The sequence below is a fragment of the Thermobia domestica genome, chromosome 3, assembly GCF_964235325.1.
Source record: "Thermobia domestica chromosome 3, izTheDome1.hap1.1, whole genome shotgun sequence".
Lineage (NCBI taxonomy): Eukaryota > Metazoa > Arthropoda > Insecta > Zygentoma > Lepismatidae > Thermobia > Thermobia domestica.
Genome location: NC_137456.1, coordinates 33,902,891 through 33,963,838, shown reverse-complemented (window position 1 = coordinate 33,963,838; position 60,948 = coordinate 33,902,891). Strand labels below are relative to the sequence as shown.

General features: G+C 34.8%; 1 protein-coding gene across 1 annotated transcript; it reads right to left on the bottom strand.

The window, feature by feature from the left end:
* Positions 1-20,489: 20,489 nt before the first annotated feature.
* On the bottom strand, positions 20,490-29,878 carry LOC145680258 (uncharacterized). Its single transcript, XM_081750603.1, has 2 exons — positions 29,090-29,878; positions 20,490-23,747 (listed from the first exon to the last, which is right to left on the bottom strand). Exons 1-2 carry the CDS (start codon positions 29,449-29,451, stop codon positions 22,655-22,657), a joined length of 1,455 nt encoding a protein of 484 aa, XP_081606729.1. The 5' UTR covers positions 29,452-29,878; the 3' UTR covers positions 20,490-22,654.
* Between the last annotated feature and the right edge of the window lie 31,070 nt (positions 29,879-60,948).

Here is a 60,948-nt window from a genome sequence, read left to right as displayed (position 1 = left end):
GAAGGTATTTAGGCTTAATATTAGAAATTATAGCTTTAGGACTTAAACCTGGAAAAAAAAAAATGTCACAGAACCTTCTTGAGTGTTTTTCAACGGGTGAGAATGGCCAAGAGAATTCTTTCCTAGTTGACCTTGGCGAAGGGGAAAGGGCGAATGCCTGCGGACACGAGCGAGTAAACGATGACGATTCCTCGCTTGATTTCGCAGGTGTGGTTCTTCCTCCACATCGCGTGTTAAAGCCAGCTGTTAGACCAGCTATAAGATGTAATTTTAATAAGCTTTTGGGTGATAACATGTATAAAGCTATAGAAAAGCAGGTTAGTCAGTTACCTGAAATAGATGGAAGTAATGGCTTTGAAGTATGTAAATTTCTATTAAAATTTGACATGTTACAAGCCCAACTTGAAAATTGTGTAGAAGCTTTGTTAGTGGCTTCTCTAAGTAAATGTACAGGCCCAGCATTCGAGGAAATGCAAAGGTTATTAAATATCACCACTGACTGGGAAAGAATTATAACAGCATTTTTAGAAAGATTTGTTACTCCGCTAGTAAAAATGGAATTCTTGAAAATAACGTTGTATAGAATAATGCAATTAGAGGAATCTTTGGTAGATTTTATTAAGGAAAAATTAAGCGTATTATTCATTTTTGATATGAAAATGTCGGAGGATGAATTAACTAAAACTATTGCTAACCTTGTACCACCTGAAATAAGGGATTTAATGATAATTACTCAAGTTCCCCATACTGAGAAGGAATTAATTGCATTCGCAGAAAGTTACGAAATGAATCGGCGTTACCGGTTGGATTATAAATTTATTACACAAAAACAAAATCAGAATGTAAAGCCCCTTGGTTATGTTAACGAGAAAAATAGGCAGAGGAATAATTTCAGTAAATGTAATTTATGTGGTCTTAATAATCATTTTTGGAAAATGTGTCCTTATAATAAAAGGAATATTCGGGGAGAAAAAACATACTATGTTAGTGAGGAACAACCTCCCTCCTTATTACAAATGCCTGTTTCGATTTGTCGAGAACTGTATCCCTGTATTATTGACTCTGGAAGTAGTCTGTCCTTAGTTGAAGAACGAGTGTTGGCCAGGATTGAACGTAGGTGCCGTCCAAAAACTAGAGTAGTGAACTTTACCCTCTCAGTCATGAATTCTGAACCTATTAAAATCTCTAAACAAGTGGAACTAATATACTTTATAAATGGTGTTAGGTTTGTAAACTGGTTTTCGGTGGTTCAACATTCATCTTTAAAACTGCTAGTGGGACTTGATTTCCTACAAAAATATAACGTTAATATAAACATTCGTAAACGTGAGTTGAACTTTACGGAACTTAATTTAACCGTAAAATTAACTGAATGGAAACAAACTAGTTGTGAATCCAGTGATCTGTGCCCACAAATTTCTCGTTTTAGGTCTGGTCCTGAGAACTCTGTGTCGCCGCACGACCTTGACGCAGGGGGAGCGGGGAAACCCAGACCTAGTCAGCGAACGATACAGCCGTCAACCACTTGTCAACCTCGATCAGCTGATTCCAGGAACAGCGGCCAGATAGCCCAGCAGTGTTTCCATACACAACGCAAAAGAGCCAAGCGGAATTTTTGTAGGGAGGAGTCCAGAGTTCGGCAACCGAAACCAGGGACCAGCCAGCGATCTTCCACTGTACTACAGGATCATGATGTTAGGGGAGGTGAACAGTATCAAGACATTCCAGCTGGAGTACCAATTTCCAATCCTACCATCCATGATATTTATCCGGAGGAAGAAAATACAGGTACAGTAAATCTTCATGAAAATATTTTTTCTGACGATTTAATACCATATGTTGAGAACGTGTTAGACCAATATAAGGACGTTATAAATGAAGAATTAGGAACAGTTAAAGATTTTGTTTATGAAATTAAAATGAATGATTTAAGTCCGAGTATAGCTCAACCATATCCTATGCCACGTCATAAGTTGCGTGAATTAGATGAATACTTGGATGAATTAATTAAGAAAAAGGTAATTGAGGAAGTTTCCAGTTCTGCCTATATTTCTCCGTGCTTCCTCGTTAATAATCGTGATGGAACCAAGCGGCTAGTAGTAAATTATTTTAATATTAATTCAAAAGTGCTTGTAACTGGATTTCCAGCTCCTAATGCTGAAGCTACTATTGCTAATATAGGTAAACATAAGATTTACAGCGTCCTTGACGCCAAGGGAGCCTTCCACCAATTATTGTTAGATGAAAACTCTAGGCAATATACTACTTTTGCTACTCCAACTAGGTTGTTAAGATATTTGAAAATGCCGATGGGTTTTATAAACTCACCATTTATTCTCTCTAGTATCATGAATAAAATCTTTAGGGATCTCTTAGGAGATTATTTAGATATATTTTGTGACGATATTATTATTCATACTGATACTATTGAAAAGCATAAAGAAATATTAGAGCTAGTTTTACAGAGATTACGAAAATGGGGTATTACTATTTCTAAAAGAAAAACTAAATTATGTAAAAATAAAATAAAATTTTTAGGTTATATATTTTCAGGTGGATATATGATGATCGATGATGACCGAGTACAGGTAATTAAAAATCTACCTCGTCCTAAGAATCGTAGAGCGTTGAGTAAGATGATTGGTTTCTTGTCATATTATTTAAAATTTGTGAAAGATTATGGTGAACTAATGGGTCCTTTACACGCTTTAAAATCAAATAAAATACCATTTCGTTGGGGAAAAGAAGAAGATGAGATACTAGATCAAATAAAAGAGGCCATTATAAATCATGTTGTATTAAAAGTCCCGGACTTCTCTAGTCCTTTCGTAATCCACATAGATAGTAGTAGTAGGGCTTATAGTGCGATATTAAGTCAATATGATGATGAAGGACGTCTTCGTCCTGTATATTTCTTTTCGAAAATGATTCCATCTAGTGATTGGTCTAAAAGTATTTTCGATCTTGAAATGAAAAGTTTAGTCTATGCTTTAGATAAGTTCGATATTTACTTACAAAAGAAATTTACTATTTATACTGATAATGCTAGTTTATCTTGGATATTAAGAAACCATAAAAGGCAAAAGAAGTATGGTTCTCTAATCGAGAAAATAAGCAAGTATTCTTTTGATATAATCCACCTGCGCTCTTTCAAAAACCATCTCGCAGATTATATCAGTCGTATGTATAATTATGTAGATTTTACTCCACCCAACAGTGATATAGAAGAGATTAATACTATTAATGAACAGAAGGTCCATCTTTCTTTTGTTAATTTCTGGAGTCATTCCATCTTTAATAAACCACTGGCTGAACATCAAAGAGAAGATCCTCAGTTAAGAGAGATAATTTTAGCTTTAGAGAGAAAGGAAAATAAGGATCCTTACATATTGAAAGAAGGGGTGCTATTAAAAAGAACTAATGGTAGGAAGTATGGTGGTTTACGTGCAGTAATTCCCCATTCTTTGCGCTATTCTGTTATAAAGTATTGGCACGAAGAATTAGTGGGGGGATGTCATGGTGGGATCCAGAAAACTATCTCAAAGGTTGCATCTAGGTTTACATGGGATAAAATGTATGCTGAAATTAGTGATTTCGTGAGACGATGTAAAATTTGTCAAGAGAGCCAAGAACTTAATAGGAAACCGTATGGTACTTATTATTCTAAGGAGCCTCGATACCCAAATAATGTCCTACACTTAGATTGTATGGGAGCTTTGCCAACTAGTAATGGATTTAAATACATTATGGTCTTGACAGATAGTTATAGTCGATTTGTTATAATAGAACCTTTAAGATCTCTGAATTCTAAATTAATCTGTTCTAAATTAGATAAGATCTTTCTAACTTACGGGTATCCATTTTCTATTTTGCACGATAATGCGTCATACTTCAGTAGTGAGTACTTCAAACAGTATTTGTTTAGTCTAGGAATTAAGAACATCTGTACTTCACCTTATTCTATGTCCTCGAACAGAACAGAGCGTATGAATAAAACGATTAAAGGGATACTCAGATCTTATATTAATAAGAATCATACCAAATGGGCCAACTATCTTTATCAAATCCAATATACTTTGAATATAACTGAAAATTGTGAAACTCAGAAAAGTCCGAGTGAGTTGTATCTTGGGCGTAAGATGTTCAATCCATTAGATGTTAACTGGATCTTAGATTTGGGTATAATAGAGAAGTCACAAAATAAAGAAGAGATTAACGATATTATAGTTGATAACATCGAGAAAGCTTGGAAAAGGAGACAACAAGCTTATAATAAAAAACATGTACCTAGTAATTTGCCTGTAGGAGAATTAGTACTTGTAAAGAAAATGTTAAAATCATCCTTAGATAAGAAATATTATGCCAAGTTTGATACTAAGTATTCTGGTCCATTCAAACTTTTGAATTATGTAACACCCAATACTGTGTGGGTTGAGTTAATTAGTAATCCTGATGTAAAGTTAAAACGTCATGTTCAGTTTATAAAGAAGTACTTGCCTCCAAGAAAAGTAAACAGTGTTGCACCTATTAATAATAATAATGACTAAACTCAGAAAGAAAAAAAAATTTGTTCATTTCCAAGATAATGTAAATTATTTATATTTGTGTGTAGTTTATGAAATGTTTGTGTAAGAAATGTACTGTTGTGTATTTTTACAATTCTGCAGGTACAGAATTATGTGGATCCACTATGTTTGTGTTTGCTTCTGAGACAACTGATTACCTTGAATCTACTGCTTGGTCGAGGAAAGGCGATTTTGTCAACCCGAAGGCTAGATATGTTTCCCACTCTTTTCATCTCATGGGTGCTTCCAGTCAATCTGTGGTAGATAAGGAGGAAGATCTCATCTTGTTGTGAACATCTACTTCTGGGACTTAAGATAGGACGTCCTGACATTGGTAATCATGTAATATCTGGAAGTTGTTGGACTACTCTTGGTGAGTCGAACTATCCTTATTTCTGCATGCAGTGATTTGACTTCGACAGTGAATTATATTTTTTTTTCTTTTTCATTTCGATAACCTTTGTAAAGAAGCAAAACTTCCCAGAGGGGAGGAACTTAATATGAAGCATAAAAAAAAAAAAAAAAAAAAAAAAGTCAAACGAGATTGTGATTATCAGAGTTGGAAACATTGAACATTGCTATGAATAGTTAATGTGCTGCCATCTATAAACTTACGTTTGATAAATTGACCTATCGAACCTTGCATTTTCGCAAGGTAATTGACAGGAGTCAACATGTTATAATTTTGAGAGTGAAATTGTGTCGAAATTGTGTCGGGAAGATGAGAAGTTAAAAGTGTATAGTGTATTGTGGTTTGTATAAGGAAACGGGAGCATAGTGAGTGTGTGGTTAATATTCCCTGATTCTAAATTTATAACCTTTTTTTTTATTTTTGCCATTTTCGATCAGACGACAAGGTGAGTATTGGTCACCCACTTATTAATGGCCCCGACTCCTATTAGATTATTTCTGTATGTACTTTTAATATTTGTTTGGTAATTGATTTCTATTTTCTAATTTGGAGACTAAATGAAAACTACAAATTTCAATCATATTATTAGAAATTAAATGAGTTTTGGAAGAATAGCTAATTTTCGACTTCCGACATCAAACCGTGATTGCGAGGCAATTTCACCAAGGAATCGGTTTGTTAGTTGTTAATATATTTATATGTTGTTCATTAAATTATTTGTTATAATAAATTATGTCTCAATTGAAACTGATTCCTTCTAATTTAAATACAGTTTAATAACCCTTTCTCCAAGTCTTGTTTTCCGTAACCACTCGGAAAATGCAGTGTACTTGATGTTCCCTTTGACAAGATTGCTGCAGGATCGAACCTAGTACTCTTACAGGTTGATAGCCTGTGTTGTACTGTAGCTTTTCCCGCGAAAGCTTCAATAAGTGCTTGTTTGATTTGATCATAGTTAGTAAAGTCGTCTTTCCTGATATTGTACCAACTTAACGAAACTACTTGCAACTTATGTGGAATGAGTTTAAACAGAGCTTTATCAGAAAGGTTGGCTAATTGAGCTGTAAGCTCTAGCTTTTGCAAATAATTGTGAATTGATTCACTAGAAGGATCACCCTGAAATTTAGGAAAACACTGAATTTCCTTAAGCATGAAATCGTTCTTTAGATTCGTATTTTTTCTCTGGCGATTTGTGAAAGTAACATTTTTGTCGCGCTTGCGCCTTCGGTCACACACAACCTTGATTTCTGAATCATCACTTGCACTATCACTACTACTGGTGTTCTTATACTCCGAATAAGCCGAATCACTGTAGTGCCTATTTCTAACTTGTATAGGAGTATCTGCTTCTACACGGACTTCGAATTCTGACGCTCTATTTTCGGTACTTTCTACTCTCTGAGCGAGCTCTACCATATCACGCCTAATTTCTTTTATGTTCTTATCTATTGCCCGTATTTCAGCGCGACATTCTTCGTTAGATTCACTTTCTACCTTCATATTATAATCTATTAGTTTCGCTTTTTCATATACCATCTTAATGTCTTTTCCTTGCCTTTCTATGCATTCGGACATTTCCTCCATACGGTCCTGCATCTCATCTAATTTATCGACTGTGTCCTGGCCCGTGCTGGTCCACCGGGACACCGAAACATCACATTATATATAAAGGTACATTTTTTAATAATAAATTCTTACGGTTATTATTAGTAAAGAACATATGATAAGTACAGTGCGTTCTTTACATAAGACACCCTTGCGAAAACACATCAAATATAAACGGTTTCATTTATTCTTCTGTATGGCATAGTTTTGTACCATGAATACATATTGCTACTGTTGGTAAAGAATTCATGAAGGGTACAGTGCGCCCTTTGCAAAGGCGCCCTTGCGTAACCACATCAAAGATAAACGGTTTTATTTTTCTGTATGGTAGTTGTGTACAACGGATACATACTGTTGGTGAAGAATCCGTGATGGGTACAGTGCGCCCTTTACGTAAGGCGCCCTTGTCATGTGATTATTCCTGTGTGTTTTAGAGCAGGCCCGTGCTGGCCCACCGGGCTCCGAAATATCACAGTATAACTAAAGGTACAAGTTTTTAGTAATAAATTCTTACAGTTTTATTGGTAAAGAACCCGTGAAAGGTGCAGTGCTACCTTTACATTAGGCGCCCTTAAGAGACCACATCAAAGATGAACGATTTTATTTACTCTTCTGGTATAGCACAGTTCTGTACAATAAATACACACAGTTACTGTTGGCGAAGAACCCGTGAAAGGCACAGTGCGCCCTTTACATAAGACGCATTACGAAACATCACATTATAGATAGGTGGTTTTAGTTATCCTGTATACCAGCTTTGTTTAATACATTCAAATACTGACTGGTAGTACAGCACCTGTGAAGAATACAAGGCGCCATTTGCATAAGATGCCTTGCGAAATATCACTGTTTTTTTATTTCATTCTTCTGTATTTCAGTTTTGTATTATAAATTCATACAGTTGCTATTGGCAGAGAACAGATAAATAGTATAATTACTTACAAAAATATCATAAAGTTATATAGCTATAAAACGAAATAATGTGATACATCAAGAATAGTTCGGATAGTCAGACGTATGATGCATTTATGTAATACTACACTGACAGTAGTCTCTAATTTACGATTTTTAAGGCATCGAAGCTTTCACAGTCTTTAATATGCATCCATATATCCGAGCATAGTTATTGTTCCTGTGTCTTTTAAAGCAGTATTTGGATAATCAGTCCCTGTTGTATTTCTGAAATATAGCTGTATTAATTTCCGTAAAATATAGTCTTCCTGTCACCACGGCACGGCGCGTCCTCAGGTTGTGGATCGAGGAGAAGGCCTCTGGGATATAGAGGTTAGTTGCGAATATACTGAGTAAGCAGTCGCGGACAGACAAGGGGTGATAATCCAGCTTGAGAATTTGGTGTGAGGCTAACAACGTCATCCTGTAAAAAAAATAAATAAAAAATTAAAAAAAGTTCAGATAAGTTCGCAGAATCCTTGGATCAGAACTGATAACTTGGCACGAACTCCGCAAAGTAAAATCGACATGAGATTTGGAACATGAAATATAAGAAGTCTCTATAGGGCAGGCGCGTTAAAATTTGTGAAAAACGAGTTTAGAAATAGAGGAATCAAGTCGGGAAATTTTACGTTCTTTTACGGGGAACAAATTAAAAGTTACCAACTAAAAGCAGGGCTTTCCGTTCACAAACGAATACGAAATATCAGCAATTACATAGGTTGAATTTGTAAACGATAGATTTTCTTTTACTTCTCTTAAGGGTTAGTTGTGTAATATTATTGTTTTAAATGCACATGCCCCAACAGAAAATAAGGATGGCGATTAAAAAAATGCAGTTTTTATGAAAGAATAGAACGGGTATTTGATCATCTTCTGCAATACCATATGAAAATTCTGTTAGGCGGTTTCAATGCGGAGGTAGGACCAGATGGTATTTTCAAACCGATTATAGGGAATAAATGTTTGCATAAGGAAGGTTATGACAACGGCGTTAGACTCGTGAACTGTGCAATATCCACAAACCTTATCGTGAAGATTACAAAATTCCAACATCGAGACATCCATAAATATACTTGGACTTCAACAGATGGAAAAACACATATTCAAACTGATCATGTTTTAGTAGACAGAAAAGAACAGTCTAGCACAACTGATGTTCGGTCGTTCAGAGGAGTTGATTGTGATAGTAAGAGAGAGACTATCGTTGAATAAAGGAAGTATTCAATATCGGAAAACGGAGAATTTTTTTTTTTTAAATAGAGGAGAGTCAGGTAAGAGGGGAGCCAGATTGAAGTGTCGAATAGATTCTCGGTTTTAGAAGGTTCGGAGTGCACTAGTGTTCAAGATACTTGGTTGAAATTAGAGATAACATTAAAATTTCAGCAGAAGAAATATTAGAGCACGCAGAAACACGTAGGAACAAACCATGGTTCAACCAGGAATGTACAGAGAAGAGAAGAGAAGACAGAAGAAACTGCGTTGGCTATAAAATCCGAACGAAATAACTATATAAAATTTCATTGTCATCTGGCAGAAAACTTCTAAAACTTTTAGAACAAAGGAACGCGACTTTTGAAAGTAAAATTAATTAACTTGAAGATAATAGTGAAAACAAAAACATTCGGGACTTGTATAAATGCATCAACGAACTTAAGAAAGGCTATCAACTTCGTGCTTCTATATTAAAGAAACCTAAAGGAACAGTTCTCACTGATACAGATAGCATCTTAAATAGATGGAAAGATTTATTTGACGATTTGCTTAACACATAGCCAAAAACTAATGCGAGTGGAGAAAGTGAAATCCATGCAGCATAACCGTATATTCCAGAACCTAACCAGACAGAAATGGAAATCGCTATTTAAAAAAGTTAAACACACATTTCCGGGTGTAGACGAAATTCTGGTTGACTTAATTTTAGCTGGAGGGGAAAAATTGTAGAGCAAGATACACAAACTCATTCTCATTATCTGGAACGAGGAAGAATTGCCATAGGAGTGAAGAGAATCAATCATTGTTCCAGTTCAGAAGATAAGCAACAAAACAGATTTAATAATTATCGAGGCATTTCTCTTCTGTCAACATCCAATAAATCCTCTTAAACATTGTATCAGCAAGATTGACTCCATACGCAGATGAAATTATTGGAGATTATCAGAACGAATTTAGGTAAAATCGATCAACTATCGACCAGATATTTACCGTTCGACTAATACTTGAAAAGAAATGAGAGAATAAAATATCCTGGCACATCAATTATTGACTTTAGACTCTGGTAGGATGGAAACATTGTACAACATGCTTACAGAATTTGCAATACCGAAAAAGGTAGATTAATTAGATATGTTTAAATGAATCCCAAAGTAAGGTTCGAGTAGATAAATTCTTCTTCACGAGCTTTCACGTTGAGAATGACCTGAAACAAGGAGATGCACAAATATTTCTGTGCTGAAAAATTTCCTGCGCCGAGAGTTTCAACATAGGAGGAGTTGGATTACTTTCTTCAGTAAAACGAAGTACTACTCTTTTGTTTGTCCAAATCGTTTTCAATTTATATTTTAATATTCAAAATCTACTTCATGTTAACATTCAAAATGTAGTTTTAATTTTTGTCATATTTTCTGTTCGCCATTTTTCAGTTATTTTTTTTATTTTATTCAGCTTTATTTTCATTTGCAATTAAATTAGTTAACCTATAAATGTATTTAGTTATCATTATTGTATACTTTATTGCATTAATTATCTTATAATATAATTATATTATTAGTGGTGAGCCTATGTCCGGGGAGCTTTTGTCCGCTTTTGCATTAACAAAGGTGAGCTTATGCCCGGTGAGCTTATTGTCGGCAAGCTTATGTCCAGTGATCTTATGTCTGCGACCCTTTGATATTCTTTGTTGTTTTGGTGAACTCGTGCGCGAGCAATCCCAGTGGAAAATGGCCATCTATTATATACAGATATATATATACAAGTATATGAAATATAAATTATATTATACCGCACATTAATATATATCTACGTAATATAAATTTCAATCACTTGAATGAGAATCATATTAACCCTTACTTTTGTTTATGTAGTACATGAAACAAACTGTCAGTGTGAGGGAGTTGATAGAGGGTAGCTGAGGGTGAGGAAGTCGATTGAGGGTAAGGGTGGCTGAGGGTGAGGGAGTCGATTGAGGGTGAGGGTGGCTGAGGGCGAGAAAGTCGATTGAGGCTGAGGGTGGCTAAGGGCGTGTGTGAGGGAGTCGATTGAGGGTGAAGGTGGCCGAGGGTGAGGGTGAGGGAGTCGATTGAGGGTGAGGATAGCTGAGGATGAGGGTGAAGGTGTCGATTGAGGGTGAAGGAGTCGACTGAGGGTGAGGGTGGCTGAAGGTGTCGATTGAGAGTGAGGGTGAGGGTGAAGAAGTCGACTGAGGGTGAGGGGAAGGGAGTCGACTGAGGGTGGCTGAGGGAGAGGAGAAGGGAGTTGACTGAGGGTGAGGGTGGCTGAGGTTGACTGTTAGGGAGCCAACTGAGGGTAAGGGTGGCTGAGGGTGAGGGTGAGTGAGGGTTAACAAAAATGTCCATCTCTGATATATAGCGCCCCTTGATTGTAGTACGAGGGGGCTATATATTAGGTATTACTGCTTCTTTATTTGTTCGAGGGAACCCCTACACAACCAAGGGTGACAAAAAGAATAGAAATGTCTATTGATTCTAGTGGCGGATCCACCACGGACTCCTGGGGGGAGGCGGTGAAGTGAAAGATTCTTTTGATGATGTGAAGCTGTCACAAATTACCACTTAACTAAACTAAACATAATAGTGGGGTGAACCGGAACCCACTTATTTCAAATTGATGTAAAAGTTTAATTTTTGGATTCATATTAAAGTTCTGGTTGCAAATGAGAATTTTAGTCCGAGTGGTCAATGATCAAATCTCGTGGGGCTCTTCGGTGTAGATATTATGACCCCGTATGGTAAAAGGCAAAAATATTAAAATTCTTAAAACTTCCAAAAGTTTTCATCTATTTTAAAGGAATTTTTGCTTCATATTAAAATGTCGCTTCTAAATGACAAATTCAGACCTAGTAGACAATGATCAAATCTCGGGGGCTCTGCAATGTAGGAAAAATAATGACGTCTATATCGTGATCCTGTTGGTGACTCACGAGTCATGGCCTAAATATAGCACAAAGTTAACGCCAGATACTGTCGGATCTCGTAGTCGACTAAGCTAGCGCAACATGAAAGGAAAATTGGTTTCTGCGTGGGTTCAAACCCTACCTAAAGAATATTATTATTATTATTATAACACTTCTTTTGTTAAAATAAGATTAAAAATAATATTCAAAAAGTGATTTAACGATTATTTAAAATTTTCATTAAACTAAGTTTGCCCCTGTACTATACAGATCCATAGCAAAGTAGTAGTAGTAGTAGTAAAAGTAGTAGTAGTAGTAGTAGTAGTAGTAGTAGTAGTAGTAGTAGTAGTAGTAGTTGGAAGGGGTAGAAGGCAATTCAGCATTCATTAGTTTCAATGCGATGTTGCCAAACGTAACTCGCTTACAATGCCTTTTGGCTAGGGCTGTGTATTACGAAAACATGCTTGCTGTTCGGGGTGAAGTTCCAAGATTAAGCATTGACTAGGAGTTTTTGATATTAATATCCCTTCTAACAATGATGGCAGTGGACAAAAGTTAGCCCGTGTTGAAGTTTTTTGCTCCTAATTTAGTTATTTTACTTTATTATTTAACGAATACATTGAAAATATATTTTTCAGCAGGCACGTATGTAGGAACTTATTTCGGGAGCGGTCCAAATCTATTTGGTGGAGCCCTACTTCAATATTGGGATAAATTATAATAAATGTTTTGAAAATATCCCCCAAAATTAGGTTAAATTTACAGAAATGTTGGGATTTCAGAGGGTATCCATACCCCCTGGACCTACCCCTAAATGCGTCCTTGTTTGTCAGTAACGTTTCCTCATTTTGAAACCCTCAGAAACTTTGAATATATAAAGGAAAAGGAGTTATTTTCGATAAAGTATCACTTCAAGGAGACGCGACATTTTTATTGGACATGGTGATACCCCACATTAACAAGGTCAAGAATTCCTTTCCTTTGGTTCTTTGCCATTGCGCTCTATCGAAAGGTGAGGATTGTGAAATGTTGACAGAAAGCAATACTGAACAGAACTCCTCAGAAATTCATGCTGAACTTTCGTTTATAGCTACAATTTGGTGATTTGGCCTCAAGGTCAATCGAGTGATAACCCAGTTTTGTCCCTGTTCTTACGTCGTGTTCGTGTTACTTCGAACAATTTTGACGTATTTGTTTTCCAAACTCCACAAGAACAGACAATCAGGGCTAATTATAGCATACATTTAAGCAAGTATATTTGTCGTGAAATTATTACACGCAATACCCAAAGACTCTTAATATATGAATCTATACATTTATTTATATAGATAAAGCAAACAATGGAAACTACCTATCGAAAGAATAAATTAACAGCACGATCATAATGAAAAGCATGCCTCGTAATATAACAGACTTCTTTCGCGTAAGAAATCGAAACTCAGTTGGTCAGAATAACTAGTCTGAACGAATTAGTTTATTAATTCGAGCCCAGTACGAGTAAGGGTTTTTATTACTATTGTTTCTCCTTTTTTATGTGAGGAAAAATCAAATTGTGGCATCGCGTTATGAAATCTAGTTGGTTAGGGAACTTTGTCTTAGCTAAATTTTAAATATCAGTAACCGTCGAAATTATTTCATTAACCGACCAGTTACTGAACATTCCAAATACGTCAAACCAGTAGCATAACATGAAGGTTAACCTCTCCTCCGCAGCTCCTAGTCACGCGTCCGTAGTTTCAGGGGCGCACCAAGGGCCGGGCAACTGCCCGGGCTCCAAACACTAAATTTTATAATGTGTTTTCTACTGACTTTTTGTTTTATATTCTTGTAAAGTAGAGGCAATTACATATTCTTTTTCCATTTCACCATGGAAGAAGAGAGTTCATAGTGGTAAGGGGACTGTATCAACAAATGGAGAGATGGCATGTAGAATAAATAGTGGAGGGGGAGTAAGTATTGTTTGTTTGTTTGCTTGGGTTTAGCGTTTCACGATTATGCCTTAATGGCCAAAGGAGATGTGGATATTGATTATAGTGGAATCCGAACCACGTTTATCGTTCAACAGTAACCCACCGGGAATTGGACCCAGGAGCACCGAAGGCAGGCGTGCTGGCCACTAGGCTAAGCGGGGGAGCGGAGTTCGTATTGTTTATAGCGTGCCATATTGTTTGTGAAATTTTCCTAGGTAATGAATGTCTTTTTGAAAAATGGGTTTAAAATATTAAAAGCACTATGATAAAATGTAAAATATGGGCTAGTAGTAGGGGAGGAGGGCGCCAAAAAGTCACTTAGCCCGGGTAAAAATTTGGCCTGGTCCGCCCCTGCGTACTTTCTATATATGATTTTTGCTTTGCAGCCTTGTGCGGTTCCCACACCACAGGGTTGCGGGGGCGCTATTTACGTCTATGCTTCGAAAGTAATTCAATAACTGTTTCAGAAATTCTACCATCATCGTGGAAACGGAAATATATATTTTTATAATAGTCCCATATATGTTTCACCGAGAACACCAGATGCAATTTTTCAGAATGGTCTCTGGCTAAATATAAGGAGGATCTGATGTTTCCTAAGTAAGTTCCTTTCAGAAAGTTTGATATTTCTTTAACGGCGATGTAAATATACATACTCATACTCATTAGTTTGACACCAAAAGATCCTGGACAAATCCCTCTAGAGCAATGATCGGCAAAAGTTTATTCTGCCTAATTTTATAAGCGACTCAGGGGTGAAACGCTTATTAACAAAAGCAATGCTGTGTATATACTGCCTTGTTTCTGACAAAATAAAAAGTGCTTTGTAATCTTTAGACACTTCCTATTCTTTTGTGACCCTTGGTTGTGTAGGGCACCCTCGAACAAATAAAGAAGAGGTAATATTACAGTCAAGGGGCGCTATAAATATATTAGGTATTTCTTTTGTTACCTATCCATAACAATCTATGGTCGTCTTCAGTAGAATAAAAAAATGCTAAGTGATATTTCATTCACGGAGGAAAGGATGCTCTAAATATATTTCTTATTCATTTTGTTTGCCCTGCTTGACAGAAATTTAATACTTTCTTTTGGGAGTGTGCTGAAAAGAGAGGGGCAAAATAAAACGTCAAGCCCCTCCTACATTTTAAATTTTGTTACGTGGTTGCTCAAATTATTACTAAAGAAAGCACTTTAACTAAGATGTCTAAGGTTACTACATTATGTAAGGGTGGCATATTCAGTAATAATAATAATAATAATAATAATAATAATAATAATAATAATAATAATAATAATAATTATTATTATATGAATGTCTTTGGAGGAGCACCGAAATTGTGTGAAACGAACCATGGTATGTAGAAGTTTAAGATGAGTGGTCATAGGGGAGGAAAAAACAGGATTTTTCTGTCTGACTCTCTAACGTAAAGATTATGTGCTGAAGGTAAGAAGCGTCATCAATCTAAAATTGGTTGCTTTTACATAGAATATCAATTCCTTGACTTCTCCTCCTTCGGGCTACTTACCTCATCTGGTAAATTCAAAACGATTTCAATTTAAAACAAATACATTGTAAAACTTTTCCGTAATTAAATATATGCAAGGAAAATTAAACATTTAATGGGGAAATCTGTTATCAAAATGTCCAAAAAAGTAGATAGAAGACTATCTAGTGATAAACATTGTGAAACTTTTTAAAATTCTCCAAATTAGAATTAACATTTACTGGAAAACATTCGTTATGCACCAGTGAGCATGTAGTGAGCAGTGAGCACAGGGAAATAATTACGAAACTGTTTGCAAACAAAAATTAGGGACACTAATGCAAGTGCGACAACGACATTTTTTTGGTATCGTCATGAGTTTTACGCATAAGTTACAATTTGATCCTTTCCCACATAAGAAATAAATAAAATAACCATAGTAATAAAAATGACAGTTGCAGTTCTATGAGGGTTCAAACCAATTAACTCCGTCATAGAGACTCGCTGCTCTAACTGAACTATTTGTTTTCTTATGTGAACTAAACCTGTTCTACCGTAAAGACGATTTTTCATTACGATCGTGCTACCAATTCGTCCTTTTCCATAGGCAATTTCCACTTTTTGCTCTATCTATACGTTAATACTTAGTATAGATTTATATATTTGGAGTTCGCAGATAATGCATGTAATAAAACATATCAGAAATATTTTGCTAAAATTTTCGTATGTAGATGTAATCCACATTTCTCTTAATGACATAGATGTCGCTGCTTCGTGTTGAACTGCAGAATTACCTTGCGTTCTTAAAAATTTCCTCTCGTGATTTCGGTCGATTTAATGTTTCTTTTCTAATTTATTTACTTTAAGCTAATATCTAACACAAGTATTAAAAACAGATTTGTTGTAATCCTTTTCTGCTGGGGAAACCTTCCGAAATTTCGAACATATAAAGAAAACGGAGATATTTTCAAAAAACTTCAAAATAAAGAGACGCGTCATTTATTTTGCTCACAGTGGTGCATGTTTGTAAATTTGTAGTATATACTTATTTCTAATAAATACATATCTTTGTGCGTATAAGTTTTATTCAATGTATTTATCAATATGAAATAAGTCGAAAGTCAGCAGCAATGATTTCCACTTTAAAATTCTTCAAAAATAATATTGGTCAGGACTCTCACAGAAATACTCCATTGTGCGATTCCGTTAAAAAAGTTGTAACATTGCTATTTTGAGATGTTTCTTTAGTAAAGAGACACGAATTTTCCCAAAATTGGTACGTTTTCCTTTAGAAGGAAAGGGGAAAACACTTAGTTCCCCTCCGGGTTTGCCTATGTTGAAGCTTGAATTTATCACTTATATTTGCCAATATTCTCGATGAACTTCTGTGGTTTAACGTTTCCTCAAGTGTGTTCACACTTTGGGGTTGCAACTTGGTTGAAAAATGTATAATGTTTCTCAGACCAGTAATCATGAGTGTGAATTTCCCTGGGTTTTATTCTACCCACATTCGTATGGTTTTGTATCAATACATAGCAAAATATACGTTCTAGTTTGCAATAACAGGTATATACCGCGAATTTCAGTGTAAATAACAAGTCGCTAAGCTATCAGGATCCCGAGATATACGGAATTTCAGTTAAAGTTTATCACAAATTTTCTCAGCGTTAACGCAAATCGTTACGGAATGAGTGTTTTAATCAACGATATCAACATAGAATTTTATGCTTGCTACGTTTTCCCTTTTCACATTGCAATCCACAAATTTTGCGAGTATCGTTATGGAATAGAAATTCACTGAAACTTCCGGTTCCAGTTTAACCTACATCATGAATCAAAGATGCAGGAAGGAGTTGTTTTGGGGATCAATATAGCGTTGTGGGAGTATTTATCATTCTCTCTGTTAAACTCCTAATCAAACCACAAGTGGTGAAAAGGAAAATACTTCCGATTTTTAGTGTTGATAACTATCGGTATGGCTAGACCAAAAACGGTAAAAATATCGAAAAGCAATTTTGTGTAATCAAGTATTTCAAGAATGATCTATCTCGACTCTAACTTTCTACGAAAACCGAAGGTGGAGAAAATAAAACAGTTTAGGTTTTAACGTTAATCTCTACATAATGCAGCTAGAAGGGCTTTTGTGTAATTCATGAAGTGCCCCTAAGATTTTGTCCCATATCAACACTAATCTCTATTCTCAAACCGGAAGAATAGATCCGGTTTCCATATTGAAAAATATTCCATGATCCTCTTTACGGTATTTACTAGTGTTCATTTATTTGTTTATTTTTACAATAAATCGACACTCGTAACTAACCTGGAATAGGAATTCTGTCGTGTTTAATGGACGATTCCTTTGGTATTAATTCTGCAAACATCTTCAGGTTATAGCAGAAACAAGGACTCGTCTGTAGGAACTTAAATATTCAGTTTAAAAATATATCTAGCGAATATTCTAGTATAGTAATTTCAGTCGTTTGTTTCTTGCTTTTATTATGATACTGAAGAGAACATGATGGGAAAGAAGATGGAAACGAAGTAAATGGAACTGAACAAAAGAAGGTTGGTTGTTTCGTTAGTCGCACGAGTAGTTTATCAGTGAAAGTACTGTCTACGCCACCACAATCTTCGCTATCTATGTTGCCTTTTCTTTGCTCAGGGAGAGGTATTCAATAAACGTTCAAGAAGCAATGTGTGATGTCAGGGAACATTCCGTTGGAAATAACTGACGTAGTATGCTTAATTCATGATCCATATTCGCTAAACATTTCTTTTTCCCACAAAATGGTCTTAATATCCACAGGCTACCGCAGTTTCCAGGTTACATCCACGGACCTACTCAGACTTATTTGGATGACAATTAACGTCGCAACGGGCCAATCTGTAAATCAATAACAGAACGGATCAACTAAGAGGTACATATACCTACAAGCGCATAGCTTGGATTTGGTTAAAAGGAGTGCATAGGTAAGGTTTTTGTCTCTATTTGATACACATATATATTCATATGGGGTGTCGGGTAGATCTAAACGCTAACCTTCTTGACGATCTGCTAGTATGCTTTTCGCACTTGGTAGGCATGGCTCCTGGCTTGATTATTCTCAGGAAAACAAGAATTTAGGTGCTGAGATAGTTTAAGTGCTACTTAGAAAAAAAAAAAAAAAAGAATTTCAGAGCTGAAGGTTTGATAAGAAGGGAATTATGGTTATTTTAATAGCAGCAATGCTCTAAATTTGATTTCAGGTTGAGTCAGAATTCACACAAAAATACACTCCCCTGGAACTACTCTTACAGGATCACCGGAAAAGATAATCTGCTGGGTTATTTGTATCTCAAAATTAGTGCTGATGAACTAACAGATGCACAACATGTAACAATCAAAATTATATTAATAGTGCTTATTATGTCCAGATATAAAAATTGTGCTACTATTTTTACATTGAAAATTCTTGTTTCAGTTTAGTATAGATAAAAAATGATTTCTTATTATTTACTAGGTAAAATAATGGAAAATCGATTTTCCCAAGGCGATTAAAGTTTTCGACTCTTTATGAATAGTTATTGGATGCTTGATCTATACCTAGGCAGAGAAGGGATCTTCAAATTTTACAACCAGAATGCTACTCAAGAAGTATAAAATATGCTTTGAGATGTCAATAGAGAATGAAAGTTTTCTAATAAAATTCAGTGGTCAGACACTAAAGCTACACGCAAACGTATAGAATTGATGCAAACAGTAACTTATCTCCTTATATCTAGATCATAAGGGGGTGTGAACTACCCTGAAATTAAGTTTTTTTTTTAATATTTGCAAATGCTAGGAAGCAATATATGTTTGAAATAGCTACTTCTGGAGTACGTAGGTCGGCATCCAGGATATCTGAAAAGTTGCTTGATCGTTTTAGACCAGCTTTTTATATCTTGTTGAATAATCACCTACATAAAGAACAAAGATGAAATTCTCTCCTTAGCAATTAACTGATATATAGTTTACCAATCATTATCGGAGAAATATAACAACTGGGGTTCAAATATCTATGACCAACAAAGTTGGAAATGTGTATGTTTCATGACCGAAAAAATAGCAAACTATGACTTAAAATGTGTTCAAATACACATGAAGTAAATAATTTTTTACTGAAAATTTATTTAAACTAGAATTTTTAACAAACATATTTCGAAGAATAATCATTTGTTAAGACATTTACCTAGTTATTTTGGCCTGAATGAATATCTATAAGCTCTGAAGAATAGATCACAGCATATTACTGACATTATAAGACAAAAGATGAATGACCATCTCCTCATTCCTAATGATAACAGATATCAATTTGAACAAAAATAAAACCCGTCTAAAATATGATCAAAAATAAGACTTTGTATCACTTCAAGCCCACATGACCTTATGCCAAAATATGGTTCAAATATACATATATGTAACCAACAAAATGATTTTTTTGATGACAACAGTCAGAAATATATTTATATTTAATTATACATATAAAAGGATAACAGGATGAAGATATGACCTCATAGAAATACGAGTCTTAATGAAAAACTTTATTTGTAATATGCATCTTAACTCCGATGTTGTGACTGCTTTTCCAATATAATGTCCACCGACGTTTGTCTCTGATCAGGAGACAGAAAATATTGTACATTAATTTCAAGGTCACTCTTCGTTGAAAAGTATCTCAGATTATTTACTTTGTCCTCTGTCATAGAAAAGGAAGGTATGATATGCTTATCTTCGTAATGTACCCGACAAACTCTTTCCGACACTTTTTTTTCCGCAAATATGGAGCCCAGCAGTAGGTATGGGCATGGAAATATAGGAAGATTTCGCACTATACACAGCTCACTCAAAAAAGAAGATTCAATTTTTAAGTTGAAAAATACAGAGGAAAGAAAAGTGTTTTATTAATAACTAAAGAACAACAAAATGCTTTGATTTTTCATATATGATTGTTTGGCAAACTTATGAATCTCTCGAAAAAATGATGTACCCGCTAAATAAAAACAAAGCTGTCGTGAGGGGGCACATTCTTGGGTATCCCAAATCCCTTGATTAAGGCACTACATACGTACATTGAGTCTCCCCTGGACGTATTTAGGCATATGTATGCTGCATGTGTTGTGTCTTGTTTTTTATGCCAATTACCTGTTTAACTTGAAATATAACTATATTGATGAATGTGTATGTGTAACTGAGTGTGCAGGGATTGACATTATTTATGTCTTAATATGTGATTTTTTATTTCAGTTCCGTTGATGAAGACAGCCAGTTGAAAGTTACAAAAAAAAAATCCTTTCGAGGACATTTTTGATTTTTAAATAAGTTTACTACACTTTTGAATTGAAATATTTTTTAGACAGAAAAAGAAAGGTTTATTTGTAGGCCAAAAATTGTGAAGCAAGTGGACATTATAACCAAAATTGAAGTCAATTTTGTACAGTCAATCACGTGAACACAGTCATTATTGTCCATTATAATTTAATTACATGGAATCCATGTATTCTTAATTATACAATCAGTCTTTGCCTACACGTGAGGAAGAACTACACGTATTATAGACGCGTGTAATTAGTGTTTAATTCTTTGTCTTGTAGCAGATATTTTCTTGAAGAGTAAAGCCAAACCAAGAGCGAATGTACTTTTTTCTTTGTTTGTATAAGATTTTTAAAATATAGTTGAGTAATTCTTAACAGCCGTTTAATTACTTAACGTATTCCAGTGTTAATGTAATACAAACTTAATGTCCGCGTAAAAATCAAAGATCTGATTACTGAAGTACATTTTACAATATTTCTACAAGTACTGCTCTATTCGTATCCACTTTTTATCTACCCTTTATTGTAGACTTCAATGTTTTGATTATGTCATTTTTCTTTCCGCAGGTACGTTGGTACGACGAGCTGTGTTTTACCTCTACAGACGTCAGATGTAGCCAAAATTAGAGGCGTCTCTTAAGGGAAAGCATTTCGGAAAAATCAAAAGTTTTGGTTTCTTGCCTCGAACTAAGGAAAGAAAAGCAACTTCTTCTACTGAATTAATGTTGTATATTGTTATATTAAAATATACGTTTTATGGATGAGTTCGACGCGAGAAAACTTTATTTTTCCCGATATGATTTCCCTTACGAGCTACCTTTAATTTGGACATTCGTCGTCTGTTTACATCTATAGCCGCACACACACATATTGTCCACCATCTAGTGGACGTCCCTCTATATACTTATGGAACATCCCTCGCTATAGGTATGAATCGTCCAGTGGACGTGCCTCTACATACCTAGGAACGTCCAGTGCATGTACACTAAACGTTCGTTTTACTTGCGTTTTCTTCTACAGCAGAATACTGGGCGTCTGTGTACGTTCATAAAACTCAGTTACTGCCATCCACACGAGATACATTGCACTTTTATACTGGTACGTATCGGCTGTCCACTGGGCACACATTCGACTTCCTGAAGGTTTACTGGAAAAATTTCGACAGAAGATTTACCTCTATTAAGGTTCAAATCGATGACAAGTGAACGTCTTTAAACGTACACATCGATTTCTTCATAACATATACTGAACATCTGCTTTCGTCCGGAATGTCCCTCACTGACCCACTGGCTCTCCAAAAAGCGGACATGTAATGGACGTTGCATGGGGTAGTATTAAGTTCTATACAAACGTTCAAGAACATGCTCTTAGTGTTCTGTTAAAGCACACTATATCATCATGGTGAAGTATCAATGGATGTTTACTTTCTCATACACGCAGTTCGCACTCACATGTTGATCCATCTTACATTCAGGCGAACTGAATCGGCTAAATTCCTGGATGATATTTAGGCGTGCCTGCGCTGTTTGGTGTTTTGCAAAATTTGAATTTGCGAGAACATTTGATAAACTCATGGCACCTGCGAGCTTCATAATCTTCATGTTTTAATATCCTTGGCAGTGGCTGATCTTTTCCGAAATCTTTCTTCTCCGAACTCCTTCGATATATCAATTTTCTCATTAGTGTGTGCCAAAATGTTTTGCCAAAATTGAACTTAAATCTCTTTTCACACACTGAGCTCTTTTTCTTTTAATTAACGCCTTTTGCAAAATATTAATTTTGCACAAATAGTTTCTTGTACTTTTGGCATGGGAGCTCCTTCATGGCCAAACGTTTACCGTACGCACCTTTGATTTGGGGATCCCGGGTTCGATTCCGGGCGGTAGATCGTGGTTTAAATACCACGCTAATAAGAAGGTCCACATAGTCTCGCTGAAGAAGGGGACGTTAAACTCAAAATCAATTCCAAACTCTTGGAATGGATGAGAAATTTAACCTATATGTATTAACGTATGTATAAACAAATGCAGTTTGACGAAATCTCTACTCACAGTCTTGCCGTGTATGAGGTTTTTTAACTGTGCACCTATATATGTTTAGTTAAGTTTGAACGTTGACAAAATCTTCACACGGCTGGCGTAAGTAATGTTTTTCACAGGCATGCATCAACGTATGATTAACCTACTTTGATCGTTTACTCAACTTCTTTCCACCTTTCGCACATGTATTAACATGTGTTTAGCTAAGTTTGAACGGTGACTAAATCTGTTCCCACACTCTTGGCATGTGTGTGGTTTTGCACCAGTATGTGTTAACACGTGTCTAGCTAAACTTGAACGGCGGTTGAATTTCTTTCCACATTCTTGGCATTTATGAGGCTTTTCCCCTGTATGCACTAACATGTGTTTAGCTAAATCGGAACGTTGTATAAATCCCTTCCCACACTCCTGGCATTCGTGAGGCTTTTGGCCTGTATGCATTAAGATGTGTTTCGCTAAACCGGAACGTTGGCTGAATACCTTTTCACACTCTTGGCATTTGTGAGGCTTTTCACCTGTATGTATTGACATGTGTGCAGCTAAATTTGAACGTTGGCTAAATTTCTTTCCACACTCGAGGCATGTGTGAGGTTTTTCACCTGTATGTATTAACATGTGCTTAGCTAATCCTGAACGCTGACGAAATTTCTTACCACACACTTGGCATGTGTGAGGTTTTTTACCTGTATGAACTAACAGGTGATTAGATAAAATTGAACGCTGATTAAAGTTTTTTCCACACTCTTGGCACGTGTGAGGTTTTTTACCAGAATGTATTAATGTGTGTGTAACTAAGCTTGAACGCTGACTAAATTTGTTACCACACTCTTGGCAAGTATGAGGTTTTACACCAGTATGTATTAACATGTGTTTAGTCAACCATGAACGCCGACTAAATTTCTTACCACACTCTTCGCATGTTAGATTCTTTAAATCTGTATGTATAAACATACGTATAACCGAATTTGAAGAGTCAATTAATCCCTTTAAAAAATCTTGCTTCGTGTGAGGTTCTTCACCGGTATGTATTATCCTGTCTCTTGTCAAAACTGAATTTCGACAAAATACTTTTTCACACTTTGGGTAAGAGTAATGTTTAACACTGTCATATGTTAACGTATGTCTTGCTGTATGTGATCTACTATTTCCAGGGTTAAACTCCTTGCAAGCATGAGATTTTTCATTTGAATGCGAAATTAGCTTTTCTGTTCTGAACATATTCGCTTTTGTGGAGAGAGAGTGTGTATGGAACCTGTAACAAATTCAGTAAATTAGGGAGTGGAAATCTAGGTACACTATATGGAAACACAAACAACAAAAAAATGCAGAAGTTTGCATCTAAAATAGAACAACAAAAATATTGCATTTATAACGTGAGGCTTTTCAAGATAATCATAAATTGTACAACCGCGAAAGTGCGAAACCTCAGAACTCATCAAAACCAGACTTTGTAAGGGGTCACCTGGTTTGTAATTAATCTTCAAAATAACTCAACGCGTTTTATCACTTTCTTGACTGACATTTATTATTTGACCATGAAAAGTTTATATAATTAACACACTTCATACACATGGACCTTCATACACACACTTCTTTACTCGCCAAGATGTCTACGAATAAGTACAATTATTTATATCGTTGCTATAGTAACAACAACTCTTATTTTAGTTACCATTTACAAAATAATAATCTCGAAATCTCTATATATCTTTATTTCTCTTTTATACATTATAATGTTCACATAATTCGCCTCTGATCCCTTTCTGGAAATATGCACAGATTGCCAATGATACATATAACGTTATCGTTGTAACTTTGAGGAGAGCAATAAATCTGTTCTGCTTTTACACTATCTTATATGCGATACCAGGTATTAAAAGTTAGTTTTTTCACTTTTTTTTTTGGGGGGGGGTTCGTTTACGAGTATTCACACGCAGGTAGAATCACACGTGGGAAGTTGAATGCAACCAAAATCAAAAATTCCATAAAAAGTGGAGATACGAGGTTTTGCACTTTTCCCCGATAAACTGATTTATAATCCTATTGTAATATTACATAAAATCTTGTAGATATTAGGAAAAGAGAACTATTGAGGTGTTTCAGTATCATTTATACTCTCCAAAGAAAATGATGTTCTTTCATTTGATATCTCAAATCGTATCTACATTTATCTATCAGTTATCGGAATAACATCATACTAACACATATACGTTACACAATGCAATGAACATCTGATTATTACAGGTGAAAATGGTAGTACGCTCTCACTGACAGTGCTTGTGTACTATATCAATAATTTTGTGGTATAACATTTAGTAATTGCGAGAGATTTTTGCAATTACAACTACCAAAAACTGTTAGTATTATGACAAAGAAAGAAAGAAGACTATAACCGTTTTTAAAATTTTGCACAAAATACATCATTTCAAGCAGTATACTAATCTCTACTAGTGCATCTAATATTATTTGCATGCTCTGAGATATTAAGTTTTAAACGCCATTACGATTTTTAAGCCTATTGATATACATCTATGCGAAAAAGCACTCTTCTTAAATAAAAACTTTTGAGATAGCTACGCCCTGAATATTAAGGAAATGAAAGAAACTTGGTATATATTTAATTATAAAAGAAAGTCAGCTCTACTATTTGAAAAAAATTAGCTATTTTGTCGAGTACCTACCTTTACCTGAATTTTTATCATGTTACTTTCATTCAAATTGGTTTCATAAGGAGAGGAGGATGATCAGAAAATATACGTTAAAAATTATCATTTCATGTGTCTTTCTTGTTAAAGAAGGAAAATTTAGCATAAGCTTATCGTTTAAAATAAAGGGTTGGCATGCACAGGTGTATTGAAAAAAAAAATGAAATTTTCAGTTTTACGTCCCACGGTTATGAAACCTTTGAGTTTTACGTCCCACAGTTATGCCGGTTAGGCTAAGGGAGACGCTGATGATGAGCAATGATTTAAATGGTGGAATGAAGAAAGTGGGAGGAAACGGGAGAACCCCGAGAAAACCCACGCACACGGTGTTTGTCCACCACAAAGTTCACTTGGCGGGAGCAGGGTTTGAACCCGAGACCCCTAGCACCAGAGGTGAACGCTCTACCACTGAGCCACCGCGGCCCTCAGGTGTATTGGAAAATGCAATATTTCAGAGCGAGAAGAGTAGCATACAGCATAATATTTATCAGTACTTACAGTTGGGATACAGCTTTTCTGCTATAATTTCAGGAAACGCGTGAATAGCTTGAAAGTATACACTCCACAGATGAGCACTCTGTCTCCCATTTTTGTTACTCTTTATTGTCTTTTTACGTTACTATTATTACAATCAGTGTTCATATGAGTAACAGAACACTTTTAAATTGTACGCCAAAGCAGAGTATCTGACAAGTGGATTACGTTACGAAAATAAAATTTACAATATACGAAGTCGGACAATGAAGTAACAAGAAAATTGTTTCAGCTTCTGCTACCAACGCTGCAGTGTGAAACCGTCGCCAGCGTGTGGCCTTGGGCCTGCTCCAATAGCACAGCACGTGGCACGCACACGTAATATTGTCCAGTGCAAGTGTTATTGGCTTTAAGGGTCGAAAACTGGAAATTTCCGTAGTTTCCTTAATACATAAAATTACCATATGATTTAAATCCGAGGGCAGATTGCAAACCACAGTAATTTTTTCTCCCCAGGTATTCAAGCTGGAATGGTGAAATTGCATGACGAGAGAGTTTGAAATTTGCTCTACAGAGATCCCTTTGTTCTCCTATGTAGATCTAGCGACACAAACTTGAACTACGAAGCAAATATGGCGTTCTGTTATTGTCCCCCACATGTGAAGAGAAGCCAGTTATGCTTAGATTTCAATGAATAAAGGGCATAAACCAAAAGAAAATTACTGTAACATGCGTACCGTATATGGAGACGATTATATGGACTGTTGCAATGTTTTTAGTTATTGTGCATTCCGCCACGCTCCGGGCATCCGGTAACAGCTTCAACAAAGCAGATTATCAGCGCCATCCAGCCAGCAGTTCTTAGTGACCCTCGTGTCCACCTGCGAACATTATCGCAGAAATTCAACATTTCCTATGCTGCAGTGTAGGACCTATCACAGGACACGTTGCAATTCCGTAAAGTTGGTGCTCGCTAGATGCTTAAGAACCTGACAGATAACCACGAAGATCAGAGGATGATGTCATGCTTGGATCACCTAACACGTTGTGCCATCTGTAAGCAATCGTCAATGGTGATATGTCTTGGGCATACTATTAGACGCCCAAGACCAAGCAGGTATTTATGGAGTAGAAACATAATGGTTCCCAACACGACAAAAACTAAACGTGATTCAATTTACGAGAAAAGTGCTTGTGACAGTCTTATGGGACGTTTGTTGTCTTAAACACGGGACCACTGTAAATGCTGCAACCTAAATTACAACTTTGGTTAATGTTGCGTAGTGCCCTGCGTGACAAACGTCGCTACAATAATGCTGACAACGTCAAACTTCATCATTACTGCCAGTCCACATGTCTCTTTGGTCTCATGAAGAAATTCCTCACCAGTCAAAATTTTGCGACAGATGCGGAAGTGAAAACAGCAGTCCGCACATTCCTCTACAAAACAGGGCATCTTGAAACTGGTGCCACGCTGATTGAAAAGTATTGAGAAAGTTGGTGACTGTAGAAAAGTGGATCAAATACGTAACATTATTTGTGCTTTGTTTGGTTTTGGTATAGTATTATTTTCTTTTGGGGGGGGGGATATTGTGCGTTACCTTCCGATGTGCCCTCATAATAATATGTATTGCGCAGATATCCATTACACATAATCTGATCCAGTTTAGTGATCAAGCTTTGCAAGCATGTAAAAAAAATTAGGATACCTACATTTCCATTAGAATGTCATGAAAAATTATTCAGCTGTGAACCCATACATCTCAAACACAACATATATACTAGTTTTGGTATTCTAACATGTGAAACGTCTAAAACTGCAGAAGGTCTCGTGGCACAACATTTTTAAAAATCAGGCAAACAAATTCTTTTCATCATTTTTCATATAAATAACGCAATTTCCCGTTTACTTATGTGAAATGGCAAAATACGTCACAGAATCACAATTTCCTCTTGAGTAAATCTAGTTCAAATTACCGGTTTTGTTCGCGAGTTGATACACAAAGATGTTCAAGGGAGAACACCATGTGGAAAATTTTTCTTAAGTACATCTAGTTAGTATTAAGGGTTTATACATGGTAAAACCTTTTTAACACGATAGAGGGATTGAAAATTATGATACAATATTCTTAATGTTGTGATTAACACTTAACTTATATAAATATTTAAAATGCCGAAACTAGAAAAGTAGTACACATTTAAAATAAAATTTAAAAAGATATCTTATTTCGAGGCTTGAAGAAAATACACATTACACTTATATTTTCTTAGTTAAAGTTTCTTCTTCTTTGTAGAAATGCGTCTTGAAACTGGTCAATATTTCAATCCAGCCAAAAGTATGATTGTGAAAATGCAACGATTCTGAACAAGTGTACAATAAGCTTACTCTGACTATATACTGAACGACCTGTGGAATTCAAAAGTTGAAGTTAAGCATTGGTTTCCTGGACATACTGTTGTAGAGGTGTCACCTTCGCTATCTGGTGTTTGTTTTTTTCTGGCTACAAGCAAAGAACTTATTGTGCATACGTTCACGAAAGTATGAATGAAGACCTAAAGAGTTAAATATTTCCAGCAGACCCGAGTTCCATTAGAAGTTTTGATAGTAATTTCTGCTGTGTAATGGTACCCCTACCGACGCAACAATTCGCTCCCTTTCCTGCCAACATGCTGCGCTCCTGCCCTGACTTACATAGCATTACTTCTTTCTAGTGCCAACCTAGCACAATTTGATTCGTGTCTTTTACATAATAATTCTTATTGTGTACGTACACTGGAGCACTATGATGTGAAACTATATGGTTGAGTGCAACTCTCTCCCAAAAATGATTGTTGAAAATAAAATAGCCGACTTTCAGCAAATGAAGTAAAGTATGCAATGAATTTATGTATAAATTTTTCAATAAATATCCACCTATGTTTTGTTAGACTTATATCTTATGTTTTATTAATGTCTCTGAAAGACCGGAAAATTGGCGTATTCGAGATAATTTCGGGATAAAGTTACAAACATCTATACGTTCGTCCGGTATAAAAAAAATATCACGTTTGTATTTCGGAAATTTTCAGATCCCATTCAGCCACGGAGGTTTTCTCTTCAACAAGCCTCTATGTATGGAACACTATTGCAAAGTACCCAGACCAAAAATATCTACAAGAATTGGTTTGAAATGTGTACTCAATAATTAGGTAATCATTCCTTCATTAAGATAGGTGCACTCACTTGTTTTTCTGGGTACTTCTAGTCTATGTGTGCCGCGCCACTTCCAAAATGTTGATTATTAATTTACGTTCGACGCAGGCCTATCTCGCGTAACTATTTCTCGAAAAATATTCCTTACAACTATAAAATTTCGTACCCATGTAATTGCATTATCAATCTGAACCAGTTAGTGTATATAAAATTTAACATTACCTTTGCGGCCCAACTGAATTTGAATTAGTGGTCATTAATTGCTTGTAGTCATCACAGGAAGAAGAACAAGTCTCTTCAACCTCTACTTTTCTTAGTGTTTCTATATTACTTTCAAAGGCAGGATCTTTTACTGCAAATTCAGATTTCACCGTATCAACATTTAACTTGACACCCGAAGAATACATAGCTATATCCTTCTCACTTGTTTGCTCTCCTTCGGTTGTAGATAATATTAATTCTTTGTTGTCAGTTATCATTTCGTATGTCCATCCTTTCCCTTCCAGTGGATCTTCCTGAGGAAAACCATAATCAATTTCTTCTTTGCACAAAAATTCCAACTTAACAGACGCTTCACAAGCCATTATGGCTCCAAATTTAATACGAATTTGTTACTGTGCTTTATACTTCCATTGTATTTTTTGCTGCCAGTGTTAATGGAATGACTTACAAGAACGTTCATAGAAACAATTTTATACTTGCAATCGAACTTGCAATCAGATCTTTAAGAAATTACAGAATAATAACTGTTAAAAAACAACACGTTTGAAGAACTTCGTTGTTTGCTTCCTAAAGCCTATATCAGTCAGTGTTACCAACAAATTAATACAAAAAGACACTAAATAGGAAATGAAATGACTCCAATTTTGGGTGAAAAGTCGCTAAAAAATTTTTCGTTGAATTTTGCCTCTTTCATATATATATATATACAGTGGCGGATCCAGGATTTGATCAAGGGAGGGGCTAAACCATAATTTGCCGTTTTATCCAGTGTAAAGCAGAATTGAAGTCCATTTTATCCAGTGTAAACCTGAGCGTCAAGGGAGGGGCTATAGCCCCGTAGCCCCCCCCTTGGATCCGCCCTTGTATATATATATATATATATATATATATATATATATATATATATATATATATATATATGTGTGTGTGTGTGTGTGTGTGTGTGAATAAGATACGTGATAACTCAAGCCATAGTACTATCTACGCTACAAGAACATATATGAAAGACTCATATATAACTAATAATTATTTCACTTTTATACATTTTTAACTTTATGATCAATTTTGCTTCAGCGCAATCAAAAATTAGTATAGAAAAACGAACAAAATTAAAGGTCTAAAAAAATCTTACACACTTCACTTCTACTCACGCTTCTACAGATAATTTGTTTGCTATCGGTAATGTATTATTTGTGACTCTGAACGGAAGTTCTCAAAAGGACATTAAAGCTGGGATTGGTCTCCATTAAGAGGTAACAGCACTCAAAGCGGGAATATAGAGATAAATGTTATGTACTTTCCCACGTCGGCAAAACCTGCACTGGTTCAAATAAACGAAAGGAAAATAAACATATATCTGAACTGATTCGACCTAATAGTACTTATTTTAGAACAAGTTGTTCGTAGCACAAAAGTCGCTAGATTTGTAAGTAAGTCGCCAAATCGTCATTCCTAAATCACCAAAAAAGACGCTAATCGGAAAAATTATTTTTTCTCGCTATCCTGGAATCCTCTATATTAAGCGACTTTTCCCCCTAATCCTTAACACTGCTATCAGTCACAGACAAAGGATATCCTTTGTCTGTGCTATCAGTGTTGGTAAGTTTCCCTTAGAAAATTTCCCTTTATTGACACAAAAATTTTCCTAGTTTGTTGAGTGTCTAATTACAATGACAGAAATCATGTGATATGTTTTATTTAGCTATACTAATGGAAACATCGACTAAAGTCGTTTCATTCATTTCTTGCCTCTATTTTTTTTACTTTTATCTTTTTTTAATACAAAAATGCAAGTATATCCAGCCAACAATGGGGCAAATTACACTAATGTACTGTAAGACGTGGTTACTTTGCACATCACGGATTACTTTGAACACAATATGAAAAGAGTTGCATTGTCCTCTGTCGGCAAAACCATGAACAGAAATATGGTAGTATCAACTGCAACGTAAGATCGAAAATCTAACTCTATTTTGGCTATAATGTCGACTGTTAACATCAGTTCTAATTACCAAAAGTGTTCATTGTTGTAGAGGTATGGGAAGCAGTCACTGTAAAAGCCGCCAAAATTTGAAAGATATCACGTAGAAGATTGTCCGTCATAGTTAAGTCAATTTCTTAGAATATTTATGTGTATAATCAGATTTTGATGAAATAGATGAAATTGAAATGTGAAACGTTTTAACGTTAAAAAGTAGTTTCAGTCTCTACTCGGGGTTACTTTGCACCGGTCCCGAATACCGCTTAGATAGGAAACTATTACTACTGGAACCTCCTGCATTCTAAATTTCCTATTAAGAATATGCCGGAACGAATTTCTTGTTGGAAAATTAATTATGATCCGTGGCGTATCCAGAAAAGTAGTTTGAGAAAGGCTTCGCACACAAAGACTTCGATTTTTCTTTTTTAGAAATCACTAAACTTTTGGGGGCGGGTTTGCAGACTTTACGCATAGGGATAAGAAATATTAATTTTTTTAAAAAAAATCATGCGCTTTGGGTGAGTTTCAGCCTGAAAGTCCCAAATCCCGTAGCTCTCTCACTAACAAGAGTCGAGACGATATTCTTGGACTTCAAGAATAACAAAGGCAAATCAGTTTACCGGGATTATTTTTCTGTTGCTGAGTTGGCATTTTTGTGGGACATATGCTAAACTATCAGGATACGGTACCTGTGCCAGTACCAGAAAAAACATAATTTTCTTTACAGATATCGATAATTCAAACTAAGTACTTATACCAGTACCATCATTCTAATAACAGTATTTGTAGACTGAATGCAGTTTTGTGTAGAAAATAAAATGTATAAATACTGAAGCGAAAAAAATGCACAGAAACCTTATGTTTGTATATTGAACATACTTTTTTTGTACGTTGTGCAAAGTAAATCCACTCATGGGGTTTCATTGCACCAAAGTTTATATTTCAATAACCAAGGTTATACTGACCATATACTAATGAACTTGCACTAATGTTTTAATTATATATATCTAGCTATTACATATTTAAAATACAGTGTTCCAAATCATTACGTTTCTAAGTTTGAGCGATTTCTTTTAAAATGGCTTAAATCTTGTGCAAAGTAACACCGTCTTACGGTATTGTATTGTTTTATATTTATTTTCGTCCTTTTTTCATATACAGAGTGAATCAAAAGTCTGGACACGGTGGAATAAATCGAGAACTTAACTTCGGATCGAAAAATAAAAAAACACGTGTTTAGTAATATTAAACAATCTATCTGATGAAACCAAACTTGACCCTCTAGACCCACCCTCTGGGGGTTGGAGTGGGGTCAATTTTGAAATTTCTAATGGGAACCCCATTTTTTGATTGCAGATTTGGATTCTACGGCCCAAACTATGTAAAGTTTCATCAACACTTTTTCGTCGATGCATAACATGGCGCAGTAATCGGGGAAAATAAATGGCCCATAAATACTCCCATTTCGTTCATGAGCTTGGTAGTATTTCCGACCTCTGTTCTCGTTCAGTGTCACTGGTTCACTTCTCTGTTCCTTCTCGTCACTGGATAGAAGCACACTACACACAGACAGAAGACACAGAGAAAGGCACACCTTCTTCATTCGGGCTTCGGGCAGTATCAATGTTGCAAACCAGAAAATTCAAAAGCGGCGAGTAGAGGACAAAAAATAAAACAATTAAAAGTAAAAGGAAAATTGAAGAAAAGTATAGCTATTGAAGTATCTGTTTATTGCACTATGGTGTTTTGTGACTGCTGTGTCTAAGATGAAAATGTATTGATATAACTGTTTTCTAATCGCTAAAATATGACATTCATTAGGGTCGATTGTACCATTCTCTGATAAAGATAAATTATCGGAATGATCCAACCTTGTCGCGGTAGTAGATCTCATCTTATACAAAATAACACATGACCACTGCGACCAGTGTTATCTTATCTGACGATTAAAAGATATCAGGATAGTGTAGAATTGGCCCTATAACGTGCAAATGTTCGAATGGTGTGAAATTATCAAAAATAGCCTGTAACTGTCAAGCTAATTTATGTTTGAAATAACGGGTGAACCAAAAGTTCGGCCACGGTAGAGTAACTGGAGAAATACACTTCTGATCATAAAAGCGCAAAAAAACGTATTTAATATGTTTCAAGAAGCTATCCGATGATATCAAACGCAACACTCCAACCCCACCTTCTGAAAAGGAGTGGGGGGGCATTGATTTTTCAAATGGGAACTCCAATGTTTTATTGAAGATTCGGAGACTGCATCCCAAATAATGTAAGGTATAATCAAAACTTTTTCGTCGATGTGTGATATCATGCTGTAATCGGCGAAATTAGATGCTCTTCGTTTATGAGCTTGATATTAGCTCCGACTGTCTGTACAAGGTGCAGTATTTTGAGAAATACGCGTCGGATCAACAAAGTTATTCAATGGTACCAAACACGATACCGCACCCTACCGCTAGGTGGGGTTAGCTGAAAGATTTTAAATGGAAGCTTTTATTTCTTATTGCAGAGTCGGATTCTGCGCACAAACCTGTATAAGATTTAGTCGAAACATCGTTGTCGCTGTGTGACGTGGCGCTGTAATGGCGAAATCAGGAGAACTTCCTATATGAACTTTAATTAGCTTCAATGCTGTAGACGTGATGAAAGAAATATACATGTGATCAAAAAACAAAAGAAAAGGTGTGACTATTAGGTTTGTTAGGGTGTTTATCGTTCCTTTTCCGCAGTGGGACGAGAGAGACGGGACCTACAGTTGAAAGTGAGATCCAAGCCTCTATTAGGTTTTGGAACCGAGACGTTCCCCGTCGCCGATTATTGAGTGACAGCAGCGAAAAGGGTGTGCTAGTGCTGGTTCAAAGGCGGCTGCCTATTTGTCAGCTTGGCAGCGAACATCGTGACGGCCCCGCCGCTGTTCAGGAACGGCAGCTATGAGACAGACGGTTGTCTTGGCCCAGCAGTGGCACGACGTCGTCCCCCAAAGCGACAGCATCATGATTTTCGCCATCATTTCGCCTGATTTGTGCGAATAGTCGGACTGCGACTCACGAGACTGCTAGCAGTCTCGCATAGTTTTAAATGGGTGAAATTATTATTGAATTCTTTCTTTACTTCTTCTTCCCCTTATTATTATTATTATTATTATTATTATTATTATTATTATTATTATTATTATTATTATTATTATTATTATTATAGTATATTATATTATTATCTGCTAGTAGTTGTAGTAGTAGTAGTTGTACTACTAGTAGTAGTAGTGATAGTAGTAGTAGTCTGTAGTAGTATGTTTTATTTTTATTTTTAATCCTTTCATCCTTTAATTTTTAAATGTCTATAATGTGCAGTGGCGTATTTAGGGTGGTGGCTTCCGAGCTTAAGCCCCCCCCGAAATCTTACTTAGTATAGTAAAGTAAATGAAATATCTTGCAGAATTTTCACATTTCCAGGCAAAGTCCCCCCGAAAGTTAGCAAAGCCCCTTCCGAAACAAAATCGTAAATACGACATTATTAATGTGTCATCAATAAATTGATCACTTCGGACCCTAGACAAGATTAGATTCTGTCGTTCCAATATAATTTCAAAACTAAAGGAGTTACCACTAAAGAGCATTGTGTGAACAGAGTGCACATTTCAATACATATGTACGGTACCACCTTAATTTCGTGGCATGGATGGGGCCACGGTGGCTCAGTGGTAGAGCGTTCACCTCTGGTGCTTGGGGTCCTGGGTTCAAAACCTGCTTCCGCCAAATGAACTTTGTGGTGGACAAACACCGTGTGCGTGGGTTTTCTCGGGGATCTCCCGTTTCCTCCCACTTCCTTAATTCCACCATTTCATTCATCTCTCTCATAATCACCGTCTCCTTTAGCCTAACCGGCAAAATCGTGGGACCTAAAACTCAAAAATTTCATTTCATTTTCCTGGCATGGAGTCCTCTTAAGTACGTTGATCGAATTTTCGTTCGGGATAGACATGACGAAGGTTATAGGCGTAACTTGTAATTTGGGCATTATAGTGGAGCATTTGTACAAAAAGTGATACCTGTGTGTGAGTGTGTGTGTGTGTTATTCGTTTCATTATTGTTTTCTCTTCTCACATGCAACGTATGGATTTGTGAATTATAACACATTTAGTGGCACGTGACATGGGATTGCAACATTGAGATGGCATTGCTCGTTCGTTCATTCACATGTTAAAGCGACGTTCACCTGAGCGATTCGTTTATAAGTGGCAGGTCGTTAACGGTGACGGATCTGTTGGTAACGATTCTCGGTCTAACAGCAAAATGTCTTTCTTTTTCACCCCAAACAGTTAATTTACTTTCGCCGATTATGGCGCCATATAATGCATCGACGGAAAAGTGTTGATGAAACCTTACATAGTTTGGGCCGTAGAATCCAAATCTGCAATCAAAAATTGGGGTTTCCATTTGAAATTTCAAAGTTGACCCCACCCCAGCCCCCAGGGGGTGGGTCTAGAGGGTCGAGTTTGGTTTCATCAGATAATTTTTTTAATATTACTAAACACGTGTTTTTTGGTTTTTAGATTCGAAGTTAAGTTCTCGATTTATTCCACCGTGTCCAGACTTTTGATTCACTCTGTATATAGCGCAGTATTACAATGCACCCAAAGTGAACATCTCATTTATATATAAATACAAAAGGAAAAGAAATACTAACAATAGTAAATTACAAACACCACGTTCATAATCATAATAATGAAAAAAGATATTTTGTATGTTATCATTAAAAAAATAAAATCATAATAAATTTTACTTGCATTGTATGTAGAAATCATTACACATATATAAATTTACAAACAAGGAATGACACTGATTTACTTAGTTCTTACAAAATGTTTATGCAGTTGTTAGCTCATGTATTCCTCAACCGAGTAAAAGCAGTGACCAGCTTACTGCTTTTGTTGGAAAAAAAATGTTGGACCAGCAAGAACTGTAATTATTTCAACAAAAAAAATAAGTTCCACCAATTATTTGTCGCTGGACCACCAAAAACATTCTACTTTTTCCCTGGTAATTAGGACTACTTCCACCATGTGTCTGGACTCACCAGAATTTTATAATGGATTACTAAACTGTTCCAGCAATGAATTCCAGTATGGCTTGCTACACTTCCATGAAGGTTCCAAATGAAATTCTATCATTTTGTACTGTGCTTTTACCTGGCTCCAAATTGTACCACTTTTGCTGTATTTTATGCTTGTTCTACCAAGAAATTGGTAGATTTATATGCAGGCTCCAGCAAGAAGTTCATTTTTCATTTTGTGGTCTTCTTTGTTGGTTCAAGCGAGGTATTTCACCGTATTTTGGTGGATTTCTATGCTGGTTATGAAAATCCTGTACCGAGACCATAAACAATGTTTAGAATTTATTGTTTCTAGTTAGCTAAAAGCAATTTTACACATAATTCATCACTAAGCAAAGTATGCTCAAGAAAGACAGAAAAACATGCTTGGAATGCACCTTGATGGAATGCACAAGGAATAATACATTTACGAATTCATTTAATAAAAACTGATAATTAACTTGTATTTATTTATCTGCAATCGGCTATTCGAATGCGAATAGTATTCTGAGAAAAATTTAACCTTTTCATAATTACTCACTACTTATTTCTAAATATAGTGGGAGAAAAACAGTTTTCGCAAGTTAATAACATCAACCAAATTAATTTTTTGTTGCACATTTCAACGTGTGCCAAAGTGGGTTGAGTTTAATGGTTTTCCGATACGGACGCTGTAATAACTACAATGTTAAAACTTCCCACTTGTACATGTATTATCTGTATAAAAAATGAAATCTTTGAGTTTTACGTCGCACGGATATGCCGGTTAGGCTAAAGGAGACGGTGATGATAAGTAATGAATGAAATGGTATTATCTGTGTGAATTCGGTATAGGTTACTTATACGTATATCAGTAGCTGAGATTTCCGGCTTCGTGGTGTATATTATACGTATAATGTAGGTATCTATCGTGTGTGCTTTCAAAGTAATTTATATTTTCAAAATCTGGCGCTATCACTGAATTTTAGAGGTAGCAGGTTCAGACTTATCATCCGTTTCCCAGGGGCTGTTCCATTAATTTTTTATAATACAAGTTCAGTATCAGAAAAGTGTCATTTTCACATCTCCTTTTCATTTTACATACCCAGGTCGAATATGGGAAGGAACCGTGCTCTAAGCGGCTTGCCTGGATTTACAAACTCCAACGAGGTTAATGGTTGGAGGATACCTTTTCTAAGGTCAGGGCCACTTGATTCCCACTTTCTAGACTAACCTAAAAGGCCGATGTGACTCCTATTTGGAGGCCTCAATCCATTTTTGTATCCTTTCCTATAACTAATAATTGTGTTTTCCTCTGTAAATATCCTTCATCACTGCTTGAAGTGAAGTGAGTGTACCTACATCGGAGCATTAACAGAAGCTTGGAACCAAATTAACTCTTTACTGACAAAATAATGTGTAACATGAAGACATACGCCTGGATTCGAAGGAATATACTTCTGAAATGGAGAACAAATATGCTCCTTCTCCAAAAGGGAACTCAATAAAATAAAAATATTCAAGAACTGATGGCAACTAATGATGTAAAATCAGAAATGAAACTTTTATAAACAAGGTTCCTACTGATCTGGAGAATTCTATTTCCCTGACTTTCTGTGACCATTGGCAAAAAATTCCCTGACTTTCGAGACCGATGTCGGATGACGTTGACATATATAAATATATAAGGAATAAATAACGGGGAATATTTATATATGAGAACATTATATTCTATGGAATCAAACAGTAATCAATTGCTTATATGTTCATTCCACTTAGCTTCTATAAAAATATGAACAACGTCCATTAAAAAGATTGGCTAAGCTAAAATAGTAATACAATTAATGTTAGAAAACACAATTTATAAAATTTCCCTTATTTCCAGTTTTTTTCCTGAACTTCCCTGACTTGCACCCTTTTTCCTGAGTTTTCCGTGACTTCCCTGACCAGTAGAAATCTAGATGAAATAGAACGTTAATGAAACTAAAACATTTATTTTTTTTTAAAAAAAAAAAAAAGCAATCAAATATAATTTTGAGTTCCCATTGCAGAGTAAAAAAAAATGACACGAGCTGGCGATATGAAAATATGAAGATCATACTGCTCTAAAATCGTTGTACAACAAAAGAAAGTAAGCTCTGTAGTTGTATCCAATGATAGTTGAGTCTGACATTATCCCTATCCTATGAAATAAACAACCGAAGATTTCAACTCATGGCCCCGACAATGGCTTGAAGGCCTACTACCGAACACGAACTAGGCCTGTCAATCTGAACATATCTGTACGCAGAAGAATGCATGTGAGTGAATGAATATACTCAAATATGAAAACTATACACACATTTCATTTTATTTTCATCCGTAGTCATACATGAAGCTTGAAGGAAGACGAGCGTATGAATCAGACACGTCAATAAATAAGATACAAAGAAATAGTTATTACGTACTAAAAAAACAATAACGAAACAGAGTATGAGACATGTTATTTGACACAAAATTAGACTATACAATCTACAAGCTACGTTTAGCAGACAGATATTCGTCTACTGAATAAAAACAATTGACAATAGGTACTTCTTTGTAACTGATTTAAATGCATTCATTGTCTCAATGTTACGAATATCATTAGCAAGGTTATTATATAATCCCACACAGCAAGGAATATTTCCTCAACCAAAAGAAAATATTTTCCTTGGTTTCCAAAATGTTTTCCTTCTCTGGAGATTTCCACGCTGGTTTCCCCAATGTATTTCGAATATTTCCCGAAAATATTTCCCAAAAAATGTTAGGAAAACATTTTAGAAAATACCGAAAGTACATGTTGAGATTGCTCGCTGAAAAGTAAATCCTGGAAAATATTCACAAAATTTATTAGAAATTTTGTATTGAATTTAATGTAATATGTTCTCACTGATGAGAAGGAAAATATTTTCGTAATGATACTAAAAATGTTCTTCATATATGATATGGAAAATAATGGAACGAAATATATTCCATATATTCAAAAAATGTTTTCCAATACGATATTGGCAATATTTTCTATTTTTACGAGAAAACATATTGAATGTATATATTTTTAATGAACGTTTAGAATATTTTTAAATAAATTATTTCGTAATATAAGAAATATTTTTTACAAATGTTTTTAAAAGGTTTACTTAATATTTACGAAAATAGTTTAGTAATCTTCTCTTATAACTTAAAAGAAATATTTTCGTAACATTTTAGTATTATTTCCAGAAGATTTATCGAATTTTGAATATAGAACTTTAAAACAGGAGAAAGAAAACATGTTAAAAATGAATAGAAATGGTTTTCTGTTGTGTTTTGGAAAATATTTTGTTTTTTAGTGAACAACATTTTCTGATATATTATAGAAACGTTTTTACATTGTTTTCAGAATATACTCTTCCGTTACTGGAGAAAACACATTCCTTGTTATATCTGAGAAATATTCCAAATATTTACCGGATTTTTTTTTAAATGTTGGGATAACATTTTCTGAAGTACAGGAAGTACATTTTTAGAATGTTAGCAGGAAAATAATGTAAGAAAAATTTCCACAAATTGTACTAGAAATATTGGCCGTTATGCTGAGACGTTCTGACGCGTGATTAATGCCATACTAAAGAGTTCGACTAACATATGATTCCTGCAGTAGGTAGGCCTTTAGTATGACGCTAATCATACTTCAAAATGCCTCTGCATAGGGCCTATTGTGTTAAATGTAGTGTAATATGTTATCAATGTTGAGAGAGATAATGTTTTCGAAGTAATACTAAAAATGTCTTACGTACATGATAAAAAACAGAATAAGAAATGTATTTCATATATTTTAAAAACGTTTTCCAACATGTTATATTAATCTTTTCTAATGTTACGAGAAAACATAAGAAACATAATTTTTAAAATGTTTCGAATATTTTAAAAATAAATTTGTTCGTAATATAAAAATATTTTAAAACGACTATTCATTTTGTATGGAAATGTTTTTACTACCTTCTATTGTAACTTAAATGAAATATTTTCATACAATATTTCAGAATTATTTCCAGAATCTTTAATTGTGTGTTGAATAAAAAATTTTAAACAGATATAAAAATGAATAGAAACTGTTTACCATCGTGTTTAAGAAATATAGTTTGTGGTTTTAGCTAATAATATTTTCTGATATATTAAAGAAATATTTTTACAATATTCTCATAATATATTCTTCAGTTACAGTAAAAGAACATAATACTTAAAATGAATTTAACCGGAAAAGTTTCTGAAACAATTTACTAATTTACATTATTGCATATCCTTAGACAGTGGTCGAAGTGAGACGGTATGCGGTGGTATGCCATATCGCCTCTTGTTTTTCAGTGATGAAGGCATACCGCCTCTGGTATTTCAGTGAGCAACGCATACCGTCACTGGAGAGTAGATGCTAAGTATTTTTAATAAATCCATTTTTATACATAGTAATTGACGAACAGCGTTGCACGTAAAGAGATTTTATTTATGTAAAAGTAATTCCTAAGTTGATAACACCAACATTTTTGTTATATTTTTCCTACCTTTTGTTTTTAAAAGGAGATGTCTTCAAAGAAGTTCAACTAGTTATATATTTTGACTAGCCTTTTACTAGCTGGGGGCTCGACTCCCAGACCCCGTTTTGCCCGGCCTGCGGCCTCGCACCTCTTGTGTATCAGCCTTTGCATCAACAGTGAATTTTGTGCATTTCATTTTCATAGTCCCTGAATGTGCCCAGCTGGCGGCTTCGCCCCCACACTCCCGCTCGGCCTAGGGCCTCGCACCTTTTAAATCCACGATTCTACCAAACTTCTAGTTTCTTTTCCTATTTCATTTATCTAAAAGACAATATTTTGTATCCAAAGAAAACGAAAATTTAAATAACGTGGAAATTTCTTCATCTACTTTTGAATCACTTAAAAAATAAAAATATTCACTTTTTCCACTTTTCATGTCTGTTCGTCCCCGAAGGCTACAACCATGCCAAATTCCATCATTCTAATCCTGCCGGAAGTGCCTAAACATTTTGGGGTGTAGAAAACGTCCCGTATAAATAACATGGGAAATATTTTTTAGTTCCCCATAAAACCACTCTAAAGTTGAACATTTTTATTTTTACTGATTTACTTAGAAAATGAAATCTTTGAGTTTTACGTCCCACACTTATGCCGGTTAGGCTAAAGGAGACGGTAATGATGAGTAATGAATAAAATGGTGGAATGAAGGAAGTGGGAGGAAACGGGAGAACCCCGAGAAAACCCACGCACACGGTATTTGTCCACCACAAAGTTCACTTGGTGGGGGCTGGGATCGAACCCGGGACCCCAAGCACCAGAGGTGAACGCTCTACCACTGAGCCACCGCGGCCCCTGATTTACTTAGGTAACTCTAACGAAAACATGCAAGCATACAGCATTTCAAGTTTGTATTCCAATTCCAAGTACCTAAAATATGAGGTTATATGTCCAAAATGGCCCATTTAAATAACATGGTGCTATTTTTCATATTCTCTTTAGACCCCTAAAAATTAAAAATATTCACTTTTGGCAATTTTTCTGTCCAAAAGCTACAATCATGTCAAATTTAATCATTGTAGCCCTACAGGAAGTGCCCAATAATTTTGGGATGTAAAAGGTGTTCCATATAAATAACATGGGAAAGATTTTTCAGCTCCCCATTAAATCACTCCAAAGTTGGAAAATTTTATTTTTGGTGATCTCTCAGGTAATGCTAAGGAAAACGAACAAACGTACCGAATTTCAAGTTTATATTCTAATTCCAAGTGCCTGAAACATGCGATTATAGGTAAAAGAAAGAAAAAAGACTCATTTAAATGACAAGGGAAAATTCTACATCCCCCTTTAGACACCCTAAAAATTAAAAATATTAACGTTTGGCAAATTTCCTGTCGGTTAGTCCCAGAAAGCTACAATGATGCCAAATTTCAACTTTCCACGTCAACCGGAAGTACTTCTTTAATTCATGTCAGTTCATGTAGTTTTATTTATAGTTAGGATGTGTCACATTGAATTGTTTCTTTCGAATGAATGTGTGTGTCTTCTTGTCTTAATTTATACAAATGCCGTGGTTTGAGCATGGGTTTGTCTGCTGTGTGGGCGAATCTTCCGGGAATTTGGAATACACCTTAGTCGAGTGGGGGGTCAGGGATCTTTCCCGCAGGAAATTGTTTATATAAAATCTCGGTTTTTGAACATTTTCGTGTATAATTCTCTATAATACAACATAAGAAGATATTTTTTCCAGAATGTAATTGGCGAAGGATCAGTCTCTGAACTCCCCCCCCCCGCAAATAATAAGCTCTTCAGTGGTTTTCAGCTATTATGTATACACGACTCCAAAAGTGCATTACCACCTGCAATTATCCTTTTCCTGCAATAGCAGGCAACCCAAAAAGCTCGACGGTTGGGTTGGTTTCGAATTCGAAAGGAGTTGAACCAAACCTCAATTTTGTAGCAAATATATCAGTGTGGGAAAATGCAAATACGAATAAAACAAATTGTTATGAATGAAAATTTTATTATTGTGACGGAGTTGCATGACATCAAAAGTGATAAAATGTTCTAACATAAGCAGATCAAACAAGATGAATGGCAAGAAACAGATTTTAGAGGCAACCACTTTTCTCTTTCACCCCCAAAAAAGAATTTCATAAAAAAGAAAAACAGTTATATAATGGAAAGGTTTAATATAATAGCCCCACCCAAAATTTTGAAAGTTGACACCCGAAAGGCAAGAATAACTGAACCGAGGTGAGTGAAATTGTGCACAGATATTGCAAATGTAAAATGAGGGAATACAGGTTTCGTATTTTAATGGAAAAAGCGGTTGGGTGGGGCACGGGCCTCTCCAAACATTAGATCACAAACATCAAAAGTGCTGGTAACAGTATGTTATATGTGTGTAAAGGACATGAAAAATTGCAGCGAAACTTTTCGTATGCACAAGAGGCCAAAAATAAAGAAATAAGTTTTTTTTAAATTTTCGGGGGAAAGCGGGTTCTGTGGGGAAGAGTCCCCGTCCAAAATTTTGGAATTTGACCCTAAAGGCAAGAAAAAATGGGCCGAAGTGAATGAAATGTGCACAACTATTGTAGAGTTAAGATGAGGAAATACGTGTTTCGTATTTTCATGAAAGAAAAAAAACTGTTGAGTGGACCGAGGCGTTGAGTGGCGGGAAGTGTGGATCGAAGCGAATGAAGTTGTATGTAGATATAGGTTATGTAAAATATGGCCTTTTGTGTTTCACAAGTGTCTTGTCTCCATGCGATTTTTTTTCATATTTGGCAGGTCGACTACAAGCACAAACAGTATAGCGTATTTTATTGCATTTCAAGAGGCACCTTTAACCCCTACAAAGTTTTTGCGCTTAAACAAGAACACGTGTCGATTTATGTCCAGTTTGCTGTTGATCTACTAAATTTGAAGCAAAACAGGAACAATTGGCAAACACGAAATGCCTTATTTTACATAGGGACTATATTTTATCTATACTCAATTTCATTTACTTAATTCCAATCCTTCTTGTGCACTTACGGTAATATTTACTCTTTTCTGATGAGGCCTATGCCCCAACATTGTTTTTCCGCAAATATTAAAACACGTTTAATTTATTGTTTTGGAAATTGACCCTATACGAAGTTTCGTTGCAATTCTCCATATTCTCTACGTACTTTTGACGTATGCTTATTTGCACTTTTGATGTTTCGTAATCAACGGTTTGAAAGGTCCGTGACTCACTCAACAGTTTTTTTTTTTTTTAAAGGAAAATACGAAACCTAAGTATCACATTTTACGTCTACAGTATCTGTGCACAATATCATTCAATTCGGTGCACTTTTCTTGCCTTTCGAGCCTCAGTTTTCAAAATTTTGGGTCGGGGCTTTTGCCCCTAAAACCGTTTTCCGCAGAAAATAAAAGCAAACGTTCCCGTTTATTTTTTTGCGTGTTGTCTTTACACAATGCGTCGTTCTAATTTTTCATGTCCTTCAAACACTTCTGACATACTGTTATTAGCACTTTTGATATCTCACGATCAATGCTTTTAATGGGTCTGTGTCCCTCCTATACTGTTTTCTTTTTTTTTTCAGGAAAATAACAAACCCTTTTCCCCCACGGTGGCGACGAAGAAAAATTCGCCTCTAGAGGGATAAATGGTGGAAGTCTTTTTAATTTGCCCAATCAGAGCTCCTTTAATCGTGCATATTCGACGATAACAGCTTTGGATTAGATAAAATGCACTCGCCATGTAATTTTATTACAAAATGACTCGTGTCTGTTTACTTTATTTCAGAGTTCTCCCATATTAACTTTCTAATGATCGGCGACAGTTTTCAATTAAGAGGACTGAATACCGCTGCCATTTTAAAAATGTTCTCCATTGATTTATATTGGAAACTATTCCACTTTTTGAGCCGAAACGAGACGGAATTTCAAGATTATGATTGTACTGACTTCTTTTTATAATTATTAGTTTGTCTATATCATAGTGAAAATTAATTTATTTGGTACGCAAATTTAATATTATTTAAAATAAAAAGGAAAATGCGCTAGTGAAAATCAAAAGCATTTGGTCTATTTCTGCTTGGAAATTGAGAGAAACGAAAAACCTAAGGACAAATTACATTATCTTAGGAAAACATATGATGAAGTACTAACGCAATAGGTTAACATTTTTAAGTGAAATTAGTGAAGTTCAAATCGTTAATTGCTCGTTTTTCGTAATTGCATCTTATATTGCCATCTAGTGCCGAGCAACAGTACTCTGTGATTAGTGGCAGTTGGTCTCGCGGAGGAATATTAAGAACGTATGTTTCTGCTACTCTCAAGCGCTAAATTCAAAGTTCAGTACCTGTATGAAAAAAATCATTCCACGAATAAGTAAAAAGTCGTTTGATTTTATCAACGAAGAGAAAGAAAAGAAGAGGATTGAACTTAAAATCTTGGAGACAATAACAAAATATTGTAAGCGAAGTTCAACGTAAAATATACAATATAATGTTTGTCATTATAAAGAAACTTTGAATGCAGGTTGGAAAAATTACTCAGAAATTTCAGCTCGTATTTGTTTCGGGTGGGCTCGCGAGTGGCGTTGCCAATTCTTTTGTACGTGTCCTGTGTGCGGCACAAGCACTATTAGATCAGCTGAGGGGGGAAAGCTACTCGAACAATCAGCGAGTTATTATTATTTTCACTATATTTACGTATAGTTTCTTGCTATATTATTGTTTATAACTAAGCCGTGACCTTCTGTCCAGATCACAGTCATCTCCAATAATCAGTGCCAGATATAGGGGCAACGGACAAACGCTCCGAGCGGCAGTTTAGGGGATGGCAAGCTGATAAAAGTAAGAAGTAAAAGCTCCTAAAAAGGAATTACAATCAATTATTGAATTCAATTTGGCCTAAACGTGTTTCAAATTTTGAATACCAGTATGCTCATACATTTGAAATGTTAATGCATACAGCCTACCTTCCTCTGCAATTCAAAATACGTACTCACGTCTCCAATGTTTTTTTTTAATGGAATACGTGATGCCGTTCAGTTGAAAAGAGGGGGGCTGGTAGAAAGTGCCCCCATAGGAAAATATCTAGATTCCACACTACTAATATATACATGGATGAGTTTCACGGCTGGGCTGGTTTTAGGCTATTCACTTTGATGGTAGAACTGTTGGAAGGGAGGGGGTGTAAAAATAAATAAAAAATTAATAACTCCTGAACCACTCGACCGATCTTGCTCAAATTTTCAACATAGATGAGGCTCAGACCTGGGATCGTTTTTATAATTTAAATTTGACGAAGCAACGTCGGAGAGGAGGAGGGGATATATATAAGCATTTATATAAGACTGGAAGTGACTTTATTTGTAACTTAATAACTCTTGAACTATCTGATCGATCGCAATCAAATTTTCAAGATATATGAGGCTTGGATCTGGAATCATTATTGTAATTTCACTTTAACGGTACATCCTAGGGGAGGGGACGTATAAATAAAGACTAATAAAACGTAATAACTTTTGAACCACTCAACCAATCTCGATCAAATTTTCAATATATATGAGGGTCGGGCTTTGGGTCTCTTTTTATTGTTTCACCTTGACGTGCCAACATACGGGAGGGGAAGGGTCAAATTATATGTAAAAAAAGTAAAAATGACTGCTTTTGTGACTTCATCACTCTTGAACCAGACGACCAATCTAAATCAAGTTTTCAATATACATGAGTTTATGGGCATTTATTGTTTTAGGCTATTGACTTTGACGGAGCAACCTAGGGAAGGGTGAGAGAAATTTAAAAATGTTCAAAAATGACCAATATTAGTGTTGAATCCATTGTTTTCGGAATCGATGAGAAAAATAATGACACTTCTTATGCTGTTTGAATCCAAGTTCAGCCATGATGGTTGGGGAAAGGGAGTGTAAAACGTAAGGGAAGGAAATAAACATTTAAAAATGATCGTAAATGACTAATATTAGTGTCGAACCCATACCATCAGAAGTAGCTGAGATTAACAGTGACAATTCTGATGCCGTGTGCCGCATCACGGAGGAGGGGAGGGGGAAATATCTATATATATAAAATTGAAAAACACTATGTTTGTGACTAAATCTTCTGAACCGAAGGGCCAATCTCGATCAAATATGTACCATGGATGAGTTTCTAGGCTAGGCTGGTTTCAGGCTATTCTCTTTGATGATAAAACTGAGGGATGGGGAGGAAGTATAACATATAAATAAAACTTAATGACTCCTGAACCACTCGACCGATCTTGGTAGATGAGGTTTAGGCTTGCGATCGATTTTATGATTTAGATTTGACGGAGCAACGTAGGGAGCAGAAGCAGGCGGAGGTATATAAAACTCAATTTATATAAGACTAAAAGTTACTATTTTTGTAACTTAATAACTCTTGAAGTATTTGACTGATCTCAATCAATTTTTCAAGATATATAAAGTTTGAATCTGCAAACAGTTTTGTAATTTCACTTTAACGGTAGATCCTTGGCAAGGGGAAAGGGAGGGGGACGTATATATCAAAAGTAATAAAGCATAATAACTTTTGAACCACCCAAACAAACTCGATCGAATTTTCAACATATATGAGGGTCGGGCTTTGAATGTTTTTTATCGTTTCACTTTGATAAGCCAGCATATGGGGAGGGGAGGGGAGATATATGTAAAAAATAAAAATAAAAATGACTGTGACTTCATCACTCTTGAACCAGCCGATGAATCTAAATCAAATTTTCAACATACGTGAGTTTTGTGGCAAGGATTACTTTAGGCTATTCACTTTGACGAAGCAACTTGGGGAGGAGGACGGAGAGAAATTAAAAAAGATCAAAAATGACCAATATTAGTGTTGAATCCATAGTTGTCGGGGTCGATGAGAGAAACAGTGACACTTCCCCACACAGCACATCGACGTCCAATGTATGTCCATTGAACATTCGGGCAAGGATTTACGGAATGTCCAGTGGACGTGTGGTTTTGGTCCATACGACGGCTGGTGGATGTACACAGGACAGTATACGTGGCATAGTTGTCATGCCTTCACTGCACGTTCAGAACGTACATATTAGGTCCATTTCTGGGACCAAAACGAACTAATTATGGACGTACCTACGTACAATGGACGTTCAGAGAACGTGCGTTTCTAGTACATACGACGTCCACAGGATATGCACAGGACTGTCACTTTGGGGCAGTTGCCATTTATCCACTGAACGTCCACAACGTACATATTATGTCCATTTTCGGAGCTAAAAGGGACCAATTATGGATTTCAAATTGACGTGGAGGATGTCCATATGTGGGTATCATTGGAACCTGAACGTACAAATTGTGATTAATTTTGGTCCCTACACGAATCAATTATGGACTTGCACTGAATGTTCTAGAGGACTGCCACAGAAGAACTATTTACTCAAATCCACTACGGAAGCCATACTATCTTGAACTAATCTATTTGTAACACCACTTTTACCATACCAAAGTGATATCTAAATAAACCTATTTCCATCAATTTTTACTATGAGTCAATAAATACACACGTCAACATTTATACTATAAAGTTCTATATATTTCAAACAAAAAACAAGAAGACATTACTAGGGTCATATTTTTTAAGAATACATTTAGGACTTCGTACTGTTCCTGTCAAAATTCTTTTTCTGTGTACCTAAATAATAATTGGGTTTCGAGGTCAAACTATTCGAAGATTCATTATTAATAGCAAATCTAGTTTAAATTTTACATGAATTAAATCTTTATTTTTGTCTAACAGGTTGTATCATATATGTATTCATGCATTACTAATCCATCTCTTTTAATAGAAAGTCGCTGGGTTTCACATCGTGTAAATAAAATATAAACTATTCTACATAGTGTAGTCATTAATAAAAATCTGAATAAGAATGTGAATAGGATGTGCCCAATGAAATTAATTACATCTATGTTAAAAACTACAATAATAATGCTTCAAAAAGTAAGAACTCAAAATGTAATTAACAAAGTAAAGTATTCTGCCCATACGCTTCACGCTTCACTTAATACAATTTATTAATTTAACAGCTTGAAACCTGCATCCTCTTCCATTCTCTGTAAATACTAGAAAAATATCACAAGCTGAAAACCCTATCTAAACTCCTTCGTTTCCCAGCCACCCACTTTCCCCATTTCTAAGTTTGATGTACAAATCTCCCTCGATTCAGTCTAAAGTTTCAGAAAACAGACAACACAGCTACGCTTCACTTCTCAGCAAAACTTTTTAACACTACCCCCAAAAACTATTTTTTTTACATATTATCATGCTCATAGGAGAATATTAACTTCACTCAAACCATGACGTTCCTTAATGGGCGAGGACGTTTTAAATTGTTGAAGTTATATACATTAAATAATATGAAAGGTGTAACAGGGAGAAACGAGTAAGATAACAATATACTTTATTGCAGGGTGCGAATTGGCGGGGGGGGATGCCAGGGATTTCCCCCCCTGACAAAAATCTTTCCCACCCTGGTGAAGAAAAATTTTATCCCTGGCAGGGATAACTTTTTCCCCCTCTGGAGTATTTTTAAATGGACATAAAGATAAGATTAAAAAAAAGGGAACAATTCTTACTTTGCGTAGCTAACCTAAATATTACTTGAGTGACAATTTGTGAAAGATCTCACATCTTAACTGTTTTGTACTTGTTAGTATATATATATATATATATATATATATATATATATATATATATATATATATATATATATATATATATATATGTGTGTGTGTGTGTGTGTGTGTGTGTGTGTGCGTGTGTGTGTGTGTGAGCGAGAGAGAGAGAGAGAGGACTGGGTGCGCATATGGGTGAAATTCATCCCCCCTGGGAAAAATTTTCAATTCCCACACTGCTTTATTGGGTTACCTCTAAGTACATCTTGAAGTTCTTAACAGTGTTTTTTTTATATTGAGGCTTTCGTAGATAGACTGGTCCACAATATTTCTTTTTTAATATATTGAATAAGATAGTAAAAACCTTTTTTCGCATAAAAATGATATCAAAAGTTTTTTATACCTGGTTTGTATAACAATTATTGTGGAGACTATAAAAGGTATTATAACGCATAATGCTGTAACTAAACAAATTACTTCTAAAAAAAATAATATTTTAACTTAGTAGAAAAAATATATACTCAACCTATTTAGTTTACATAGACATAGAAATATATATATATATATATATATATATATATATATATATATATATATATATATAAGTATTATATTACATTAGACCCAATGATTGGCTGACACCTCATGAATTTCTTTCTTCCTACGCTCCACTTTTCTTTTTTCTGAAATTAAGAAAAAGGGAAAATTAATTCTAGGTATAATACGCACCAAAACGATCAAAATTAAAATCTAATTATGAACTTGCTAAGTAAGGTTCTTGATATTTAACTTTAAAGAGTAAAAATTACGTAACTGGAACCGCGATCAAGCCTGGGACCTTTGGGCTTTAAACTATACAAACGAAACTCAGAGCTATATAAAGTTACAATTCCAAAATGTATTATTAGTAAAATGTGTTTGCTTAAGCATTATGAAAGATTAAACACTTAAAATAGCAAATTTGAAAAAAAAGCTATTTCTTCTGTACAATACGGAGAATGTGTTGACATGAATAATTATGGAACGTTATAAAATTATGCTAGATGAGTAAAAAAAGGAAAGAAAAAATAAACAGTACAATCAAAATCAATTGAGAAATGCATGTACTTAAAATTATTTTTCTCTTGTGACAACCTACTATACTATTACATATTATAAGTGTTGGAAAAAAGGTGAAAAATATTAATAAAACCAAGAAGAGATTCGAAGTTTTCTACCGTAAAATAAAAAAAAAAGCCGCCAGGAAGGAAGAAAAGTAGACACCCTCTGATGCGTATGATATGTGGGTGCACTGCATCTAATATGTTCAGTGTTCTTACAGGAATCAACCTCCAAAGGACACATGAAGTCTTTGTAATTATAATGTTTATGTCTAATCTCTAGACTTCGGATCTTAAAGTCTAATAAAGTGTAAATTAAAATTTTTAGATGAATCTTCTTCAGGGCGTTATATTAACACTTTGTAAGTTATTGCGCACTTCAAACTTTGCCTTTCTAGAATTTTTAAATAAACTTTAAACTAACATGTATTATAGGGAATGAAAATATTCGTTATCTGGACCTGTTAATGCTAGTTGAAATTTGGTACAGCACATAGCATAGCCTATTTACTTTTCTAAAACTACATGGAACATATTTTTATTGAAAAATCCTATATTTGAAATAGTGTAGAGCGTGACATCATTTCACGTTCTCAGAATCACACTGAGAAAGAAATATTTTGACTTCTGTTGATCGACCCCACCCACCATAAATTACAAAGGAACATAGCACTTGGAGGAAGCCTTGTCATTGTGATATGGAAAACGTATTCACCATTAAAGATTACGATTATTATTTAGTGTGTAAAACTAATTTCAATTTCAAAAGCATTTAGGACATTTAGGAACATCAAGGATTTTAAAATCAAATCTAGGCAATTTTAGATGCTAATATCCAAATTAGTACATTGTAGGTTTATAAAATTAGTATATCTTTGCTTACATAATCTTCAAATGTAAAGAAAATAGTAAATTGCTACATTAATTATAAAGTAATAAAATAGGATCAAATCTAATCCAAAGCCCTCTTCAGCATTTTTCCTGACTTTTAGAGTTTCTTCTGGTTTCCCTGACTGAAATCCATTTCCTTGACTTTCCAGAATGTGGACACCATACGTTTTAAGAACTCGTAATTCCCATAATTATCAACATATCGGAACAAAATTTTGCACAACATGGGTATTCACAACACTTTATTTGGGTGGAAATCAAAATGATCTAGTAAAAATAATTCAAAATGGCGGTCGGTAAAACTTCAATTCGGAATCACGAACAAATCTAAACCCAATTTCAAACAAAAATGAGTATTTCCAATACCTTTATTATATCCCCACCTTTCCGGAATAATGTATGCAAATGTGGCAGCGCAAAGCTGAATGCTAGAAATGAAATGAAATCTTTGAGTTTTACGTCCCACGGTTATGCCGGTGAGGCTAAAGGAGACGGTGATTATGAGAGATGAGTGAAATGGTGGAATGAAGAAAGTGGGAGGAAACGGGAGAACCCCGAGAAAACCCACAGCTGAATGCTAGAGTTCTGTTTCTAAAGTTTAAACATTTCTATGCATTTATTTATAGTTTCCTATCTTAATCTACTAGTTATGTAACATGAATACATATGCATAGCAAGATGTTTGGTGAAACTATCAATTTTCTTTTCAAAAGTATTGGACCCTGAGTAAACACCCTGACATATACTTTTAAATAAAGTTGAACGGGCGACTGTAAGCAAGTATACTATTCCTTCAATACAACATAGCTGCTTAGTATCGTAGAGTTTGTTGTCAGAGTACGCTAAACTTCAGTTTCTATTCTGTACATTATCTTGTTCGTCTACCTGATGTTCTGCGCAATACAGTAAATCAACAGTAAATCATTTCACTACTTTGGAATGTTTGTGGAATTTTATTACTTAAAAATATACGTGCCCAATAAATTATAGGAACTAACCTTTGTTCTTTTCCCTCCTGTCTCTCCTTCGCTCGTCGCAGCCACTTCTGAATTGTCGTCTCCACTTCTTTTTCTGTAACTGTCCAGCAAGCTTTCTCTACGGATTCTATGGAAAGAAGAATAAATGAGTTATAGTTGAGTCTCCATGTATTATTTTGATATTCTAACATCTGCAAATCCATGAGATCTAAACTAGTTATAACCAGAAAATATAAAAAACAGCAAGTGAAGAATTTGGCAATTTAATTAATCATGTTCGTTTGCCTCTAACTTTTAACTTCGAGGAAGACATGATATATTGTGTGTAATTGAAAGAAAAATGTTATAAGATAGGTATATGTAATCGAGTTCAAAACTATTATCTAAGTTTGAGCCCATTTACTACCAAAATATATTTATCGGACATTAAACGTGCAACATAAAAAGGCATTAACGCAAAGATAGCAAGCGCGAAAAGACCAAATAACTGCCCTTCTAATACTGTGTAAATATCTACCCACATGTCAGCGATGTGCTTTAAATACTTTTCGCTTTGCTCTGGAAATTTACCAGGACTAATTCTTTTAAAAGGAAATAAACATATGTGGGCCATTCCACACCAATTTATCAAACTAGAGCACATTTTCAATCCGAATCTTTCTTCGAACTAAATTTTATTTTCTTCTTCTCCTGGATAAAAGTTTCATCACCTTTCTTAGAAGAAATGGCCAAGGCAATAACAATTCTATCTACGTATCATTATAGCTTACTTTTTAACCTTGAAATATTAAGACCAAAACCAAATCGATAAATTAATTAGGTTAGAATGAACAGAGAATATATTAGAATACAGTTTAAATAAATAGTGATGCAATATTTTTCCCGAATTTAAATATTTCAAACACGCGCCTCTGCCAAGATGCTACACGCATGAACCTAACTCTGCATTTCTACTAGGACAGTACTGCAAGTGACATTTATTTCTGGAGATGTTGAGCTATGGAATGTGTGGACATGGAACAACCCTGCCACATATCTTCGGGCTTAAGGAAAAACTGATCTTGGGTCTCACACGAAATAATCCATTATTTGTTCTGCCGACAAAGCTGTTATTTGCATGGATATTATAATGAGACTAGAATCGAAAGAAGTACACTGTGAAGAAATATTCGAACGTCAATCATGTTTTGTCCTGCCGACATTTTCAATCTAAATATTATTTAAGCGAACATGGATGTTGCTTATTACGACGGTACATGTTTTCCATGATTTGACTGCAAGCATGAAGTCATATGAGCTACATCAAATTTTGGGGATATTTCGAAAAGACTTTTCTTGAGACTTTGCCCCACAAAAAAAAAAGTCGCTTGAGCTAAGACTGTAAATTAGAATAAAGTTTCAAATCAGTCTATGGCTGGAAACTGTAACGGTCAAAGCATGATTTTTTTAATGGAGCAATCGCAAATTCGCATTAGTCCAAAACGCACAACTTGTTTGTTAACAACACCATTCAAATAAGTGATACTTACCAAAAAACACATTATGTTAAGTTTCCATATTGTCTGTTAATCAGTAATGAACACAATATTCAGTTAAAAACTTAAAATCAAACTGGCGTTCATATTCAACGTGTTAAGAATACGATAATTTCTTTAGTGTATCCTTTTCTGATACTCTCATTGCAATATGCATACTAAAAATATGTTATCGACAAAACAAATGGTGAATTATTTCATGCATCACCCATGTCTGTGAAGTATTTTACCTTAAAACCGACGACATGTTCATCATAAAGTATATAGAGCAAGTAGGAAAAAATATCCAGCCATTCTGATCTAATTACTTATCAAAGACATCTTTTATTCTTAATTTGCCAAATGCGTTCTTGCCTTTTAGACCAGAGTAACTATACCTCACTGCCACAACATCACTTAACAAGCGTTTCATTATTCTTATCGTAGCATCCTTTGCATCTATTCCCCAACTTTACTAACATAATTCACCTAAAAAAAAGAAAAAAGAAGATTACAAGGCGTATTTAATTGAAACTTATGCGCAGTACGAAATAAAGGAAGCAGAATGGCAAAAAAAAGTTCAATAATAAGGGAAATTAAAGTATTAACATTTAACACACTGAGGAATTGAAATACTGGAGGTTTCGTCCGTGATGACAGGCGTTTTCTGAAGAGAGGAAGAATCACTATAAAAAAAAACAAAAAAAAAACGGGTAGAATGAAATATACAAATTGGCGACGGTCTGCAACTTTGTTTTTGCGGTTCAGCATCTTCAGTTTTTATTGTGCAGTATTTTGAACATTTAGCTTACCGTATCTGCAGATGGGCCTTATGCAGAGTCGTTTTGAAGCATGATTAGCGCCATACTAAAGAGTTCACATAACATGTTTCCTTCAGTAGTCAGGCCTTTAGCATGACAATAATCATATGTCAAAACGACTCTGCATAAGTCAGATTATGTTTAAACAGATAAACATTGCAGCATAAAATAATGCCGTCAAATGACTTAAACAATTCTCATTTCAGAAAACGACGCGGCATAAGTGATTATAAAGGCAATGGGAAAGAAGGCGAACAGGAAGGGTAAAAGAAGAAATAGAAGGGTGGAGTAAAGGAACCTGTGCTATTGTCGATTGGGGCCAGGGGGTCATCTTTTAATTATTTCTCTTTTACTTTTCTTCTTATTATTGAATCTCACCATACACATTATTGTGTTTTGTTCTTTGAAATGTCGGTAGAGACTCTAATTTTAAGCACCGCTGGGCGAGTACGTGTTCACCCAATTCCTCTGAGCAGATGAGAAATGATGCGAGAAGCGCTTTTGAGTGAAAGGCAGTCACTCGTCCTCGCATGTAATGGTTGGCTCGTGGAAGACCGTAATGTGCAGACTGCTTAACTCTGACAAGGAAACTAACAATGAGGTCATATTGGAATCTACCCTGAAACTTCACTCAGAGCAAGGAAGTACTGTACAAACCCCACACACAATAGAACAGCTGATAATTTGAACTAGTTTCGGAGGTATAAGATATCGAAAACGTGGGAAGATGAATTTGAGAGGCCTATATTCCACAAGCTTCCAAAACTATTCAACGTAGAGACTGCGGTCTTAAACTTTATAAGTAAAGCCTGTTCTGTTCTATTTAAAAATATAGGTTTTAAAACTGCAATGCGTGCACAAAGGATTTCTCAAAGGGGCATTTTTGGTTCGTCATCCCCTTTAACCCGGGAATCCTTGGATGGGTGAAAATTCACCCAATGACATTTTTGGCTAGTTGCCACTAGATGGCAAGTTAATCAAGTTAGTTGAGCATTTGTGTATTTTCATTCCAACTTAGCGAGCTTAGCAATACGAATTGATGTAGATGTTAGAGGCCGCGATGGTTCAGTGGTAGAGCGTTCACCTCTGATGCATAGAGTCCTTGGTTTGGTACGAGCTTGCACCAAATTAACTTTGTGGTAGACAAATACCGTTTTCGTGGGTTTCTTCGGGGTTCTTCCTTTCCTCCCACTTTCTCATTCCACCATTAATTTCATTTCTCACCATCACCTTTTGCCTGGCCGGCAGAACGTGGGACGTAAAACTTAAAGATTTCATTTTCATTTAGATGTGCGTGTTATATTTGGATTCAATATCTTCTGTTAAGACGAAACTAAACCTCAACTAGAATCCAATTAATACGAGTATTTGCACTTTGCTGGACATAAACCCAACGTGATTAATGGGAACCTAGATTTAGATATAGAAAGATTTACGCTAGTTCATAGTAGTGATATCTTACACTATCGATCCGTAAGCTGGAGACTAAAATATATTTCCTGATGAAAATTTGTTTGGATAATGTTTAACCTGAACATATAATTAAGTAATGTGAATAACTTATAACCATTGCAGGTCGGAGTGGATTGATCTTTAAGAAACACTTATGAGTGGCATTGTAGTTTTGTTATCTTTATCATCTGTATTGTTTTGCCAAGTTCGGGTTCTCAAGTATTTGGATTTGGCATTGTGTCACTATATACTTCAATTCTGCATTGTATTAACAAGATTGTGCAATTTGCGATTTGTACTAAACTTTAGTGTATTCTTTGAGTAGTTATATATGGTTACTACGAGCACACTTCCTCCTTCCACCCCTAACTGTTAAAAATTTATGAAGCCGCCACTAACCATTACACTTTAACGCAGAAGGAACCAACTAATTATACAAAGTTACACGGTGCAAAGTATTCCCATAACTACATTGTTAAAGTGAGATTGAATATGCTTTTATGACATTTAAAATCATAAAAACTTACATCTAAAAAACTTACAATCTAAAATCTTACATCTAAAACTACAACTCTTCTAACTTATAATGACCCCATGGTAGGGTATTGACCCCATCCTTTAAAACACATCTCTTACCATCCACACAACTTAAAGCTAACTTATTTACTTCTATACTGTACAAATCGTGCTTATAACTTCTAATCAAATTCATCTTCTTATAATATTCTTTTTGGTTGAACAAGCAGTCTTTATAATCGTTAAATGATAGTACTTTACTTAAAACATTTTTCTTAACTCCTTTTGCTTTCTTACAACATTTATCTTTTTCGAACCTGATTGAATACATTTTTGATCTTAAACCAACAAATTCTTCTATGATTGTTCCTTTAAGTTCATCTTTCATCTTACCAAGTATTTTCTTATTGACCTGTGGTATCTTATATCTGCTATCTTTAGAGTAATCACTCATGTCGAAGTAATCAATATAATTTTTCATGTCCTCGTACACATCTTCTGTTTGGATATGGTATATATAACTATCGGTATCTGTATAACATACTTCTATTTTGTCTTGATATTTTGGTTTCATCACATTATAATGGAAATCGTACATTAAATTTTTTGATAAATCTAGAATTGACATACCAACATAAATCGGTTTGTTAAATTGAACTTTAACCTTGTTCATGTGAACTGCTACTAAATTTTCCGTAAAAACTGTAGTACTCTTATAATTCGGTTTTGCTACAAGCTTCTCGTATTTTTTCTAATCACTTACAAGTTTGATATTAACTCTCTTTCTAATATTTTCCATAGTCTTCCCAAATACTGAATTATTCATGAGCTTATAGAAGTCTTTTTCAAAATCATTTGTTGCTTTCGTTCTCATCTGTGTGTTTAAATCAATATATTTCTTTAACCAATCTGATTGTTCGAACTCTATTAATCGATGTATCTTGTTAAGTTTTAATCCAAGTGAAAGACATTGTTTTAGGTTTCGATCATGAATTACATATTTTTCTTTGTCATATAGGGTTGTTAATAGCTTTGATTGTTTTGAACCAGGCGGACATATGTTTTGAGGAGCTAATGGATAGTCTTTGTGATAGTCATGCAATTTTTTAGGATATTCAAGATCGACTTCTAATATGTAACCAGTATCAGAATCATCAGGTATATTTGTGAAATCTATTTCTTCAATCTCATCTTCACTTAACCATCTAAATCCCTTATACGGTAGATATTGACTCATTGCCCACCCATACAAGTTATTGGCATCTAGATACATTAAGTAAGAATCTTCTTTGTTCTTATCATAATCTTCCATATACTTATTGTTTGCTTTTACATATCTTTTTGAGCATTGACTAATCCCACCTCTTATACCTTTCTCTACCATTAATACCATATCATAATCCCACAACAATTCTAATTTTATATTCGTCATCTTTAACATTGCATCCCAAGCTAAACCTGGTGCTGTCATATACCAAGCTGGATCAAAATCATAAGCTTTAAGACATGTTTCTCTAAAGTTCTCAAACACATCTGCTAACAATAATACATCTGTTTTCAAATATAAATCATGGTATTGTCCGAGATTCTTAATATCAAATGTTTCCCATACTTTCTTCGCATGTTCATAATCTTCATCACTTATATGTGTGTCCATAAGCTTGTTGAAGAATGCTTCCTTTAGTGGTAATTTTCTTTCTCTAAACCTATCCCAATTGTTAATATAATCATATGGGTAAACACCTTTCCTTATTACAAGTTGAAACTGTTCTTGATTAGGATAAAAGTGTTGGGTATGTATCATTTGCTCAGGTTTCAAGTTCGATGACAATTTGTCTAAACTAGAAGCCATAAATCTAAATGAATCTACAAATTTCAATTTAATAGTTCCAACCTTTTTAGTGAATGATATGTATCTTTCTTCATTATTGGGTATTAGATCTATTTCTTCTTTATTACATCCAAGGTCTTTTATAAACAATTGCGAGTCATATCATGTCAAGTTATGTATGATCACTGGTACAAACTTTGGTACTTTGACTTTTAAATTGCAGTTATTACATAGAGGTGCTCCAAATTTTCCTGTTATATGATCGTGATGCTTAACTTTATGATTTTCTTTAGTATACTCCTGCTTACAGTAATAACAACATTTAGATTCATTGAACTCTTTTCTCTGACTTTTTGTTAATGGTAATTCGTTATTTTGTTTGTATATGTTCGATATGTGTTTGGCTTCTTTTGTTAACAGTCTTATAAATTTAGTAGCAGCGTTCTTACCTCTATACAAAACAGGATTAGTTTTACTTACATCGCTCTTTACTACATAATAACAAAATCCAGATGGCTTATGTTGTTGATATTTTTTCGTATATGGCTCGTTATCCGGATAACGTTCTTTACAACCCATAACTTTATGTAATAAACATTCAAAATCAGCATAAATCACAAATGGCATTTTCATTATGTATTGGTAGTTTTTAAATTCAACGCATTTACCTTCTTCAGGCATTATTATTTTTACTGGCTCATTTAACGAACAATCTTGCTCATGTTTATTTAAAGCGCCTTGTGAGTAAAAGTATAACAAACATCTATCACATAAATATTTTCGAGCTCTCTTTTTAGTTAACTGTGTACATACTAGTCTGCTTAAATCCTTAATCCAACAATAGTGTGTTTTAACTTGGTCTTCATTTTGTTCTTTTACATATAATAAATTGACATGATTTTCTTGCTTGTTTTGTGTATGATATAGTATAAAAATTGAATAGTCTTTATCATATGCATAGACATTTATAGAAATATGAAGTAATTTTTCAGCTTTTGAGATGTCACTTAGTTTTACAGGATAATTGATGCCTTTTAATTTTTTTTCCAAGTCTATAACAACATGCTTATACTTCGGTGGTCGTTGTGGATTTTTTTCAACAGGATGTAATGCAGAAGCGATTGAATATAAGAAACATTTTTCATCTTCGTTCTTTACATTTATGACTGCTTGTTTATTTTTAATTTTATCAGGTAATTCTATGTATGTTGATCCTCTATATGGTGTATATTTGGCGATTGCTAGTTGTAAAAAGTTAATGTTTATAAGAGCCCAACCAGAACCTCTAGCTTGGAACTCATCCATTCTTGTTCTTAATATTTGTTTCATCTTAGTTATTTCTTCTTTTAAATTACTTGATTGATATATTACTTGGTTTTCAGTGTTAAAATAGAAGTTTAGAGTTTCTTCACCTTTCTTATATGTACAACTTATATAAAGATTAGCTTTCAATGAACTATGTTTACTTAAGCCAATTTGTAATCTGTTTAATATAGCTTTAGATGTTGCAGTAATATATTGTTCAAGTGGATCTTGTGGTTTGTAATCTGTTGTAAATCTCCATGTTTCTAATCTTGATTTTAATGCAATGTTCTGACGTTTTACATCAATTGGTAATGATTCAACTTTGATTCTTGGTTCTTCAAATACTTCTTGTTTAAAGGGGAATATATCTCTAATTTGTCTTCTGCTTTGTTCATCGTCATGTTGTTTAAGAAGGTCTATCAGTTCTGCTTTTCTTAATCGGGAATATCTTTTGATTCCCTTTTCTTTACATTGTCGCCTTAACTCTACTACAGTAACTCTATTATAATTACTCATCTTATTTAATATATAGAAAATCTTTATACTCTTCAATTTTTACCTACACCAAATTTTTTACTTCATTTTCGTCCATTTTTTTAACACATCGTTCAAACATCTGCATGTGCTTACATATGTTTAAACTGCGTGTTAGTCTAGAACTTTGATGAGAATACCCCATCAAAGTCACATATACACATATTAAAATTAAATCAATTTTGTAAACTTACTCATCATCATCATCATAATCATCACTGCCATATTTATATTCATCATCACTATTCAAATCAGATGTTTTTGTTGCATTATTAATAATTCTTTTTCCTTTAACATTATTTGCTTCTCTACTAGTGCTGCTAAGAGTTTAAGATCATGATGAATAAGTTTAAGTCTATCATGTAATAAATCAAATTCTTTCTCCATATTTGTTATATAGAAAACCAACAAAAATGAAATAAATTTAAAATCTAAGAATAAAAAACAAACATGACTAGTGCTAAGAAAATATTATCTTACAAACCTGTATTTGATTGTGTATGTAAATATTTAGATATGGGTGGTTATAATGATGAAGACAAAATAAATTTTAGCATCTCCATAGGTATGTTAGATCATTTGTTCAAGAAAGCCACTAAAGAAAACAACTCATTTCGTACACAAAACATTCTCTATGCAAATGTTATGAATTTGTCAGATGAGA

Excerpts from the sequence above, each read along its gene's own strand:
- LOC145680258 (XM_081750603.1), bottom strand. The coding sequence starts at position 29,451 with ATGGCTTGTGAAGCGTCTGTTAAGTTGGAATTTTTGTGCAAAGAAGAA. Across the intron at positions 23,748-29,089 it reads AATTCAGTTGGGCCGCAAAG|GTTCCATACACACTCTCTCT; the intron begins GTAATGTTAAAT and ends AATTTGTTACAG.